This window comes from Triticum aestivum, chromosome 5B, assembly GCF_018294505.1.
Source record: "Triticum aestivum cultivar Chinese Spring chromosome 5B, IWGSC CS RefSeq v2.1, whole genome shotgun sequence".
Lineage (NCBI taxonomy): Eukaryota > Viridiplantae > Streptophyta > Magnoliopsida > Poales > Poaceae > Triticum > Triticum aestivum.
Window position 1 is genome coordinate 307,668,003 of NC_057807.1, and position 72,089 is coordinate 307,740,091.

General features: G+C 43.9%; 2 protein-coding genes across 2 annotated transcripts; both read right to left on the reverse strand.

The window, feature by feature from the left end:
• Positions 1 to 24,169: 24,169 nt before the first annotated feature.
• LOC123111547 (GDSL esterase/lipase At2g42990) lies at positions 24,170 to 27,935 on the reverse strand. The gene is made up of 4 exons (XM_044532349.1): positions 27,510 to 27,935; positions 26,006 to 27,436; positions 25,683 to 25,897; positions 24,170 to 25,102 (listed from the first exon to the last, which is right to left on the reverse strand). The coding sequence occupies exons 1-2, from the start codon at positions 27,897 to 27,899 to the stop codon at positions 26,732 to 26,734; spliced, it is 1,095 nt and encodes a 364-aa protein (XP_044388284.1). The 5' UTR covers positions 27,900 to 27,935; the 3' UTR covers positions 24,170 to 25,102; positions 25,683 to 25,897; positions 26,006 to 26,731.
• A 428-nt stretch (positions 27,936 to 28,363) lies between these two features.
• Positions 28,364 to 51,245, reverse strand: LOC123111546 (auxin transport protein BIG). Its single transcript, XM_044532348.1, has 14 exons — positions 50,909 to 51,245; positions 47,775 to 47,881; positions 47,376 to 47,541; positions 41,225 to 47,274; positions 40,470 to 41,084; positions 40,188 to 40,368; positions 37,938 to 38,172; positions 33,289 to 37,830; positions 33,000 to 33,222; positions 32,492 to 32,890; positions 31,832 to 31,975; positions 30,673 to 31,698; positions 29,937 to 30,440; positions 28,364 to 29,335 (listed from the first exon to the last, which is right to left on the reverse strand). The coding sequence occupies exons 1-14, from the start codon at positions 51,123 to 51,125 to the stop codon at positions 28,529 to 28,531; spliced, it is 15,216 nt and encodes a 5,071-aa protein (XP_044388283.1). The 5' UTR covers positions 51,126 to 51,245; the 3' UTR covers positions 28,364 to 28,528.
• Positions 51,246 to 72,089: the final 20,844 nt, after the last annotated feature.

The window sequence follows — 72,089 nt, forward strand, 5'->3', positions numbered from 1 at the left end:
GCACAAAGTTTCGAACTCATACCCTAACTTGGCGATGAGCTCACTATGGCGGCAACAGGGGGAGATTTCCGTTGACGGCGGCAGAGACCAGTGGCGGGAGGTCGCTGGCGACAAGAAGACGGTCCGAAGACCTGAGGCGGCAGAGCAGGACACGCGTGGGCGAAGAGGTTTTGGAGGAATTTCCAAAATTTGACCCGTCGGTATATATATCCTGGCACTGTCGGTGTGACCGAGTGGAACAACTCGGTGGCACCAAGGCACAGAATCACAAGCGGTTGCTACAACTCGGTGAGACCGAAGAGTTCTAATCGGTTGCACCGAGATTGAAAACTAGATCAACTCAATGAACTCGACCAAAATGGATGAATCGGTCAGGCCAAAATGCACAGAGAGGTTTTGGAAGTTTAAGTCTATGACAAATCGGGACTCCGAGTGCTCCTCACCCAGAGGGTTTGAATTTGACTTAGATCAAACTTTGTGATGTAGCATGAAAAGAGTTTGAGATGAGAAAATCATAGATAGCTATAGGAAGTTCTTAGGCATTCTTGTCCATCCATTTGGCAAAAGAAGAAGAGCCAAACAATCAAAGAAACAAATGGATGTCCTCGAATGAGAAAAATATGCAATCAACATGCTCACACAATAAAATGACAAATGAAATATGTGTCAAAGCATGCACAATCACTCTAGCATCTATCAAGCAATTGGAGATGACTAGGTCATCTATATATGAGTATATTGACTTAGGAGTCAAATGAGAACATTTGATCATAGGTCATACTCATCGTTTAAGCACAAGTGGGGTTACCACTTTTACATAAAGCATTGTTGTGTTCACACCATTAGAGTTGCTTTAGCTCAATTCATAGAGTAAAGCTCCCCCTAAATGTGATATCCCCCCAAAGAGGGATGAACTAACCTTGGGTTTTGTCGATGATGACTTCATGTAGATGTTGAAGATGTGGATGCTCATAGTTGATGTAGATCATTTGAAGCAATCCATTGGAGTGAGTTTCACTCTCAATACCTACATGGGTTAGTCCCACAAGGAACAAACAAGGATATCCATAGACATGGAGTGAAGCACACACATGATGATGTCCATGAAAACATTAGGTTACCTTGTCCCTTGTCTTACCAACAAGAGAGTTTGTGACTCCTTGAACTAGTGCAAGATGTGGAAGTTGGTTGCACTTGTTCTTGCCAAAATGAATATGAGTGAAGAATGTTTGCGGAGTCACCCTCAAGAACTCTCTAGTTCTTCTTCTTCGGGATCCACATCATCTTGATGGGAATCTTTGGAGTTGTAGATGTACTTGATGAAGTAGAACTTGATATAGTCTTGGGAACCCACTTGACCAAGGCCTTTGGAGCATCTTCAAATGCATCAATCTCCTCTTGAAGCTTGTCCTTGCCCTTTAGCTTGTGGTCTTGTGGTGGAAGATCATCTTGAGCTTGTGTCTCCTTGAAGGAAGTGGGATCATACTTCTCTTGTTGAGGAACAAACTTCATCTTAGGATATTGATCTTCTTCCCACTCAACTCCATTGGCATTGAACTTCCGTTCAAAACCAACACCTTGATTCTTCCGGTGCCTTCCTTGCTTGTGTACAATTTCCTCAAATTGTTACTTCTGGCAAGGCTCTTGTAAACACATTTCTCTATAATTACCTTCAATAAGCTATTTTCTTGCTCAAGTGTAACTTGGCTAAGAGAATCATTAGTGGAATCAAGAGAACTACTAGAAGCAACAATATTGGATTTAGCATGATTATTGTTACTACTAGAAGAAGAATCTTTCTTGTTCCTGTTGCTAGATTTTACTTGTGGCATGTAAGTAGACAAGAGTAAACGCTTGGCAATGTACGAAGAACTTTTCTTTCGAAGATCATCATTGATGGCTTTTAAGAACCCATGTTCTTGCTCAAGATTGAGCTTTTCGAAGTGTAACTTCTCATGAGTTTTTAAAAGTTCTCAATGATCTTCTAAAGTAGTTTCATGAGATAACTTAAGAGTGTTTAGTTCTTTAGTTAGACGCTCAATCTCCTTCTTATCATTGTCATTCATTTCATATTGATTAGCATGATTAATAGCATTTTCATCATAGTATTCATCACTAGATTTGTCAACAAGTAAATCATCATCACCTAGCAAGTCATCTTCATCACTATTGAAATCAACATACTCGGGGTGTTTTACCTTGGGGCCTTTAGCCATGAAGCATCTCCCAATTCATTCATTTGGTGAATCAAATATGTCATAGGAGTTGGTTGACACAAGTGCTAGACCGGCAACACCTTCATCTTGAGTATATTCGGAGTCGGAGTGATAACTTCTCTCGGAGTGATGGTCGGAGTCGGAGCCAGATACCCATTCACCAACATGCTCTTGATGTCTTCTTGTTGTGTAGCTCCTTGATGACGTGTCCTTCCTTTCTGAATCCTTGCTTCTATGAGAGGTTCTTCGTTCATAGCGATCATCTCTACTCCTTCTCTCTCTTGGAGGTGATTCTTCCCTTTTGCTTCTCCTTTTAGGTGAGTCTTCTCTTCTTTTATAGGGAGCCGTACACTCGTTGGAGTAGTGTCCGGGTCTTCCACAATTGTAGCAATTTCACTCACGACTAGAAGATCTTTTGTCATTGTAGGACCTTGACTTGGAACTTCTTTCCTTGCTTCTACTCTTGTAGAATTTGTTGAAGTTCTTCACCATAAGATCAATTCTTCATTGAAGGTTTGTTTCTCATTTGATGATGTAGGAGCATCACATGAGGCTTTATAAGCACCACTAGACTTGTTGTGAAGCTCTTCTTTATCCTTGAGTGACATCTCATGAGCAACAATTCGTCCAATGACTTTGGTTGGCTTGAGATCTTTGTAGCTGGGCATCATTAGGATCAAAGTGCACACGATATCATATTTTCCATCCAATGCTCTCAAGGTCTTCTTGATGATGAATTTGTCGGTCATCTCTTCACTTCCTAAGTCGGCAATATCATTTGTGATGAGAGCAATCCTAGAGTACATTTTAGCGACAGCATCACCATCCTTCATTTTCAACTTGTCAAGTTGACTTTGAAGCACATCCAACTTGGATTCCTTGATGGAGTTGGTACCTTCGTGCATATCAATCAAAGTATCCCAAATTTCCTTTGCATTCTCAAGACGGCTGATTTTGTTGAATTCTTCGGGGCACAATCCGTTGAAGAGGATATCGCAAGCTTGAGCATTTTATTGCAACATCTTCAATTCTTCCGCGGTAGCTTCACGATTCGGTTCTCTCCCATCAAAGAATTCACCTTGCAAACAATACACACAATAGCCCAAACGGCGGGGTAATGTCCAAGAATATGCATTTTCATCTTATGTTTCCAACTAGCAAAATTAGTGAAGGAAATATGCCCTAGAGGCAATAATAAAGTTATTATTATTTCCTTATTTCATGATAAATGTTTATTGTTCATGCTAGAATTGTATTAACCGGAAACATAATACATGTGTGAATATATAGACAAACATAGTGTCACTAGTATGCCTCTACTGGACTAGCTCGTTGATCAAAGATGGTTAAGGTTTCCTAACCATAGACATGAGTTGTCATTTGATAAACGGGATCACATCATTAGGAGAATGATGAGATTGACTTGACCCATTCCGTTAGCTTAGCACTTGATCGTTTTAGTTTACTGCTATTGCTATCTTCATGACTTATACATGTTCCTATGACTATGAGATTATGCAACTCCCGATTGCCGGAGGAATACTTTGTGTGCTACCAAACGTCACAACGTAACTAGGTGATTATAAAGGTGCTCTACAGGTGTCTCCGATGGTACTTGTTGAGTTGGCATAGATTGAGATTATGATTTGTCACTCTAATTGTCGGAGAGGTATCTCTGGGCCCTCTCGGTAATACTCATCACTATAAGCCTTGCAAGCATTGTGACTAATGAGTTAGTTGTGGGATGAAGTATTACGGAACGAGTAAAGAGACTTGCCGATAACGGGATTGAACTAGGTATGATGATACCGACGATCGAATCTCGGGCAAGTAACATGCCGGTGACAAAGGGAACAACGTATGTTGTTATGCGGTTCGACCGATAAAGATCTTCGTAGAATATGTAGGAGCCAATATGGGCATCCAGGTTCTGCTATTGGTTATTGACCAGAGAGGTGTCTCGGTCATGTCTACATAGTTCTCGAACCCATAGGGCCCGCACGCTTAACGTTCGTTGATGATATAGTATTATATGAGTTATGTATGTTGGTGACTGAATATTGTTTGGAGTCTCGGATATGATCATGGACATGACGAGGAACTCCAGAATGGTCCGGAGATAAAGATTGATATACGGGATAATAGTGTTTGGTCTCCGGAATTCACCGGAAGGGGTTCCGGATGTTTCCTGAAATGTTTGGGTACGAGAACACTTTATTTGGGCCAAAGGGGAAAGCCTACAAGGTTTTTGGAAAGCGCAAAATTAAGTTTTGCGGAGTCCAGGGGCCAGACGCCAGGGTCCCTGGCATCTGGGTCCAGACGCTGGGAACCCTGGCGTCTGGCCCTGGAGTCCAAGAAGGACTCTTGCCTTTCGGGTGAAACCGACTTTGTGGAGGCTTTTACTCCAAGTTTCGACCCCAAGGCTCAACATACAAATAGAGGGGACGGGCTAGCACCAAAGATACATCAAGAAACACCAAGCCGTGTGACGGTAACCCCGTCCCCTCTAGTTTATCCTCCGTCATAGTTTTTGTAGTGCTTAGGCGAAGCCCTGCGGAGATTGTTCTTCACCAACACCGTCACCATGCCGTCATGCTGCTAGAACTCATCTACTACTTCACCCCTCTTGCTGGATCAAGAAGGCAAGGACATCATCGAGTTGAACATGTGCTGAACGTGGAGGTGTCGTAGTTTCGGTACTTGATCGAGACGGATCGTGAAGGTGTACAACTACATCAACTGTATTGATAAACGCTTCCTCTTACGATCTACGAGGGTATGTGGACTACACTCTCCCCTCTCGTTGCTATGCATCACCATGATCTTGCGTGTGCGTAGGAATTTTTTTGAAATTACTGCGTTCCCCAATAGTGGCATCCGAGCCAGGTTTATCGTAGATGTTATATGCACGAGTAGAACACAAGTGAGTTGTGGGCGATACAAGTCATTCTGCTTACCAGCATGTCATACTTTGATTCAGCAGTATTGTTGGATGAAGTGGCCCGGACCGACATTACACGTACGCTTACGCAAGACTGGTTCTACCGACGTGCTTTTCACATAGGTGGTTGGCGGGTGTCAGTTTCTCCAACTTTAGTTGAATCGAGTGTGGCTACGCCCGGTCCTTGTTGAAGGTTAAAACGGCACTAACTTGACGAAATATCATTGTGGTTTTGATGTGTAGGTAAGAACGGTTCTTGCTCAGCCCGTAGCAGCCACGTAAAACTTGCAACAACAAAGTAGAGGACGTCTAACTTGTTTTTGCAGGGCATGTTGTGATGTGATATGGTCAAGGCATGATGCTAAACTTTATTGTATGAGATGATCATGTTTTGTAACAGAGTTATCGGCAACTGGCAGGAGCCATATGGTTGTCGCTTTATTGTATGCAATGCAATCGCCATGTAATTGCTTTACTTTATCACTAAGCAGTAGCGATAGTCGTAGAAGCAATAGTTGGCGAGACAACAACGATGCTACGATGGACATCAAGGTGTCTCGCCGGTGACGATGGTGATCATGATGGTGCTTTGGAGATGGAGATCAAAGGCACAAGATGATGATGGCCATATCATATCACTTATATTGATTGCATGTGATGTTTATCTTTTATGCATCTTATTTTGCCTTGATTTATGGTAGCATTATAAGATGATCTCTCACTAAATTTCAAGGTATAAGTGTTCTCCCTGAGAATGCACCGTTGCCAAAGTTCGTCGTGCCGAGACACCACGTGATGATTGGGTGTGATAAGCTCTATGTTCACATACAACGGGTGCAAGCCAGTTTTGCACGCGTAGAAATATTCGGGTTAAACTTGACGAGCCTAGCATATGCAGATATGGCCTCGAAACATTGAGACCGAAAGGTTGAGCGTGAATCATATAGTAGATATGATCAACATAGTGATGTTCACCATTGAAAACTACTCCATTTCACGTGATGATTGGAATTGTTTTAGTTGATTTGGATCACGTGATCACTTAGATGATTAGAGGGATGTTTGTCTAAGTGGGAGTTCTTAAGTAATTTGATTAATTGAACTTTAATTTATCATGAACTTAGTAACTGATAGTATTTTGCTTGTCTGTGTTGTTGTAGATAGATGGCCCGAGCTATTGTTTCGTTGAATTTTAATGCGTTCCTTGAGAAAGCTAAGTTGAAAGATGATGGTAGCAATTACACGGACTGGGTCCGTAACTTGAGGATTATCCTCATTATTGCACAAAAGAATTACGTCCTGGAAGCACCACTAGGTGCAAGACCCGCTGCAGGAGCAACGCCGGACGTTGTGAACGTCTAGCAGAGCAAAGCTGCTGACTACTCGATAGTTCAGTGTGTCATGCTTTACGTCTTAGAACCGGGACTTCAATGACGTTTTGAACGTCATGGAGCATATGAGATGTTTCGGGAGTTGAAGTTAATATTTCAAGCAAATGCCCGGATTGAGAGATATGAAGTCTCCAATAAGTTCTATAGCTGCAAGATGGAGGAGAATAGTTCTGTCAGTGAACATATACTCAAAATGTCTGGGTATAATAATCACTTGATTCAACTGGGAGTTAATCTTCCTGATGATAGTGTCATTGATAGAATTCTTCAATCACTGCCACCAAGCTACAGGAGCTTCGTGATGAACTATAATATGCAACGGATGGAAAAGACAATTCCCGAGCTCTTCACAATGCTAAAGGCTGCAGAGGTAGAAATCAAGAAGGATCATCAAGTGTTGATGGTCAACAAGACCACCAGTTTCAAGAAAAAGGGTAAAGGGAAGAAGAAGGGGAACTTCAAGAAGAAAAGCAAACAAGTTGCTACTGAAGAGAAGAAACCCAAGTCTGGACCTAAGCTTGAGACTGAGTGCTTCTACTGCAAAGGGACTCGTCACTGGAAGCGGAACTGCCCCAAGTATTTGGCGGATAAGAAGGATGGCAAGGTGAACAAAGGTATATGTGATATACATGTTATTGATGTGTACCTTACTAAAGCTCGCAGTAGCACCTGGGTATTTGATACTAGTTCTGTTGCTAACATTTGCAACTCAAAACAGGGACTACGGATTAAGCGAAGATTGGCTAAGTACGAGGTGACGATGCGCGTGGGAAATGGTTCCAAAGTCGATGTGATCGCGGTCGGCATGCTACCTCTACATCTACCTTCGGGATTAGTTTTAGACCTGAATAATTGTTATTTGGTGCCAGCGTTAAGCATGAACATTATATCTGGATCTTGTTTGATGCAAGACGGTTATTCATTTAAATCTGCGATAATGGTTGTTCTATTTATATGAGTAATATCTTTTATGGTCATGCACCCTTGAAGAGTGGTCTATTTTTTTTAATCTCGATTGTAGTGATACACATATTCATAATGTTGAAGCCAAAAGATGCAGAGTTGATAATGATAGTGCAACTTATTTGTGGCACTGCCGTTTAGGTCATATTGGTGTAAAGCGCATGAAGAAACTCCATAATGATGGACTTTTGGAATAACTTGATTATGAATCACTTGGTACTTGCGAACCATGCCTACTGGGCAAGATGACTAAAACGTCGTTCTCCAGAACAATGGAGCGAGCAACAGATTTGTTGGAAATCATGCATAGTGATGTATGTGGTCCGACGAATATTGAGGCTCGCGGCGGGTATCTTTATTTTCTCACCTTCACAGATGATTTGAGCAGATATGGGTATATCTACTTAATGAAACATAAGTCTGAAACATTTGAAAAGTTCAAAGAATTTCAGAGTGAAGTGGAAAAACATCGTAACAAGAAAATAAAGTTTCTACGATCTGATCGTGGAGGAGAATATTTGAGTTATGAGTTTGGTCTTCATTTGAAACAATGCGGAATAGTTTCGCAACTCACGCCACCCGGAACACTACAACGTAATGGTGTGTCCGAACGACGTAATCGTACTTTACTAGATATGGTGCGATCTATGATGTCTCTTACTGATTTACCGCTATCGTTTTGGGGCTATGCTTTAGAGACGGCTACATTCACGTTAAATAGGGCACCATCTAAATCTGTTTAGACGGCACCTTATGAACTGTGGTTTGTCAAGAAACCAAAGTTGTCGTTTCTTAAAGTTTGGGGCTGCGATGCTTATGCGAAAAAGCTTCAACCTGATAAGCTCGAACCCAAATCGGTGAAATGTGTCTTCATAGGATACCCAAAGGAGACTGTTGGGTACACCTTCTATCACATATCTGAAGGCAAAACATTCATTGCAAAGAATGGATCCTTTCTAGAGAAGGAGTTTCTCTCGAAAGAAGTGAGTGGGAGGAAAGTAGAACTTGATGAGCTAAATGTACCTGCTCCCTTATTGGAAAGTAGTTCATCACAGAAACCGGTTCCTGTGACGCCTACACCAATTAGTAAGGAAGCTAATGATATTGATCAAGAAACTTCAGATCAAGTTGCTACCGAACCTCGTAGGTCAAACAAAATAAGATCCACACCAAAGTGGTACGGTTATCCTATTTTGGAGGTCATGTTACTTGACCATGGCGAACCTACGAACTATGAGGAAGCGATGATGAGCCCAAATTCCACAAAATGGCTTGAGGCCATGAAATCTGAGATGGGATCCATGTATGAGAACAAAGTGTGGACTTTGATTGACTTGCCCGATGATCGGCAAGCCATCGAGAATAAATGGATCTTCAAGAAGAAGACTGATGCTGACGGTAATATTACTGTCTACAAAGCTCGACTTGTTGCGAAAGGTTTTTGACAAGTTCAAGGAGTTGACTACGATGAGAATTTCTCACCCGTAGCGATGCTTAAGTCTGTCCGAATCATGTTAGCAATTGCCGCATTTTATGATTATGAAATTTGGCAAATGGATGTCAAAACTGCATTCCTAAATGGATTTCTGGAAGAAGAGTTGTATATGATGCAACCAGAAGTTTTTGTCGATCCAAAAGGTGCTAACAAAGTGTGCAAGCTCCAGCGATCCATTTATGGACAGGTGCAAGCCTCTCGGAGTTGGAATAAATGTTTTGATAGTGCGATCAAAGCATATGGTTTTATACAGACTTTTGGAGAAGCATGTATTTACAAGAAAGTGAGTGGGAGCTCTGTAGCATTTCTAATACTATATGTAGATGACATATTATTGATTGGAAATGATATAGAGTTTCTGGATAGCATAAAAGGATACTTGAATAAGAGTTTTTCAATGAAAGACCTCGGTGAAGCTACTTACATATTGGGCATCAAGATCTATAGAGATAGATTAAGACGCTTAATTGGACTTTCACAAAGCACATACCTTGATAAAGTTTTGAAAAAGTTCAAAATGGATCAGGCAAAGAAAGGTTCTTGCCTGTGTTACAAGGTGTGAATTTGAGTCAGACTCAATGCCCGACCACTGCAGAAGATAGAGAAAATGAAAAATGTTCCCTATGCTTCAGCCATAGGCTCTATCATGTATGCAATGTTGTCTACCAGACCTGATGTGTGCCTTCCTATTAGTTTGGCAGGGAGGTACCAAAGTAATCCAGGAGTGGATCACTGGACAGCGGTCAAGAACATCCTGAAATACCTGAAAAGGACTAAGGATATGTTTCTCGTTTATGGATGTGACAAAGAGCTCGTCGTAAATGGATACGCTGATGCAAGCTTTGACACTGATCCAGATGATTCTAAATCGCAAACCGGATATGTGTTTATATTGAACGGTGGAGCTGTCAGTTGGTGCAGTTCTAAACAAAGCGACGTGGCGGGATCTACGTGTGAAGCGGAGTACATACTACTTCAGAAGCAGCAAATGAAGGAGTCTGGATGAAGGAGTTCATATCCTATCTAGGTGTCATACCTAGTGCATCGGGTCCAATGAAAATCTTTTGTGACAATACTGGTGCAATTGCCTTGGCAAAGGAATCCAGATTTCACAAGAGAACCAAGCACATCAAGAGACGCTTCAATTCCATCTGTGACCAAGTCCAGGTGGGAGACATAGAGATTTGCAAGATACATACGGATCTGAATGTTGCAGACCCGTTGACTAAGCCTCTCTCACGAGCAAAACATGATCAGCACCAAGACTCCATGGGTGTTAGAATCATTACTGTGTAATCTAGATTATTGACTCTAGTGCAAGTGGGAGACTGAAGGAAATATGCCCTAGAGGCAATAATAAAGTTATTATTTATTTCCTTATTTCATGATAAATGTTTATTGTTCATGCTAGAATTGTATTAACCAGAAACATAATACATGTGTGAATATATAGACAAACATAGTGTCACTAGTATGCCTCTACTGGACTAGCTCGTTGATCAAAGATGGTTAAGCTTTCCTAACCATAGACAAGAGTTGTCATTTGATAAATGGGATCACATCATTAGGAGAATGATGTGATTGACTTGACCCATTCCATTAGCTTAGCACTTGATCGTTTTAGTTTACTGCTATTGCTTTCTTCATGACTTATACATGTTCATATGACTATGAGATTATGCGCCTCCCGATTACCGGAGGAATACTTTGTGTGCTACCAAACGTCACAACGTAACTGGGTGATTATAAAGGTGCTCTAAAGGTGTCTCCGATGGTACTTGTTGAGTTGGCATAGATCGAGATTAGGATTTGTCACTCCGATTGTCAGAGAGGTATCTCTGGGCCCTCTCGGTAATACTCGTCACTATAACCCTTGCAAGCATTATGACTAATGAGTTAGTTGCGGGAGGAAGTATTACAGAACGAGTAAAGAAACTTGCCAGTAACGGGATTGAACTAGGTATGATGATACCGACGATCGAATCTCGGGCAAGTAACATACCAATGACAAAGGGAACTACGTATGTTGTTATGTGGTTCGACCGATAAAGATCTTCATAGAATATGTAGGAGACAATATGGGCATCCAGGTTCCGCTATTGGTTATTGACCAGCGAGGTGTCTCGGTCATGTCTACATAGTTCTCGAACCCGTAGGGTCCGCACGCTTAACATTCGTTGACGATATAGTATTATATGAGTTATGTATGTTGGTAACCGAATATTGTTCGGATTCCCGGATATGATCACGGACATGATAAGGAACTCCGGAATGGTCCGGAGGTAAAGATTGATATATGGGATAATAGTGTTTGGTCACCGGAAGGGTTCCGGAATTCACCGGAAGGGGTTCTGGATGTTTCCCGAAATGTTTGGGTACAAGAACACTTTATTTGGGCCAAAGGGGAAAGCCCACAAGGTTTTGGAAAGTGCAAAAGGAAGTTTTGTGGAGTACAAGGGCCAGACGCCAGGGTCCCTGGCGTCTGGGTCCACGCCGGGAACCCTGGCGTCTGGCCCTGGAGTCCGAGAAGGACTCTTGCCTTTCGGGTGAAACTGACTTTGTGGAGGCTTTTACTCCAAGTTTCGACCCCAAGGCTCAACATATAAATAGAGGGGCAGGGCTGGCACCAAAGATACATCAAGGAACACCAAGCCGTGTGCCCGCAACCCCGTCCCCTCTAGTTTATCCTTCATCATAGTTTTCGTAGTGCTTAGGCGAAGCCCTGCGGATATTGTTCTTCACCAACACCGTCACCACGTCGTCGTGCTGCCGGAACTCATCTACTACTTCGCCCCTCTTGCTGGATCAAGAAGGCGAGGACGTCATCGAGTTGAACGTGTGCTGAACGCGGAGGTATCGTAGTTTCGGTACTTGATCGGGACGAATCGTGAAGGTGTACGACTACATCAACCGTGTTGATAAACGCTTCCGCTTACAGTCTATGAGGGTATGTGGACTACACTCTCCCCTCTCGTTGCTATGCATCACCATGATCTTGCGTGTGCGTAGGAATTTTTTTGAAATTACTACGTTCCCCAACAATTAGTACCATCAAAGTAAGGACCTCTATGGTGGTAATTTCCCTCGCTAGACGCCATACTATCCTAGGTTGTGAAACCAAGGCTATGATCACCACATCTATGGAAATCAAGGCAAATGGAGACCAAATCTCTGATACCACTTGTAGGATCAAAAGTATGTCTAGAGGGGGGTGATTAGACTACTTGACCAAATAAAAACTTAACCCTTTTCCAATTTTAGTTCTTGGCAGATTTTAGCAACTTAGCATAAGTCAAGCAATCACAATACAATTCAAGCAAGCATGCAAAGAGTATATGAGCAGCGGAAAGTAAAGCATGCAACTTGCAAGAAAGTAAATGGGAGGAGTTTGGAGGGAGCAAACACAATGTTGACACAGAGATTTTTGGCGTGGTTCCGATAGGTGGTGCTATCGTACATCCATGTTGATGGAGACTTCAACCCACGAAGGGTAACGGTTGCGCAAGTCCACGGAGGGCTCCACCCACGAAGGGTCCATGAAGAAGCAACCTTGTCTATCCCACCATGGCCATCGCCCATGAGGGACTTGCCTCACTTGGGTAGATCTTCATGAAGTAGGCGATCTCCTTGCCCTTACAAACTCCTTGGTTCAACTCCACAATCTTGATGGGGGCTCCCAAGTGACACCTAACCAATCTAGGAGACACCACTCTCCAAAAGTTAATAGATGGTGTGTTGATGATGAACTCCTTGCTCTTGTGCTTCAAATGATAGTCTCCCCAACACTCTCTCTCTCTCTCTCTCAGATTTGGCTATGGTGGAAAGATGATTTGAGTGGAAAGCAACTTGGGGAAGGCTAGAGATCAAGATTCTTGTGGTTGGAATGGAATATCTTGGTCTCAACACATGAGTAGGTGGTTCTCTCTCAAAAAATGAATGCTGGAAGTGTAGGCATGTTCTGATGGCTCTCTCCTTGAATGAAGAGTGGGTGGAGGGGGATATATAGCCTCCACACTAAATCTAATTGTTACACACAGATTCCCAAACTCGGAGAGATCGAATGGTAGAACTCGGTCAGACCGACTCAGGTCAAAATATGAACGTTAGAGTTTTCGGTGGGACCGATAAGCTAGGGTTAGGGCATAATGTAATCTCGGTGTGACTGATCACATGAACTCGGTGAGACCGATTCAGTAATAGGCACATAGAGAGTTGGTCGGGCAAACTTGGTGGGACCGATTCGCTCGCTTCGATGATACCAAAGTGTTACGAAAAAGAAATAGTGAATTTGCATTGCAGACTCGGTGGGACCGGTTCGCTCATTTCAGTGGGACCGAAACGTTACGAAAAGGAAACATGGAGTTTGCAATCCCATATCGGTGAGACCGAGATCTCTATCGGTGAAATCAAAGTGACTAGGGTTTGTAGCAGTGGCTAAGTCAAATGAACTCGGTGGCGTCGGATAGATAAAATCGGTGTGGCCGAGTTTGAATTTTAGGTTTAGGACATATGTGGAAATGAGAAAGTGGTTGAGGGATTTGGAGCATATCACTAAGCATTTTGAGCAAGTAAGCCATTAAGCAACACCTCATCCCCTTTCAATAGTATTGGCTTTCCTATGGACTCAATGTGATCTTGGATCACTTAAATAAAAATGTAGAGTCTCGAGCTTGTTGCCAATATGTGTCCTTAGCATTTTGAGGGGTCCGCATCTCTAGTCCATGCCATGCCAATCATTGAACTTTCTGAAATGATCATCTTGAAAGAGCATTAGTTCAATGAGCTATATGTTGTTAAGAATTACCAAAACCACTCAGGTATTAGTTGCACTTCCACGGCTGAATCTCTGTATATATTTGCGCAAACATTCGCCATCCTTCTGAGGGATGACATGCAAATCACTTGCCTGGCCAGGAGCTACGTGGCCTCTAGTAAAGGCGCCAAAAAACTCGTGGCACAGATCCGACCAAGAGGAGATGGAATCTACTAGTAGGTGCATTAGCCATGACCTGACATTGGGCTTGAGCACCAACGGGAAATAGTTGGCGAGCACCTTGCCATCTCGAGCCCCGGCAGCTTGCATCGCGATGGTGTAAACGCTCAGGAACTCGAACGGATGGGTCTTACCATCGTACTTCTCCGGGACCTCTGGTTTGAACGTGCGGGTTGTGGGCCACTCAAACTGCCGCAAATCACGGGTGAATGATGGACAGGTTATTGCGTAAGGCAAGTCGTCAGCATCCCCCGGCGCGGGCCTGTACGTGGTAGGCCCTGCACACCTATCGGATTGGTGGCGCGCTTCCCGTCGTCGCTTGATGGTGGTTCGGGCGTCCTCCTTGAGCCCGTTCCCAAAGAACTTGATGTTGGTCGCGACGTGCTCGTGGGTCAGACGACGTCGTGGACACGTTATCACGGGTGTCAACCCGATGAGCTGGCGACCGCCGTTGCTACGGTGGAGGGGAGTGCATCGTGGTTGCGGCGCCTCCAGCCCTTCCACTGTCAACGGGCGCCGGCTCCGTGGTCCGGCGCCGTGATGGACTTGCCTCCCGGTGGCCATCCCTGTTGGCGTGGCCAATAAGGCTCTGGATAGCATCTCTCCACTCTTCTTGCCTCTCCGCAGCAGGAGGGAAAGTCAAGGAGTAGCTGCGCTCGTGCCAACACTTCTGCTCGTGTCGGTGGCAGCGACAAGCGCGAGGAACGGGAGGAGCTCAGACTCCTAACTATGTTGGAAGGAGTTCCATCACGATTCCGCGGCCGCACACCCTTTTCAACAACATCTTGGTGTGCATGTTGACCCAGCGCATCTTGAGAATGGCGTTGAGGGCTCTTGCCGCGATGACACCCGGGGTCACCCACATCGCGGCGCTGCTCCTCGCGCATGATCTGGGAGGACTGCGGTGCGTGCGTCGGCGGGGTCGTCCTCCTACCCTTGGAGGTCCCCGCGTCGCCCGCAGGCAACACGGCTCCATCCTTGGGTGCGACGGCGGGCGGATCGTCGTTGCCGCTGCGGACGACGCCACTCGCCTGGCTTCTAGTATCAGGGTGGCGTGGATGATCTTGGTCTCCTCCGCCACCGGCGCCTTCCACGTTGCATGTCCGCACTGGCACGGGCGGACCGACTCTAGACGAATCGACCGCCACGATCATCTTCTTCTTCGGAGCCATGGTGATGAAGGAGCTACTGCACTAACTACTAGACCAGATTTTCAGAACTTCGCCCCCCTACCTGGCGCGCCAAAGATGTCGGGGAAACGACGCCTATGGGATCACGGGGATCCCTTCTACGGTTAGCGGGGAGAAGAGCTGCGCAAAGGCAGGTCTAGTGATCAGCGCGAGGAATTGTTACCCAGGTTCAGGCCGCAATTGTGCGTAAAATCCTAGTCCTGCTTGTGTGTATATTCTGTGTCCTTGATCTCTTGAACTAGCTGCGGTGCTTGCCCAGTCCAAAAAATCCGAATCCTCTCTCAGTACGCCTTAGGCCTCCTTTTTTATGTCAAAGGCGTTGCCACAACGGCACACAGGAGGTGGAAAGCAGCAGTGCTCATGCTTATCACTAACATCGTAGGACAAACACATTAATGCGCTCCCTACGTGCCCTCTAACTTTATCGGGGGTGGTAACAGAGCCCATCCCGTTCGTCGCTGCCTCTCCTTGCCTTGACACGCGTCCAGGCTGACGAGGCATGCAACGCTAGGCTGGCTGGCTAGCTGTTTTGCTGGCGCGGTGGTAGAGCCTCCACGAAGATCTTCATGCCGCCACGGAGGCGTCTGCCTAGCTGGCAAGCTGGCCGTTACGCTGGAATGGGCGTGAGGTGGCGAAAACCTTGTCGGGAGCGGTCCTGGCTATGGCCCCGCAATTGTCCCCGGCAAGGGTCTTGCCGGGCCCTCGTGGTCGTCCCTAACAAGGGTATTGCTGGGGGTCTTTGTCTTCTATTCCCATGTGGACCAGCAAGCTATCAATCTTCACAAAGATCTGCATGCTACAATGCACGCGCCCCCCGAGCCTTGGCCTTGAAGTTGTCAATGATGTCAGAACTCTCAGCCCCAGGGGTGATGGCCTTGCTGGTGCTTCATGGGTTGCCCCGGTAAGGACCTTGCCGGGGCCACACAAGCCGCCCCGACAAAGATGTTGCCGGGGGAGGTCCAGCTTGTCCTCTGCTATGTTCACTGTCTTGAATGTTGTCTTGGTAGTCTTGTCTCCTGTCTCCTCCTGCCCCGCCAAGCCCTGCCGCAGGCGGTGCTACGACTACTCGTGCATAAGTAAGGGGTACAGAAGAGCCCATACTTTTGTACACCGTCAAGAAGCAACCAACCGAAAATCAAAAACGATCATAAACATGCATTGAGAATAACTAACACTGAATAATGCGCCATAAGTAGGATATAACTTCGTTACATAACTATTGAGTTTATGTGCATGCATAGGGAATCACAAACCTTAACACCAAATTCTTACTAGATCACAATTACTCGCTAGCATAACTCACAGATTATCATCTCCATATCACAAAACTATTGCAAGGAATCAAACTTATCATATCCAGTGATCTACATGAAAGTTTTTATTATATCCTTCTTGAATATTCATCACATCGGGACCAAATTCATATCTTGTGCAAATTACCACTACTATTATGAAATCTCAAAATAATATAAGTGAAGCATGAGAGTTCACCTATTTCTTCAAAATTTAATCAATGTCCTGCTCTAAAAGATATAAGTGTAGCACTAGAGCAACCGCCTAGCTCAAAAGATATAAGTGAAACACATATAGTATTCTAACAAATCATGAAAAATGTGTGTTCCTCTCAAAAAGGTGTGTCCAGCAAGGATGATTATGACAAACTAAAAGGCAAACAAATAATCATATAATACACGACGCTCCAAGCAAAACTCATATCGTGTGATGAATAAAAATATAGCTCCAAGTAACATTACTGATGGTCGGTAGAAGTAAGAGGGGATGCCTTCCGGGGCATCCCCAAGCTTAGATGTTTGGGAGTCCTTGAATATTACCTTGGGGTGCCTCATCCCCAAGCTTATGCTCTTGCCACTCCTTATTACTTCATCCATCGTGATCTTACTCAAAACTTGACAACTTCAGCACACAAAACTCAAGAAAACCTTCGTGAGATCCGTTAGTATAATAAAGTAAATCACTACTTAAGGTATTGTTGAATACACATTCATATTTTATTATTTCATTATACCTATTGTATTTTAACTTTACCATGGCTTATTCCCCCCCCCCCCTAATACAATCCATAGATTCATCAAAACAAGTGAACAACACAATGAAAACAGAATCTGCCAAAAATAGAATAGTCTGTAGTAATTCGAACAATGACCATACTTATGTAACTCCAAAAATTCTGAAAAAATAGGACAAGGTTGGAAATTTGTATATCAATTATGTGTAAACAATTCATAATTTTATCACACTCCAGCAAATTTTAACAATTCTGCTACTAGACATAAAAGTTTCTGTTTTTGCCCAGAACCAAAGCAACTAGCTTCCAAATAATCCCAAAGGTTTTACTTGGCACAAACACTAATTAAAACAAGAAAACACAACCATAATAGTAATGTAATTGTGCGCACACAAAAAATAGAAAAAGAAACAAGAAAATTAAGATAACTATTGGGTTGCCTCCCGACTAGCACTATCGTTTTACGCCCCTAGCTAGGCGTAATGCATAGGTTCAAGTGTGTCATCCTTAAATTAATTACATAAGTGGCCCTCATAATAGATTCATATGGTGGCTTAGTTCTCTTTCTAGGGAAGTATTATGGGACATTGACATTTTATATTCCCTTCTTTCATATCAATAACGACACCTATGGTTCGTAGGAAAGGCCTACCAAGTATTATGGGACAAGACGGATTCCAATCAATATCAAGCACAGTGAAATTAACGTGCACATAATTCCTATTTGCAAGAATAAGAACATCATTTATTCTGCGCAAAGGTTTCATAATAGTGGAATCCGCTAAGTGCAAATTAAGAGATTTTGGTATTGTGGAAACGTTAGCAGCCAAATCACATAAAGCATTGCACTCATAATTTTTAATTTTGACTTTAACGGTGGGTTCCCACTCATCATATAATTTCCTAGGTACTGAAACCTCCAAGTCTAGCTTTGCTTCTAAAGCTTTCATCATCGCTTCTACAATATGTTTAGTAGAAGTCTTATATTGTTCATAAGCGTTGGGTGAATTTAGCATGGATTGCAACAGAATACACTCAATCAAAGAACAACTATCATAATTAAAATTCTTGAAATCCAAAAGAGTGGGCACATCACTGTTTAAAGTTCTAACCTCTCCAAACCCACTTTTATCAATTTCTCGTTAAGATTTTCACCCTCCGAATTATGGGGACGCCTTCTAGCTAAAGTTGACTATTGTTCAATCCCCTTTTCATCAAGTTTAATATCACTAAAAAAAGATTCAATGGGTGTGACACCAATCATTTTAATATCTTCATCCTTACCAAGTGCAAATGATTCCGTCTTAGCTGCCATTTGGTTTACTAATGTAGTTTGTGCATCCGAAATTTTCCCTAACAAATTTTCAGTAAGATCAAACTAAGATTGAAGGTTAGCAACTTCTTCATTAACATCATCGAGTTATTTTGCAATAGCATCTAGGTAGAGTGTTATTTAAGTTCTCCGGTGAAAAAAATGTTATGCTCAAATTGCGTAAACAGGAAGTCCTTAGCATTTTTCTCAATTTCGACCAACCTTCTATTACAAGAGATATCATGATAATTCTCTCGAGACATCGCGACAAAGCAAGCAAGATAGCAAGCAAACAAAGAAGCAAACACGAAAAAGGCAAACGAAAAATATTTTTGTATTTTTGTAAAAAAAATAGAAGTGGGGGAGATGAAAACGGAGCCAAATGGCAAATAATATAAATGCAAGGAGATAAAGTTTATGCATAGGCACTTGATAGATGTTGATGATATCTCCCCGGTAGCGGTGCCAGAAATTCTTCCTGCTATTTGTGAGTTGCATTGGGATTTCCCTGAAGAGGGGATGACGCAGTACAATAGAGATAAGTATTTCCCTTAGTTAATAATCAAGGTTATCAATTCAGTAGGAGAACCACGCAACACCTTGCTAGCAGTACCTGCACACAAAATAACAAATACTTGCACCCAACGCAAACAAGGGGTTGTCAATCCCTCGCCGGTTATTTGCAAAGATTAACTTTTGTAGTGATTGATAGATAAATAAGACAGAAATAAATAAAGTAAAGAAAAATTATAGCAAGGCATTTTTGGATTTTTAATACATGATAAAAGTAGACCCGGGGGCCATAGTTTTCACTAGATGTTTATCTCTTGAAAATAGCATATGATGGATAAACAAATTACTGTTGGGCAATTGATGGAAAAGCGAATAATCATGACGAGATCCAAGGCAATGGTCATGTATATAGGCATCACGTTCGAGACAAGTAGAATGACTCCTGCCTGCATCTACTACTATTACTCCAGACATCGACCACTATCCAGCATGCATATAGAGGATTAAGTTCATAAAGAACGGAGTAACGCCTTAAGCAAGATGACATGATGTAGACAAAGTAAACTCACACATGAATAAATCCCATCTCTTTATCCTTAATGTCAATGATACAAATATGTGTCATATTCCGTTACTAGGATTGAGCACCGCAAGATCGAACCCATCACAAAGCACATCTCCCATTGCAAGAAATACCAATTTAGTTGGCCAAACCAAATCAATAGATCGGGGAGAAATACAAAGCTATAATAATCATGCATAAAAGAGTTCAGAGAAGATTCAAATAATATTCATGGATAATCTTATCATAAACTCATAATTCATCGGATCCCAACAAACACACCGCAAAAAGTGATTACATCGAATAGAACTCCAAGAAGATTGAGGATAAAATTGTATTGAAGATCAAAAGGAGAGAAGAAGTCATCTAGCTACTAACTATGGACTCGTAGGTCTATGTTAAACTACCCACACATCTATCAGAAGGGCAGCAAGGTTGATGTAGAGCCCCTCCATGATTGATTCCCCCTTTGGCAGAGTGCCGGAAAAGGCCTCCAGATGGGATCTCTCGAGAACAGGAACTTGCGGTGGCGGAAAAAGTATTTTGGTTGGCTCTGTTGGTTTCCCGATTTTAGAGAATTTATTAAGGCAAAATTAGGTCAAGCGGGTGAACATGGCCCCACGAGCCACCAGGGTGCGTTGTGGCGCCTCGTGCCCCCTCCTTCATCTCCTGGCCCTCTCCCGAAGCTTGTAGGGTCTCTTTTGTTCAGAAAAAAATCTCCAAAAAATTTCGTGGCATTTGAACTTCGTTTGATACTAATATTCTAGGAAAGCAAAAATAGGCAAAAAAAACAACAACTAGCACTGGGCACTAAGTTAATAGGTTAGTCCCAAAAAATAATATATAATTACTTGTAAATGCATATAAAACATCCAAGATTGCTACTATAATGAAACGATTAAAAATTATAAATAGGTTGAAGACGTATCAGAGCGCCTTGCAGGTAGAAGGACAACTTGGTGGGGCGAAGCCCCAGGTAGACGACGAGTGCAGTGACCGCGACGACGAGGAACGGGAGGCACGTCACAAGGCCACCACAGGTGGTGCTCGTCCACACCGTCAAGGCCTGCGGGCGTGAGGTCCTTGCTGCCATGGCCTACGTGGTGCCTTGTTTGTGGTGCAGGCCGAGTTGTGTGGTGCGCTGGGCAGGGAGGAGGTGGAAACGCTGGAGCGCCGCCTGCAAAACGTCACGGTAAACAGGACGACCGGTGCTCGGCGACACACATGCATTGGACAAGTTCAACCCGCGGCCATGAATTTGGTGCTGGAGGACACCATATACGCGCTGGACAAGGCGGTGCAGCAAGGAGTCTTGTCGTTTAGTGGCTACCTCCAGAGCGTACTTGCGCTGGCCAGGAGCAGCTCTTCCAGAGTGCCCTCGACGGCAAACTTTGCTAGGAAGGCAAACCCTTCCACCATATTTTTAGATAAAGAACAATTCAGAGATGGTTTAGAAACCATGGAGGCACGGCCCAGCCGTGCCAAGCCGAGCCGACTGTTGCACTAAAGTTCACTGTCCACTATTACTCGTGTGACGTGTCCACTGTTTTCGTCAGCATGGTCACCATCGTCGTCGCTCCCGCGGAGGCGCATAGCAAGTGTTCGACGAAATTCATGAGGCAAATGGAGATTTTACTCCGTTATATATAGGGTTTCAGCTAGGTCCAGTCAAAACTTAGTGGAGTAAATATACTCCACTAAGGTTTACTCCAAGGCTTACTCTGCTTTATAAGGGATCGATTAGAAATGTTCTTAGCAAAGGAAAATAGACATGGTGTCACTTATTTTATTGCATTCTAAAGACTATCCATATCCTATGCCTTCTAGGGTATTATGTGCCAAACATAAATATTTATTCTATTCCATTAAAAATCTTAACCTATAAGAATCCTAGTGACCGTAGAAAGAAAAATAGAGAATGGAAGAATTCTTCTTATTGCATATCTATACCTATCTATACATATACATAATAAGAATAAAGAGACTATTGATTCTCGTGGTATGTCATCGAAATTACCCCAAAAGTTGTGAAATATTACCAAGTGACGCCACATATAAGTTTTTTTTTGAGACAAATGCCACACACACACACACACACACACACACACACACACACACACACACACACACACACATATATATATATATAAGTGATAGAAAACCTTTCACGCAGCACGCCTGTTTGGGCCAGCCCATCTCCAAACGGCCTGTTTTTAACATTCGTTTTTATATTTTTCCTTTTCCATCTTTTTTCTACTTTAAATAATTTGGGACTTCAAAAAAACTTTCAAAAAAATTAAAATTACGAACTTTTTTATATTATTTTAATAATTCAGAAATGTTTGTGATTTCTAAAAAATGTTCGCAATTTTGAAAAAATGTTCAGGAAATGAAAAAATGTTCATAATTTTTTAAAAAGCCCATGTATTAAAAAATGTTCATGAATTGAAAATTAACCTTAAAATTTAAAAAACTATTCGTGCCTTACAAATAGTTTATTGACTCATAAAATATTCGCTGATTCAAAACGTGATCGTGCATTCCAAAAAATATTCATTAAATTAAAAAAAGTTCATGAATTTCAAAAATTATTCCACCAATTTCCAAAAAAATGTTCTTCGATTCTAGAAATGTTCACCTATTCAAGAAAAATGTTTTAAGAAATGTTCGAATGTTTTAAAAATATTTGCCAACATTATAAAATGTTCATGAATTCAAAAAACGTTCATTGTTTTATAAAAATGTTCGAAAATATTTAAGAATGTTCGTGAATTTGTAAAATGTTCGAAAATTTGAAAAATGTTCACGATTTTAAGAAATATGTTGTTAATTTTCAGAAATTGTTCACAATTTCACGAAAATAAGAGTGATAGTGTATCTCAATGATGCAGCAAAATATGGTCATGGTCATTGGTGATTTTTTTCCTCCCGTTGCAATTCACGGGCCGTTTTGATAGTAGTAGTAATAATAGAGGGCTATTGCTTCTGGCGGTACGTCACAGAAATTGCCCTTAAACTTACAAAATATTACTTACCAATGCCACCTATAAGTGATAAAAACACGTTTTACGGAGGGGAATCCCCGCGCGCGCTACGTGCTGGGAGAAGACGCGGAGTTCCCGTTTGGGCCAGCCCATGTCCGGGCGGCCTGGTATCTAAATATCGTTTTTTATTTTTTTTTTATTTTTCTTTTCTGTTTTTGGTTTTTTCTACTTTAAATGATTTGGGACTTCAAAAAAACTTTCAAACATTAAAATGAGAATTTTAAAATAAAGTATTTCATAAATCATAAATTGTTTGTGGATTCAAAATATGTTCGCGGCTATGTTTGCTTATTCAAAAAATGTTCGAAATTTTGAAAAAATTTGTTCGGAAAAAATGTTCATGATTTTTAAAAAACAAATCCATGAATTAAAAATGCTAATGAAATTGAACAAAAATTTCCCAATTCAAAAAAATTTCATGAATGGAAAATATCCTCAAAATTCAAAAACTGTTCGTGACTTACAAATATTTTTATTCATTCATAAAATGTTGGCTGATTAAAAAATCATGCATTTCAGAAAATGTTCGTTACATCAAAGAAAATGTTCGTGAATTATAAAAATTGTTCCACCAGTTTCCAGGAAAATGTTCGTCGATCCTAGAAATGTCCGCCGATTCAAGAAAATTGTTTACAAAAATATTCACAAATTCGTTATAAAATGTTTGCAAATATTATAAAATGTTCATGAGTTCAAAAAGTTATAAAAGTGTTCACAAATTTAAAAAGCATTCATGATTTCAAATATGTTCACGAGTTTAAAAAAATTGTTCATGATTTCACGAAATTGAGAGTAATAGTTTATTTCAATGATGCATCAAAATGTGATCATGGCCGTCAGAGATTATGATTTTTTTTCCGGCCCTTTTGCTAGTAATAATAAAATAAAGAAATGACCGGGCCTGTCTCAGTCCGATCATCCAACAATACCAGCTAAGAATTATTGGCTTGGTCAGACTTTACCTGACCAAATACCTAATTCTACGCAGGCTCATCAACAACGCTTTTGATTATTATTTTCAGGATTTGGCCCGAACTGTTCAGCATTCTGCTTTGAACGATGAACTTGAAGTAATACATGTTCAGCATTCTGCTTCCAGCTAGATTAGCTCTGTAGGCAGACCTCACACTGAAATTTCCATGACGCTCAAGTTCCCATGCCCATGTACCCTCCTATAAGATTCTCAAAAAAAAAATGTATCCTTCTATAAACGTCCAATGGGTAACCTCGTATAGCTTCAGAGTCACCCGGAAAAATTTAACCCAAGACACATTTAGGGAAAGTTGATTTAGCAAAATCTTCTTATCCAAACAACCCCTAAATATGAGGAAAGAGAAGAGAAAAATGTAGTAACCTCCAACTCTATTACATAACTAATTAATAAGGCTGATTTTTATGACATGGCAGTTTTCCTTGCTCTTAGATCGTTGCACAAGATTTTACAAACTATTCTGCAGTCTGAAAAAGAAAATTACATTCATTGCCAAGGGAGGCAGAAGACCACAATTCTTACTGCTACGACATAGGTAAGGGAGAGGCTGCCATGCCCTCCAATAATTACATCAGCGTTCAACCACGAGAATAAGCATAGAAAACCAGGAAAATACAAACACTCACTCACAGAAAGAACCATCGGCCGAACCCCGTCGATAATCAGGCAACTTATAACCTTCTGGGAGGACACCCAATCTTGTCAAGAATTCACCATGCAGCGGCGCCTCAATGATAGCAGTCCAATGAACCTTCACTTTCAGCTTGAGGAAGCCGTATTCGCACAGAGTCTCACTCAGAGGGTATTTGAGAGCAACAAGATTAGTAGGGTCGTCCCCGTCCTCCTCTGCACCCGCGCTTTCCATTTCATCAGGTTCCTCTCTGCCTTCTTCGTCAGACGTAATGTCATCCTCATCTTCATCTTCTTCCTCAGGCCTGATATAATCCTCATCCTCAATCTCAGAACCAGCACCAAGAAAACACACATAGATCGTCTCTTGTTCATCTCCCTTGAGTGTGTTGTCTCGTATACGCCGCGGGACAGCTAACAGGTTACGATCCAACACAAGGGAGCCAGTTTCCGTCACCAAGTCCCCACTAGGCAGACTACTATAATAAACAACCATATGCTGTCTATAATTTCTAGTAGTCCCAACTGTTATTTTACCGTTGAAGTGTTCAGCACGATCACCAAGCTGTTGTTTTTTCACAAGACTGACTTCAACACTAGCTGCCATTGGAGATGCCACATGTTGCAATACCAATTTCACTGTACTCTAGAAACTAGGTAGCTGACTGATCATGCGCTTGTTGTAGAAGTTGTGACGGTAGAGTATTACACCTTTGCTGAACTGTACATCACGATCAGGCCCACCCTTGCCCTTGACCTTTAAATCGAACTCGAAACACATCAAGCCATCAGTAACCAATGCTCGGCGTGGACCTGTCAGAGCTAACATATCTTTCTGCACAAAGGGTTCAGAACAACAATTAGAATCAAAACATGACTCCAGGTAGTTGAACAAGCTTACAAAGTTGGACATGGAAACCATGACTAGTCAGAGAAACTAAAACTATTTCAAAAATCATACTCAACAACATTCTGTTGCTGCACTGCTGTTTCTACAGAGGGTCTATACATTTGTGACCTGTATGTATGGTCAAATGAGCAAGACATAAGACTAAAACTTGCAAACATTAAAACATTTCCTGATTCAAATAATCCAACTTTACACAGAAACAGATTAAACAAGTGACAGGACCTCAATAAAGAAATCTCACAGAAAATAAAAGAGGGCAGAATTGATGAAAAGGTGTTGTTTCTTGACAAGAAAAAGCAGATTACTAGTAAGCTATATCGACAAAACAATAGATAGCACATGATGACAACCTCCTAGCACTATAATGTTCCAGTCAATTAAAACGTTTTAAAAGGAAGATAATATAACTAGTCAACCAAGGTCCATGGCAGATTTACAGTGAAGAGGGTAACTACATCTAAATTGGGCGTACTGTATAAGAATGAAGAAAGGAACAAATATATACCTCCGAATTGATGAACTGGGCATCCTTCCTTTCACGATCAAACAGAAAGACAGATTTGTAGTCAACCTCATCCCTCGCAATAACTCTACCATAAACCTCGACCGGGTATGTGTGCTCAGGGCCAGCTTTAACAACCCTCAAGGAGATGACATTGATGGATGAACCCGCCATATCAGCCGCATCAGATTCATATGGTGGCCCAAGTGGAACTTTTGCTGCAAATTAACAAAGATCAAAGAAACAAATCAGAACAAACAAGACTACAAGAGCATGAACGCTTCCGATTATAATAGCTAGAGCTAGAAGGAGGTCGAGATACTCACTTTCTTCATCATGGTCGAAGCTGGCCAGGTGGAAGCTGCAGAAACGGCTAGGGACTACAGCTTTCCTCTTGGGATCGTAAATCAAGAGTGCCTTAACTTTTTCCGTGTGCAGATCAGCCAGTTTACACCGGTCAGTGCCACGCACCAGCTCAACGAACGTGGGCTGCTTATCGATTTGCTGCTCGGTCGGACTGAAATTGCTAGCAACCATCGCCGCAGAGAGAAGAAGAGGTTAGGGTTTCAGGAGGGGAGCGGTTGGTTTGGATTGACGGCCGGGTTGGGGAAAGGCCATTTGAATTAGGAGATCTGGCGCCTACGTAGCTTCTTTCTGGGCTGCATCTACAAAGCCCAGTTGCTCGCTACACTGTTTCTTTCGATCGTGCGTTGGTTCAGTCCCGACGCCGAGTAATTTCCGACTACAACAACGACCGATGACGAACCAACTCGCTGACTGAACTCGACGAAGTGCTTCTTTTCAACTCACGGTTTGGTTTACAAGGGACTTGCACGGGTATAAATGGCAGCTAGCCTGCCTAGTTACTCCTACACGGCAACTAACTCATATACTAGTTGGACACGGAGTACTAATCAGACCGGACGTTGGGTTTACTTCCAACATCGTGTTGCAGTTGGTCCCTAGACTTTTTACTTGTTTGTTTTACATGTATGGAATCTGCCTCCATCATTCTAGGAACTGTGTATCTGACGTCCGAATTCGGAGAAGCGTCAGTGGAACCGGTGCGAGCGCGAGTGGGACGTACTAGCATTTAGGATTGCGCCGGCTACCATCCTGTACGCTCTCTCAGACGGATGGACGGCGTCGAAGAAGACGTATTTGCCGGCGTCGTCGCACGCCAGCGCGCTGTCCAAGCCCCACAGCGCCCCCGTCTCCACATACCCCGTGCCACTGCCACAGCATCCTTGGGCCGAGCTCTCAAAACCATGCTCCCACGGCCTGGCGATCATGGCCGACAGGAGGCCGTACTGGTCGACGTACGCCACCCGCGCCCCGGGCAGCTCCCGGCCGAGCCTGCCCAGCATCCCCTCGAGCCTGCGGTTGAAGCTCATGGCCATCATGTTGTACGCCTCGTTGCAGTCCCCCGGTCTGTGGAGGTTGACGGCCCTCTCCAGCGGCAGGCACCCCAGCGGCGGCAGGCCGGCGAAGGTGACCGCGCGCGCGCCGAGCCCGTGCACCGCCCGTATGGCCGCCTCCGCGGCGCCGACGAGGTACGCCTCGTACTCCGCCGGGGTGAAGCTGTAGCCCCTGACGGGGAACACGAGGTAGTTCTGCATGAAGTCGCTGGCGCCGATGCTGAAGATGTAGAGGGCGCCGGCGATGATGTGGCGCGCCGCCGCCTCGCCTCTCGCCCGCCTCAGCCTCTCCGTGTACTGCCTGAAGTGGTCGATCTGCTCGCTCAGGGTCATCGCCGACTGCGTCCATCCAATTCAACTTTAGTTTTTCTTTTTTTGATTGAACTTGTACTACTACAGTATGCATGGTTACCGGGATTTGCGCGGTTATGTTGTCCAGCCCGGAGCCTGCGGAGGCGAAGCTGACGCCCGAGGCGAGATGGTGGATGGTGTGGGACGGGTCGAGGTACGCCGGCACGGATGGCGGCAGGCCCAGCGCCTCGGAGACGAAGTCGGCGGGGAGGCGGCCGTTGGAGAAGCGGCCGGTGGCGACGCCGCCGGCGTAATCCCGCCCGTACGGAGCGTAGTTGCCCCTGGCTACGGTCTGGATGAAGTTGTTGTTGCCAGTGTCCGAGGTGGAGTCGCCGAACACAATCACCGCAGGGACCTCGCCTGGACCAGCGGCGGCGCGTTCGAGTGCCAGTGCAAGGACGGCATGCGCTAGGACCAAGACCACGGGCATGGCATGTCGCCGTGAGGACATGTTTCTCTAGTTCAAATTCTCGCGTGCTGTGCCTGTGGGCAGTGGCTGCGTGCACATGTACACCGAGCGTAAGATTTATATAGCGCTGCCGCACCGATGCGCGCCGCTACGCATGGTGATTGGTGAAGGATGAGCCGAGCTTCTTGCTCATCCATCTCTGAGGCGGTGGCTTCTTGCAGCCGCCAATCTTGGCACTTCAGTGATTCGTTACATGCAACGTACTAGGACCGAGCTCGTACTACAAGCCAACAACTAGGTAGTTAATCAAGTTTCGGTGGCCCTTTCAATACGTGCAACCCGGCCGCCAATTTCATTCAACTCAGCCACTTAACAGCTAAACATGCCAGACTCGTATATTGAAGAGAACCCATCCGAAACAATCCCGAGCCGCAGCAGAAAACCAGCGCAAGCGAAAAGGGAGAGAAAAAAAAAACCGTAACAGATGACAGCAGGAGCAAAGCATGTTGAGAATGAAGGCCGGCAATTCCACGACATAATATTATACAAGTTCAACCAGCTGATGTCCAAGTGCTAGACTGTTTACACACATAAGCTGCATATCTCATCATACAAAACAAAAAGGGTCGTGCCTTATATCAACACAAACAGTGGAGAGGAGTTGTGGCTGATCAGCTCCTCCCAGCCTGTATGGCTGCCCGGACAAAATCATCGCATTTCGTGTACCCACTGGAGAACACGTCTGGCAGCGCCCCCATGACGTCGAAGGCCTCCTGCAAATCTTCAGACGAGGTCATGTCGTCGAGCCATGAGAGCAGATCCTTTGATAGTCCCACCATCTCCTTCATGTTGCTCAGCCTTTCTTTCATCGTCGACTCCCACTTGCTGCTTGCTTCGTCTTTCTGGCTAGACTTGCTAGTCCCAGATGATTTGCCCTTCTTCAAGAATTGCTGCAGCTGCTCGACCAACCCAGTGTACACCAGCATCGACTGGACAATGGCAAAGAGCCTCTTGCCGTCGTCGTTTGGATCAGCCGACGAACCTTCATCTGACCGGGCCGTGGAGGAAGACGACTCGGCGGAAAGCTTGAGGGCGGATCGCCCATGCTTGTGTTGCATGTAAGCATGGTAGATGCCCCTCTGCAGGAAAGCAGGGCGGTGCTGTGTCCAGCTCTCGTAAGACTCAGACAGCAGAGAGTTGACCATCATAAACTGCACAGTTTCCTCCGGAGACCCTGGACTACCCCGAGCTCCAGGGGGAGAAGCTGAAACCCGACTGGGAGATTCTGAAGTTGAGAGAGAACTGGACAGGTAAGTAGAGATGGCCTTGGCCATCGAATGGCGTTGCTGGTTGGCACTTCCATCTACAAGATGAGAAGCCATCTGGATCATGAAAGGAAGAAACCGTGAATTGCTCTCCTTCCCCCCACCCTTGCAGTCGGTGCTGAAGGAAGCGCCTGTGGCAAACCTGGCCAGCATCTAGTAAAAACAACACAACAGTTTTCTGCAATTAGTCATTTGTAAGATGTGAAAGAACAGAAAATCTATCCACGGAAATGTTAACAACAATTCAGTGAATTGCTAGGCCAAATTTTACGTTCCCTGAAGTCCCAAACCCAGTGTTTGCCTCTCCCCTTAGGTAACAATAGGGGAGACTAACTAGACAAGAATAATATTCACCAGATTTTGCATCCTTACAATAGGCATGTGGCCATTGATTTCAGTGTCATATTGCCATCAGATCACAAAATTACACGCTGTACAGGGTGTTTGGCAAAATAAAAAACAAAAGAGTGTAGATTACACTAGATGTTTCAACTTTTCATTCAAGTAAAATAAACCAACATTTGTTAAAGAATATTTTCTCTTCAGTTTGGAATTGTTTTTGGAGTTCATCACCTATTCTATTTGTAGATGGTTTTCATTACTTGGTTTTGTTGACTCTGCACAGAATTTTGTAACCTTGCTGCTTTTTGTTAATATAACCAGTAGGGCTCTACCCAACTGTTATCGTACAAACCCTTAGATTCATTTCTTATATTGTTTTAAAAAGGAGATCAAGATAGCAACAGCCACGTACCAGAACAATGTCGTATGTCAACAACCGGAGACGACTTCCATCTGCCCGTCCTTGAGAATTCAGTTGGTCCCAATACTGATCGACGCATCGGTTGTACTGCCCATGTGGAACAGATGGCCCCCTCAGCGGAAAGATACAATTACACAATGTCTCGTTGTTTCTCAGGGTTGCCCCATCCCATTCCTTTTTAGGAGTCTTCAGTGCAGCATCAGCTCGTTTGGCTTCCTGATGACATTGGTAGTGTATGATGTTGAAGTGGCTAACAGTAGTGAATACACAATCCCCACGGCCACTGCCAGAACTTGTTGCACCCAGGTTCACCCGTTTACTGAAAGCATAGACTCCTAACATGTCTGTTGGTCTTAAAGTATACCCTTCTCTACAGACCATACAGGCCAGCCCTTCTTCCTCTTCTTCCACATCATCAAAACCTTCGATTATAGGCTGAGAGACAACGATACGTCTACCTCCATCCGAACCAAATTCTTGCCGCATTCCTAGCCCCTAGAGAGAAAGAAAGCAGCAAAATATGTTACTTTGTGGTGCAAATGTAGACATTGAGATCAAACAACAAAGCATAAACTACACAAATAAAAACAAGGAATAATCAATAGCCTATAATTTCAGTTCAAGATTCAACATGATTTTGCGCATTTGCAGAATAATCTTTGAAAAACAGGGTTAAAACAATCGGTTGAAACATAACAGCTGATGAAACTATATCTGTAGCGGTTACCTTAAGTAGTATTTCTCTTTTCTGGAGAGCACGGCGTCGCATCTCATCCCTCGTAGCATGCCGCAGTTCTTGAATCTTCCCCCACAGGAAGCCATCACCATTATTTTCTTTGTTCGCTAGGGTGTCCAAAAGATTTTCTGCTCGTGCACCAATTTCGTTTTCACCAGGCACCCCTTCTAAAGCATGGAGAAGTGGTAAAATGCCTTCTTCATCGACACACTTCTGTGTAGGCAAATGACCCTTTGCAAGCCCTTTCAGCATTGATAGGATGAATGGAATAGATGGCAGCTTTAATCCAGCTGCCCATTCTGCACTAGTTCTAGAGCTAGCCAGCCCTGCAGAAGCAAATCTTTCCTTCAGATGCCCTAAAGCAGCTTTTGTAATGCCCTTCTCTAGAATAATCTCCTTCAGCCTCTCACCACATGAACTCGTCTTGAGTGATTCCGACACTCGAACAAAGTTTTCAACAGCAGATCTCTGCATTGATGCCTTTTGGCTTAAATTGTCATCTTTTTTATTCTCTTCGTGCTGCTTCTGCAACCGGTCAAACTCACTCCAGTCCCTAAGGTAGGGCTCAAAATGTTCGACCAGAACTTCCATAGCTGCTGGCTCTCCATAGGTCAGGTAAGGCAAGATTCTGGCAACCATCTCCTCATTCCTTTGTTGCTTGTTTGATTTTTTGGTGCCTACAGGATGACATAACCTCTCCAAAAACATGAGAACAATTTTTTTGGCCTGCTCACACGCTCCAGTCTCCTCAACACTAGTTGTAAATACACTTTGCGAGATACTTATGTCACTCTCATTAGCTTCCAATGTAAGGCTTTCTACAATTAATAGAATACCCTCGGCAGGTTCCATTGCATCTACTGAGAACGCGCGCCTGGCTGTCTCAAGTAGCAAACCAAGGGCACCCAGACGTAGTAAGGCACATCTATTTTCACGGATTTTGCAACAATACTTGAGAAGGTTAAGAACTGAAGCCAACTCATCCTGGTTAGATCTTAACTCGTCATCACGTAGGCTCTGGCAAAAAGAAAACTGGGATTCAATAAAAATAACAGAACTGAAGCATAACAGTTGAATAAATGTAAACTTTTTCAACTTCATGACACTGCACTTGAGGGACAAGAAAACCAAAAGTATTGACAGAACATACCTGAATCATGCTTAATATAATTTCCAGACCTCCACATTCCCTAACAGCACCTGATATGGCAAATTCAATTTCAGGATCTTGTGATTCCTCCCTTTCTTCTTCTAGCTCTTTAATCATGGGCTCAGTTGCTTCACCATCTAAACCCTGATCGGGGAAAAAAATATCGACACAACAGCGAATGATGTGAATAACTCGGGATGTATATTAATCCAAGAGGAGGCAGAAAATCAAACCATGCACAATCCTTAACTAGTTTCAGACCAAATAGACTATCCTCAAATTACTGAATTACTCAATACATGATACATGTACAGCAATATGATTTACCAATACAAGCTATGATGGAACACTAGGCATGTATACAATTGTAATGTGCACACAATACCGGTTCAAAGGTTTGGCGCTTCACAGTTTTTAAAAGAGAGAGATTTGGTGCTTCACAGAGGACACGATTAAACATTTTCCATAGTAATGAAAATGCTCTTGGCTCGACATAGCCTCAATGCAGGGGTAAAGGTTAACGCAAACTTGTATATGGCCAAGGAGCAGCGCATGGAAACAAGCATCAAGATATCAAAAAACTGCTACAACTAGCAAGGTGTTACATACGCGGTAAAGAATTTAAGGCAACAAAAAATAAGTTAAACCCTCATAATGTACCTGTAGTCTGTAGGTTACCGTCATTGGCGGGCAATCTCTGACAGATGACGTAGCAGAGAGTGTACTGGCACTCGACAAAGAATGCTGAGTTTGGCCGTGGTGCTTTCTCCACACTTGCTCATAGACCTGGGAGATGCTAAGATCAAGTGAAATTATATTCCCAGCAACCAGTAATTCCATACCATAGTCATCTTCTATAAGTCCAATCAAATCAAGTTGCCGACATATTTTGTTTTTCACATCTCTCATTAGTGGGCCAATCTCCACACTGGAGTATGGACTCTTTGTCATGGAACCCCTGATGAACTCTTCTTGAGTATGTGACTTGTTTAAAATCAAAAGGTAAACAGGCTCTGGTTTCACTGGGCAAATCAAATCACAGAGTTGCTCCAAAATAAACTGCAAAAGAGCATGATCACAATTAAGTTGCATTTTATTATGAGCGTTGATAGAAACAGGAAATGAAGTTAAGCACAATATCCAAACAAAAATAAATGTGTGCTTGTACCAGAGATGTCCGTCTCTTTTTCTCCTTCACATGCTTCTGCAATCCAGAGATGCAAGCACGAATAAATTGGCGTTTGTTTGCAGTACTCTCTATAAGTAAACTATCAAGAAGGTCTTTTAAAAGCCGATTGCAGTCATTGATTAACTTCGTCTTCTGCACAACTAGCCCACGAATAACCAAGAAGGCCTCAAGCACCTCGGACAGTAACTTGTCACTCATAAATCTGCAACATGGAGGAAATGTAAATACAAGATGGTGGGGTTCCGAATGAGAATATATTGAGATTTACCTTGCTCTAATATTGGGAATTTCGAGAAATTTATTCAGGAGCTCCACAAGTTTATGAAGAATGAATCCTTGTGATATGTCAATGCTAAGGCTTCTCTCCTGCGATTCAACATTGTACACTTCTTTTGTTATCAGGGAACACAGTGTGGCTAAGCAACCACGAACAGTTAAGAACAGACGTGAAGCCTCTGAATCAATCATTGTCCCCAGTAACTCAAAGTACTCCGCTGCACTCTCACCAGCTGACAGTGTCCGAGGAAGTAAAGACATGAGCAAGTTCAGTAACTGAAACTGTCTGGAAGAGTTTGACGGGCATAGCAAGCTTATAAGAGTGCATATCTCAGATCTTATCGACTGAGAACAGGAACTTAAAATCAAGTCTGAAACCCAGGAGCCCAAGGCAAATTTTGAGAAATCGCTTTTAGATGACTTCCGACATGCACGACGCTTCCATCTTAGTCCATATTTCAGAACAAGGTAATCTGATTTCTGCGAATCATGACGTGCTTTCTGTACTCCTTTCACTGCCTGTGATACTTTGTATTGCCTCCTCACAAAATCCAGATATGACGCACCACTCTCCCATTCTGCATAGCTCAGCAGTGGCATATCCTGACATCTTCGACTACCATCAGGACTTTTTCCAGATATATCAGACTGAACCTTGGAAGAGGATACATTAGTTGCCAAGTGACCTGTGGTATCATCATTCTTCGATTGCAACATCAAGCCAGATTTTCCCGCACCTGACTCCTTGTCCCCAGCATCAGATTTTGGAGGTGTGCAAGCCTGAGAAATTATTCTCAGACAAGGAAGAATAATATGCTCTGAAATTGCAGGGTGCTTTGCTCCAACTTTAATAGAAGAGAACAAAAGCTGAAAGGCAACACGTAACCTCGCTTCCCAAAACTCATCTACAAGGGCACATGTCTCTGAAAGTAGCTGCAACTCTTCTCGTGTTGATTGTGCAATATCCATGGAGCGATGGTGCTCAAGACAATACATTACCTTCTTCTGAATCAACTTGTCCAGTTCCTGGACTGCATCTGCATCACCTTCAGAGAATGAAGATAGCACAGCCCTGGCAAGAGTGCGTGAAGTTCTAGGGCCTTGATGAATGTTGTTTTCAAATAACTCAGATAAAATGCCAGTGCTGACAAGTTGCTTCCTGCAGTTCGTGTGTTTGGATAGCACTTGTAATAGCTCTAGGCATTGCGTAACAAACGTAGTACTACATCCATAGCAACTACTTGGAGACCTTGGTATTGAAAAGGCTGGCAATGCATTGGCATCATTAGAACTTTTCTGGTGCAGATATGCCATTAGAACACGGCGCAGTCCTTGTAACGTCTGAACACTTTTACTGACTGAGTCGAAAGCTGCTTTGCATTTTTCACCATACAGAACACCAAGAAGTGCAATCTTGCGATTTACCTTGCAAGTGGGACCAGGCAAGGACACCATCATCTGCTGGACAGCATCTTTCTGTTGTGAATCTATCTCCTGTTCACCTATGCTGGATACAAGTTTGATGAGAGGCTTCTTAAATCCCATCAGTTGCTGGTATCGCCTATGAGCGTTTTCTGACTCTGACTCAATTGCTGCCAATCCTTTTCTCATATCATCATCGTTTTCCATGTTATCAAACGAGAAGCTTGGTTTTGCCATGAAATGGAATTCAAAACGGCCATATTTACTATATCCACACTCGTTGCAGAGAAAAGAGTCAAGGTTTTCATAGTTAATATTTCTACATTGCCTGCACTGATATGCATTTTCATGGCAGTTGCTACAGATTCCATGCTTATCAGTGACAGACCTGCTGCACCGTGGGCACTGCAATGACTCGAGTGAAGAAGCTTGGAGATTTTCATAAAATGAATCGAGCTCAATCATGAAATTGCATGCTGTTATTGGGATGGGGAATTCAACCTTCAATTCAGTCTGATTAAAAGTAAGATGGCAGCTTTTGGCCCGTTTCCACAAAGACCAATTATTCTTCAGCTCAGACAAATCTGTTACAGGCCTGTTGTTGTAATACAGGTTCAGCACTTTCACTGACTTCGACTTACGTGCATCATAAACATTCATGGTCACTGACTGTATAGTAAAGCTTCCAGTACATTTTACTATTATCCTGTTGTCAGTAAATTTGGTCTCAGACTTGAGGCTTTCAAGCTTCATTCTTGAATACGGAACATCTGGACAGCTACAGGTCACACAAGGCTCACTCTCCAAATAATAGCCATCAAACTCCACTAAGCAACTCAGCGTATTGTATATACGGGAATTTGGATGGTTTGCTAACAGCTCATTCTGCGAATGGAGGGTGTCAAAAATGCAGCTTATTACATCAGATGTTAAACACTTATTCAAAAGTTCAGCTTCATTCTGCTTTGCACTAGAATCATTTGCTTTTCCTAGTAAACAGGTCATGAGGTCAGTGTACTCAATGATGTTCTGGCCATACATGGGAAGATATTGCACCTTCTGCAGTAGAACTTTCAACATTGTTTCCTTAAACAGGTTCTTTGCATGGTACCATAGTCCAAATAAAACACATTTGGCCTCATGGCGGACACTTCCTGAGTTCCATTCTAGCAAGAATGTGTCAACAAAACGCTTCAACACATCCCCTTCCTTGTCATTGAACCCTTCCACAGCCTGATCCATGTCCATGCAGGATTTCTCCGAAGTGCCTTCCGAAGCATCATCACCTTTCCGCTTCTTTTTTGAATCTGAAGATTGTGAACCAGTTCTTGTAGAACCTCCAAGATCCCCACTTTCTGTTTTTTGTACAGTTTGATTGACATCTTTCCCTGAATGGAAGGCCAAATTCAGAAGCTTGAGAGTCTGAATAATACACTCTTCACTGAAATAGTAAATGTTGTCCATCAGAAAAGGAAGAAGATCCATGTGCTTCAAGCAGAACTTCTGCCAATTTCTGGGCCTTGCTGCAGCCACATCACAAAGAGTAGACAAACATTTTATAAGCTTAACACTTCTCTCATACGGCACAGGATTTCGAAAACCTCCAGACTTGTTAATGATTTTATGAAGTTTCTTGACTTCATGGGAATATTGCCACGAATCCCTAACACTGTAATAGTGAGTCTTGCTGCCACACAAATGAAGGAATAGCCTCCTTGCATATCTACGAACAAATGTAGTATGTGGATTGCTAATATAACTGCAGAGAACATCCTGGTACCCATCCAACTTGAGATCCTTAGCGTTGGGAACCTTGTAGCTTCTATCCTTTTCAGCCGATTTCTCCTTCTCCGGCCGAACCATGCTATATACTAGCCGGAAAGTATTCTCCAACAACAATTTGTTGTAGTCCATGAATAGATCAGTCGGATGAGATTTGGCATATGAATCAGAAAAAAAGGGAGAGAAGTTTCCAGCTGGTAGCTCTCTCCGCACTGTCAATAGGGATCCACATCCTGAACCAGAACCGCCTTCTCCATTTGTGGATGATGACTTGAAAATATGAACAAGCTGTTGCAGTATGTCCATTAAATAATTCAGAAATGATTGTTGCCTGAGGGCAGAGCAAGCACGAATTAACTGAGAAGCAAATTCATTTTTGTCCTTGTCATCACTGGAGGACGAGAGACCTGTCGTTGACACTGGAACCTGAACATGACCTTTCTCTGTCAAATCAGAGCTTCCACCAGACTTCGAATGAGAGCCATCACTCCCAGGCTGATGCCAGTTACGGAACATGAGTGTGAAAAACATGAAAATGAGGATAGATACTTCTCCAAAAGAACATCGTGTTTTGGCAGGAAACGGTTTACTTATATTGATTTCATCCATGAGCCACTTGACAAATTTTTCCAAATCAAAATATTCTGGCTTTGAGCTATCCATGAAAGGTCCACCAACTGCAGATGAAAGTCTATAGAACAACTGCATTATAGGTATGGCTTGAGTGCCAGCTGTGGTCCCCATCCAGCTTCTGAGCTCTTCAATTAGACAACTGAGTAGTAGGGAGTTAACGGCACGTTTGGATGCAGAAATTGAAACCGTCCTTTGGTCTGCCATGGGCCCAGGGAAATCTGCAGATCCACTTGCATCCAGTACATGAATTGGTGACTGTGAGGTCTGGACACTTCTATCAGCAGCAGGAGGAGGAACACTGGTATCCGCTAACTCATCAATAGAGAAATGAATATCACTGCCCTCACCTCCAAATGTATCAAGTTCAATTGTTACTGCTGACATAGGATGATCTTTTGAATGCGGTGCAGGTAGACGATCGGCATCAAGTATCTCATAGCAGGTTTCACACAAGTCAAAGTCTGGACATATGTTGCAGTGCCACCTTTGCCTAAGTATTGGAACTGTGGAACAACCATCACAACAGTACTGCACTGACGATGTGGCAGGATCTTCTTCAATCATAACCTGGGCATTTCCACTAGCAGGATTCATAGCAGAAGCACTTGCTTTTGCATGATTATCAGAGCCGTCATCATTAGCTATCATTGTCTGCTTTGGGAAAGGAACTTGTAGAAATCGTGATGAAATAGCCAAACTGAAAATAAGAAACAAAATTTAAGCTATCGGGAAGACTACAAGAGCTGATAGCAATAAAACAAAAAGTGGGAAATGTCAATGTACATGCAAATACAGAAAGATCACCTGCTAGAAGTCTGAACAGCTTCATATGGAGCAAATAGTAGCTTCTTCAATAGAGCAACTGCAGGTGCCACTGAAACAGCAGACTTCTCATTTGTATGCAGAGACAAGCATTCAGCATAGCTATAAATAAATTCCACACAAGGTATAACAAGATTATTTATCATTTGAGTATCTGGCCTGTCTAAATCCAAAATGTCCCAGAAAACTTGCATTAGACCGTCAACTAATTCTGTACCTGCAGAAGGCAAAGATAAGCTATTAATCTCCACAATGTATAAAATATGCCAATTTTACAGGCCATAGTTTAATTAAAATATGATTCACATTCCTAATACCAGGCTGTCACTTTTAATCAAAGACAACATCAGCAACAGTTACTACCGAAACATCATTGCAACTACACATAATTCAAACGGCATGTCTACTCATATTATCGATAAGAATATTCTTTTGTGACATTTAGCAGAGCACGTCTTATTCTTAGAACAGAAGTGAAGAAGGTAGAAGAATCAACACAAAGAAAGATGTGTTGTCGCATTAGAAAAGTGCCTTTCATATTATTTAGTGCATCCTGCACCAGATGAACAGCAACCTCGCTTTACGTTAACTGGCAGCCAATAGGTCAATTAGCAAAAGAACTAAGGGCATTGCCTTGCCTGTTTAAGTACTATCATTTGAACATGTATAACTAACCAATAAAAAATAGCTAATTAGAACTGCCCCCCCCCCCCCCCCTGGTTGGTAAATACTCCATAACCACAACACAGCAGAAGCGAACTGGCCCTTCCTTCACATACATAGTGTCTGAGTCTAAATTGCCAACTTCATGCCACAAGAATGTTTATGTAACGTACCTAAGTATATCATAACAACCATAAGAACATAGTAGTTACAGGAATATTTTTCTGGTTTAGGAACAAATCCTGGAACCCACCGGGACGCCAGTAACCAGCCAGTCTCCCAACTGTAAGAGAGATTTTCCTTTCGTGTTTTCACAAATTATGTTGTTTCAGCTGGATCATATGACCGCCAATGGGAACAAAAAGGTTATTGCTGCAATGACCAATGATGGACCTGAGGGCATATACAATGGAGGCATCACCCTGATGCTGCCTCAGCTATTTATCTAATCAAAAAGTAATAGAACCACCGTTTGTGAAAAATTCTAGCCAACGCAGGCTACTCTCTGTAGGGGACCCATCTGCCTTCACATGCATGCTGTTTTCTTTCTCCTCTCTCTACCTCTCTCCTTGCATGCATCAGCCTACCTTCTTCTTTATTGCTTTCTCTCAGCTTTTACACCCAAGAGGCCGGCTCTTCTGCAGGCTACACCATCTCCTACGAGGCTGTAGCTTTTAGTCCGAACCAAGCTCCGAGCCTACATGGACCTGCGGAGCACTAGGTTGAAGCTACCCATTGGCCATGCCCTCATGGCCAAGGCTGGGCACTGGAGGACTAGCCCTGGTGTGTGTTGTATATATTAATTGAATTTCCGTCCCCTTGGCTTGTTGCCTCGAGGGGATGATCTCATATTATGAATGTGATTTTCAACTTGATGACAAGATGTGCAAAGCTTTTGCATGCTCTTTAAAGAAACAATCCATCAAAATGGCATCAATTTTTTTAACCAAGTTACCTATTTAAACCCCAGTAATCACAGGGATCTCCAATTTGTTGCCATCAACTTTTGGAACACTAAAATTTACTTTTACTTTTTTTTAATCACAAGGATCTCCGATTTATTGCCATCAACTTTTGGAACACTACAGATCACTTTCACTTTCTTTTAAACACGACAGATCACTTCTACTAGCATCAAAAGTAACCAACTATTTTATGCATCAGGCTTTTGAAGAGAAACACTTTAGCATCACAATCACAACACAACACAGTGGCTATTTGAGAACGTTAACATACAATAGGTAAGAATTTTATAATTTGTTGCATAACCTAATCCCAACAGTAGAATGACGTTTTTTTTTGGTGCAGCCTTGTACAACTTAGGATCTAAGTTTATTGATATACACTAGCAAATAAGTATCATATTACCAAAATAACCTTTTGTGACAAGTATAGCAATGCCAATTTTCATGTGTTATATTGATCCTTATAAGCAATAAATGGTCACGCACTGGAATGGATAAGAAAATAAACTTCTTTTTTTTCACTAGTTGGGGCAATAAGAATTCACAAACATCAGACATGGAAGGAGTCCTCTGCATTAATTAAGTGCAGAGTAAGAATCCCTACCATGATTCTCAAGAAAAGATGCGAAGTTTAATTTCCTGTGCAAAGCAACTTTGGAGACTGTATGGATCTGGGCAATAAATTCTTTTATCACCCAGCTAGATGCAGATCCTCCAACTCCTATTCTTGAAGTAATTGCTGGAAGTGACTTTATCACTCCCAAAAGGCGCATAGTGTCCTTAACCTGTGCAAAGATTAAGAATAAAATCAAAAGAGTAACAGCAGAGTAAGAGGGAACGAAAGCCCGTAATATTAGGATTTTGCATAAAGATAATCAAAACTTACATGATAGTACACTTCCTTCTTTGGGAATACAGCCTGAAGGACACGGCATGCAGCAGAATGCAGCAGAGGCTCCCTGTCGCTTTGAAATATGGTTTCCAACAAAGCTCTGCATTTTAGATTATCAAGTTCCATGTCTGCATCAACCTTGTCAGTGCAGCAGCTTGTTTGGCAAAGCAGATAGATCCGTGAGAGGATCCTGAGAGCATCTGCCAAAATCTGCTCCTGCATAGGAGCAGTTGGCATCGTTTGGGGTCTCTCTCCAGATTTCCCACCGGCAGTACTACCCATGACATGGGCTTCCATATCAAGTACAGCATCCATTTTCTCTTTCCACCCAAACTCATCTTTAGCTCGACCATAAACTTCAATAGAATCTACCCTAGGCATAGATGAACCATCGAATGTTCGGCCAACTGTAATTGTGAATTCTTCATCAGCCAGAAGTGATTCTGCAGTAGTAAATGGAATATCATACCATGATCGCATGCCTTCATCAAGCTTAACAACTCTGTGAAACATCGTGATTTCAGACGGGATATTGCTAGCCGATGTGTTACCCACATGGATTCGACAACCAACCATTACAAGATCAGGATTTGGATTTGAAATAGATACCTACAGCCAAATAATAGAATGCAGATAAGTAACTGAAACGTCTGTTACAGGGTAGCAGAAAAATATAAGCAGTCGGGCAATAGCATGGGTGAAAAATTCACAGTAGTCACCACTTGGATTAACAGGTCAGTAATTCCTACCTTGAAGCCAGCAGATGTCAGGTTCTCTAAATACCCATCATCTGAGGTCAGTCTCTGCTTGATGCTTTCAGAATCACCACTTTTGGTTGTATCACTACTAAATTTGACATCAGACGTGATGCAAGTTGTCTTCTCAAAAAAGTCAAGAGGAAACTCTGGTTTGGTGCCAGCATAAGCTCTACTGGTGAGGATACTGCTGCCTAACTTCTTTGTTTGTTCTGCAGTAAGGCTCACTGAACTATCACCTCCACTAGGTGTATGCGAGTAAATATGAAGGCTTCCATCATCATATAAAAGAAGACAATGTGTTTTATCTTTGGATAAAGGCTTATATGCCGCAACACCCACCACTGGAGAATTTGAACCAGTACCATATCTCATGTTTTGTGCACACAGCTCATGAGGACCCAAAGACACAGCAAGAGGAGAATTTGATTTAAATTTTGATAGACAGGTAAGAGTTCCACTGCCAGCTATAAGCTCTCTCCAACGGTAAAGCCCAGCTGGTTTGGATTTACCATCTTGATCTTCTTCGCATACATATGATAGCTCAGTAACTGATGAAGAATCAGAATCTAAGCGCCCCATGAAAGTAGTGCCATCTTGATGAGACACGAATATAAGCCTGTAGGTTGATGAGAAGTACAATGATAATCCCTTGTGCATAGATACTGCATCTTTAACCAAGACTGTGTCAGTCAATGTTTTGGCACCAACATCGCCTGCCAATACAATATTGAGCCTATACAGAAGACCCCCTTCAGAAAGAACAAGTAGCACCAATTTGCCCATTGAAGAGGGAACAAGGGTGGCATCAACAATAACATCATCAGCCACAGTAAAATAATGCAATGGGCTGATGTTATCCTGCGAGAGATCATATATTTTCACAAACATGTTTGTTACAACCATGAGCTGTACCTGAGAACCTGAAACCCATTCCACACGACGAATGTAAGCTCCTTGCAGAGCAAGTTCTATGGCAAGGCGATCGGTTACTTCACCACGACTATTTAGTGTCAGTACTTGGCAATCCCCAAATCCAGCAACAGCAAGGTAATGATCCTGTAATGGATTGAAGATCAGATGAACAATTTCAAAGCGGACAATGTTTCTGGAGAGTGGCTTCACATTTGTTTTGTCCGCTGTAATAGGGGCTGCAGTAGGCTGTCCAATGATTTGTCCCACATCGAATATAGCTACTTTATCCCCTTCTCCAACAGCAAGCTTGCCTCGACTGCTGGCAGTCAGCAATGATTTAGTAAGAGAACCATTAGCAAGATGTGACTTGAGTTCCCTTGAATTCGGATAATCAGCCTTTATCTTCAGATCCAGTGATCCGCTTTTGAAAGCTTTCTTTAGTTGGAATACATCAGAAGCTTGTGACACCAGCATATCACCTCCTAACAAGACTTTCCTATCTTTCAAAAGATTCAACTCTCTCTGGCTGAGTATTGTTGGAAGCAACTTCTTGCATAGTTCAAGCATTCGAACTTCAATATCAAGATTTTTCAGAAATACAGGGAGCCCATCACTAAAGCCTTTTGGCACAGATAACTTGAGGGAAGTATCAGCATCAGTTGAGATGTCATCTTCAAAATCAGAGCCACTATCTGCAACCTGTTCCAGATCATCGTGGTAAGGCAACAACGGCTGGAAGCTGCAATCGGCAGGTGCTGGTGCACTGGATGTTCCAGTAAATTTCCGAGGTTTCAAGCACTGGCAGTTGCTTCCTCTCACACCACCAGCGCCACAATCACAGAAGAAACGGCTTGAGCGGGAATAAACAACACGGTGACCCCGATGGCACACCTTGGCACATACAGAACAGCAACCTTTGGAAACAGTCAAATCACATGTATAGCAGAAGTACCAATGCTGTTCCATAAAATTACTACCACTGGATGTAAATGTGCACACTTTGGATGCTAGTGCCCTTTCACTGTTTCCATCCTCTTCATCATCTCTATCCATGCTCCCCAATTCCCCATCAGATGTTCCATCATCTTCATCTTCCTCGCCAGAACTAGCATCACAATCAACAGCAGAATTACTTTCTTGATTGGTGCGAAGAACTAGGTTCTCTGGATTCTTCAACTGCTTTGGTATGAGAGATCCTGAACCACAATCGTTGCCAGAATTTTTAGATGAAAGCCTCTTAAGGGCAGTCCTATTTAATCCAGCCTCGCCAAACACTGACTCCACAAAAGTAAACAGAAACTTCAAAGTATGAAGCAAACCCTCATTACCAACCATCGTCTCCATCAGCATCAGTGTCTTATCAAATAGCTGTTTGAAATGTGATTCCTCACTCGACAGCTGGACAAGAAAATGGAAATATGCTTTGGCAGTTTGGAGATCACATGACAAAAATGCTCTATCAAGTAGCAGTAGCATTGCACCAAAGAGATGATGTTGAAGTTCTTTGGCCAATGTCTCAGATGAAGGGCAGATAAGACGCATAAGAAAATCCACTGATGATTCTCTTAGGGTTGTTGAACCCACTGTAGTACCACTGTCACTTTCAGGTTTCAAAGGATGACCCAAAATTCTAAATTCTAACCAAGATGAAAATGAGGACACCTCCATTCCAACAAATTTATTTTGCAACTCCACCTTAAGGGCGGGACAAAGGCCAGCACCTAAAATATCCGTGAACAAGTGAAGGATTTTTAAATTAACCTGCTCAGACTGGCATCTGTCCAACATATCAATAAAGACTGATATTTCAGCATGCTCGGGAGCAAAGAGACTGCTTGCTCCTTCAGGCGCACCTTCTGCATCACCAAGGAAGAATTTAAATACATCTGTTTTTGAACGAATGTCCTCCACTAGATCAATAATGGTAGAAACCAGAATTTCTTCCGCCCCATGGTCGATGCTTTCTTTTGAGTTGATGTCAGCCAGGAACCCTTCTAACTGCTTCAGGGTAAACAGGTCAATGTATCCAGCTAGATCATCCCTGTAGTTGATTAGACTCATAAATATAGAATCACATTGTCCATAAATGGATTTGAATATTCGATCAGATCTAACAGTCATCACCATTCCAAGTAGTTTGGAAATAACACTCACATCAACTTGATCTCTGTCTCCTGGTTGCATGATCTTTATGTATCCATCAAAGGTGTGTATGATGTCATGTATTACGAGAATGCAAGAAAGGAGAGCACTGTTGCTAGAAGCGTAATCTGATGGAAATCCATGTAACAGGCACTTCAAGGGAAAACAATTTTTCTGTACTTCACCTAGCTTTGTAGCAACTCCATCTATCCTTGATGGAAGATCACATATACGTTCCAGCACTGCCATGTCAGAACCAATTTTCTCAAAAAGGAGATGATGCTTGGATTTGTCAAAGGCAGAATGCTTAAGCAGCAAAGAAGGATAACAATGATCCTTAGAAGGCCTTTCTCTATCAACAAGTGAGAGATATGCTTCCCTGAAAGTACGAAGATAGGTCTCCAAAAGAGATGATAAAATATTTAAACAATGTCCACTATTTTCACTTATGTATGTCACCAAACTCTTTCCAAGAACAGATTGCTCTCCATAAAAAACCACCTGCTTTCCGTATGAGTCCACATCAGTTTTTTCACTTGCTTGGTTCCTCCAAACACCAATATTGATGAGAGAGAGAATAAAAGAAAGCCATGCTCCTTTCCTGGAAAAATCCCAAGTTTCCAGCATGCTTGAAGCATTGAGAATCTCAGAATTCAACAACTGCAGGAATCCAAATACTACAGACGGCAGGTTGGCACCCACAAGAGACGAAGCATCATCACTTACACTGAGAGCAAATGTGAGGAAGAAATTGACATTTACAAAATCAGGTTTGGACAGATCAACATTCTGTAGGAGGGTATCATTGCCATGATAACCTATATCAGCAAGAGTGCTCCAGCAAATCAGAAATACATATCTTTCAACGATGAGATCATCAGCCAGTTCGGGTTTCATATCCCTCCAACTACCAAGTATTTCTGAAATGGATGCACTTAAATCAGCCAAGTTCAAGCCTAAAGCTCCAACAGCGGACTTATCAAAATAGAACTCAGCATGAGCAGGAGTCACATCAATCAATTGCGAGAACAGACTACTAGCTGTAGCATACTCCTTGACAGTGTCCATGAGTAAACCCTCCACAATAGCAGTTGCAAAGGATGGCAAGCAATCATTCATGGAACGTGGCTGCTCTTCCTTCACTTGGATATCCCGCATCCTGGATCTTAATCTCATAAACAACCATGTTGGGCGTGTCTGCGGATATAACAAAATATGTCGCAGCACGAGCAGAAGTCTTGAAAGGACTAAAGCCCATCTTGTGAGTCCAGGTGCATTTTTCCCAGGTGGATAATGTTTCATTTTTTCTAAGGAAGAAAGCACAATGCCAACCAAATCAGACTTTTCTGACCCAGTGGTTGAATGAAACGCCACCAATAGAATTTCCAGATGAAAGGCACAAGGCAGAGTTTCACAGAACTCATTAAAATTCAATGAGCTGGATGACTTGTCATCTGCCTTCTCCAAAAGATAACCAACATATTGAACAAAAACTTTTCTTCCCAGAATATATGCCGAGTTTGTCCCAGAGATAATTGCACGGGCAACTAGAGCAAGTGTATAGTTGTTATAAGTGTACTTCCCATTCTCAACATTAAACACTTTCTCCACAAGGTCTTCTCTTAAAGAAGCAGGAGACTCATCAGAAGCAAGGAACATTTGTAGAAATTCAAAACAGGCCATGTTGATGTGCAGTAGGTTAGTCTCCATATGGTGAGATGATGTGTTTTCAGCACTGCTTTCGTCAGGAAGACAAGCTTGGCACTTAAGTATTGACATAAATTGTTCCAAATGATCCGTATGAAACTTCCTGCAAGCATCCATATATGTAGCATTGCACCATTCAGGAGAGAAGATGCATGTTTTCATAAAGCATATCAAATCAGCAGCTAGCTGAATAGGCCCATGCTGGCTGCTTGATGAAACACTCCCAAGAGAAGTTGGCTGTTCAACACTATCAGCTACTCCAGTAGAGCGGGCTTCAGCAAAGAGATTCCCAAATAGTGCGTCTTCCTCGTGACTGGCCACAGACTCCACCTCTGACACACCGGCTTGTTTAGTGCAACTTATCTGCGGCTTCTCAGGTGCAGTCATTGATTTTACTCCTTCTTCATGGAGGAAAAAGATGAGATGCACCAAATCATCCAACCATTGCTCTTCTGAAGGGAAGATAAATTTCAGATACTCCTCACATGTGTATTTCTTCAGCAATGGCACCACCACAGAACGAGCTCGACAAGACAAACCATCAATCTCGGAATTGCATGAAGAATCTAGAACATCTTTGCAAGATTTGTCCCTGTCAACACGACTTGTCCATCTTTTGGTGCTTTCAAGAAGCTTTAGCACATATTGCACCGTATGAGGAGAGTAAGCTAATGGGGGTACTAAGCAAGAACCAGATTTTTCATATCTCCATGTCTTTGTACTAAATATGCCCAGAAGGGAAGCAAGTATGCATACTTGTACAGTACAACAAATATCACTATTGCAGAAGACAATTTGAATCAGCTGTAGGAATTCTTCAAGTATTTGCAGCAACATAATTCCAACACCATCTCCAGAAAATACCCTGTCATGGTTAGAGAACTTGAACTTCAGCCCAAACAAGACCGGCAGACTATTAGCACACCTTGCTACTGAGCATAACATCATGGTATCAGAAACGTCACAAGGGAATTCCATTGCGAGACCATGGGCTAACTTCAAGATTCTTTGGGTAAAAGACAATCTCATGTTAAAATTGATATCTTCTATAACTTCCAAAGCTGGAGATTGACATAGCTTCTGAATCAATGTTAGAAGGCGGGGTATGCAGTGTAGATGCACAACTGCAAAATGTTGTGCTATTGACACCATGGCACTAGGAGATGCAGCATGCAGTGATTCAGTGGTCTCTGGAATAGCATAATTTTGCTGTAAACACTCTGGTGATAAGGTCAAACGAAACCGTTGCAGATCATCTCCACTATTTGAGCAGTTGAAGCCTGGTAATCAATCGTCAAGAATATACAAACATCAGCAAATGAAGCATCAAAAGCGTATAGAACCTTGAACCGCATTTTCACAGACAAGATCTGAAACTCACCTTTTAAATAGCAGAAATATTTGTCCTGTGGGCTCATGCGCTCAGATTCGACTGGGACAGATGACCACTGCTCGATAACGTCATGTATATTGCTGGGCTCCAACGAGTAAACCTTGCTAGGAGACCCGCTAAGCAGCACAGATTCCATGAAAAAGGCAACTTCATTCTGAAAAGATGTGAAACATAATGAACACAAATGGTTGCTACTGAGAATGCGCGATAACACAATCCAAGAAAGTGCAAGTTAAGGGAACTCTGCACATTTGACAAAGTACTGAATCAACTCTGCACAATACAAAATGCTGCCACCATCTCACAATAATAAGATCACAGCAAGGTGAACTTTGTGTGGCCAGAATAAACATCCCCTTCAATTAAAATCAAGACGAAAGAACTTACCAGTAAGCCAAAGTCATCACATGCATATGATGATTTTTCGAGATACAAGAGACAAAACTCCAAAGACCTCTCCGCAATCTCCACAACTGTTGACTCCACTTGCTCCACTGATAACAAGATTAGAAAGAAAACAAAGTGAGAAGCAGATCAAATATTTGCTAGACAAAGTGAGAAGCCGATCAAATATTTAAGCAAAATCAGAGGGAATGGTAAAAAGAAGGAATAACATTGGAGAGAGAAAATGCATTAATCAAAATCAGGTAAATGAAAAGCAACATTCGATTACAACAGTGCATGAACTGCAAGACACATTAGTACAACCACAATCATATTTACTCCCGAATCCCTACTGGCATCAGAAATAAGTTGAAGCCACACTAAGATCTGCTAAACCGGCGCCTTACAACCTAGTCGGAGTAAAAGTAAATTCCAAATACAATACAAGTAAAGAAACAATAATTGCAAAGTAACATCAGAAGCAGCAGCATACTCCTAACTTACAAGAGCACTCACAACTTACTGGACAGCATCAAATTCATAAGGCAGGCACCAAGATGCTCAAAAGGGTAATGAAATGTATCAAAGCAGAATCCATCCATATGAGAGAAATAAGTATATAATACACACCTATCTCTTGAAGTACAACAGTAAACTCCACAAACAAAGAACAAAACAATATAGTAAACAAGGTACTACGAAACATCAAATCAGCAACAAGCTGATCCAGAACCAAAGAAGAGTCTAAAAAGGTGCATCAAAAAGCAAGTAAATTAAGATCTACAGGGATGTCTTCACATTTCATAAGTTTTCAGATGAGATGGATGAATGAATAGGAAGTCCAGTATGACTGAAATTGTTATTCCCTCCATCCGTATTTAGAGGGCCTAATTTTCAAATCTCCCATACCAAGGCAAAAGCATGGAAGTTGGGAGTAATTTCAGGGAGTAGATTTTGGCCAACAGGATCACAACAAATAGCTGGCTAGCCGCCGTTAAACTCTCGCATGCATAACTCATTAATGCATTAATCCTCTCGCCTCCTCACTGCATGCGGTTGCTAAGACTTAACGTGGCTGCTAACAATTGGTTGATGCATGCAGAAAATTGATGGGAGAGGCCACGCACAACATGCGAGAGAAATATATTAATGGCGACATGCATGGGACAGCTAATTAGGATGAGTAATTATGGAAAAACGAAATTTGGGGTTATGCCCTGTATAAAGGGATGGAGGGAGTAGCAAATATTTGCACATTTGTGGAAGCCTCAAGAAATCAAAAAACATGAAACCTGGTATTGGAAGTAGTGTTCACAGACGTAACAACAAGACAATTACAACTGTTAACCAAGACTAACCTAATTTGCTAATTTAGGCTTAGTAGAACTAAAACTGAGTACAGGAGGTGCGGTTTCAGTACAACTAGGCATGAGGAGGTTAGCCTTGGCGGGCAGGTGGTACCTCAGAAAGACACCTTTCGATATTTGGGGTAATGTTGCAGAAGGATGGTGATATCAATGAATATGTGAGCCATCGAATCAAAGCTGGATGGATTTAGTGGCACCAAGCTTCTGGCGACCTCTATGACAAGAGAGTGCCACAAAAGCTAAAAGGCAGGTTCTATAGGACGGCAATTGACCGGCAATGTTGTATGGCACTAAATGTTGGCCAACTAAAAGGCGACATATCCAACAGTTAGGTGTGGCAGAGATGCGCATGTTGAGATGGATATGTGGCCACACAAGAAAGGATCAGGTTTGGAATGAGGATTATACGTGAGAGAGTTGGGGTAGCATCGATCGAAGAAAAGCCTGTCCAACATCGTCTGAGATGATTTGGACATATACATCGCAAGCCTCCAGAAGCGGCAGTGCACAGCGGACAGTTAAAGCATGCTAATAACCAAACCTGACATGGGACGAGTCCTTTAAGAGAGATCTGAAGGATTGGAACACCACCAAAGAACTAGCCATGGACAGGGGTGCATGGAAGTTAGCTATCCACGTGCCAGAACCATGAGTTGGTTTCGAGATCTTATGGGTTTCAACTCTAGCCTAACCCAACTTGTTTGGGACTAAAAGGCTTTGTTGCTGTTGCTGTTGTTTAGGAAACAGACATTCGGGCTTTATACCACAAGTTACTAGACACAGATGATTCTTGCATAAGCTTGCCAATCTTTGGTCAAATACAGATACCTTGCTTGAAAAATAAATGGGGCCCAAAAATAACAAAACATAAATTTCTACCAAATCAGTGAACAGTCAATATCTAGCCTATTTGCGCTGCCCTGCCAAATGTCAATCATCCTCTCAGTCAATCAGAATCAGTTTGCTCTAAGAAGCACCTTTACCCGCCAAGCGCCTGAGCAATGCAAATAAGAAAAGCAGATCCGATACTACATCACTAGGCTATGAAGTCAGTATACGAGCCTGGCACATGCATGCATCTGCGATTAGCTCATGTATGAATCAATTCATGGTAGCTCGTATATGAATCAATTCATGGTAGCCCACAGATGTAAGCATGCATGACCTCACAGCACAAATAGTACTACCCAGGCTAAAACAAAAACATAAACCCAAACAAGCGTGCAATCCTCTCATGACACAGAAACAAGGTAATTGAAACAGAACAAGGCAAGTGAGGCTCGATGCATGAAACAGGAAGTAGTATGATGCAAGCAACAAGGAAAAGGCAAAACTAAGCTAGGCAGAAAAATCAGACTCGTACCCTACGATCGTGCAAAAAGGAGAAGGCAAAACAGCAGACTACCGCTGGAAAGTTTCCCAGCTGTGTAAAGCGACGAAACATGGAAGCTCTAGATCGATCGGCAGGAGAAAACCCGCTATGATTTGAGCAGACCAGTCCAAAGCGTGGCCCTAAGTCATCCAACCATTGCTCTAACGAGGCGAATCCTGCTCCCGGAAAGGGACTAAACAAGCGGAGGATCATAATTCGCAAGCCAATGCAGTCTGGGAGCAGCTGCAGCGCATCTCGCACCCGCGAAGCTCACCACTGCGAGATCGCACAGCCTACTGAGCAAATCCAAAACCCTCGACAGAAGCAAAGCAGGCAGCCGACTCGGAGAAGGCCGAAACGCTAGCCGCCCAAGGGTTCGGGGAATCGGGGGAGCTCACCGGAGGAGGAGAGGACGGTGGAGACGACGGCGCGGGCGGCAGCGAGGACCGCGCCGGCGCGGGCGGGCTCGGGCGGCGGGCCGGCGGCGAGGGCCCCCGCGAGCGCCTCGAGGCCCGCGCGGGCCGCGCCGGTGCGGAGGCGGCGGGCCGGCGGGTCCCGGTCGCCGGCGGCGGCGGGGCGCAGGAGGTCGAGGAGCGCCGAGATCTCCGCCGCCATCTCTGAGGGATCTCCGATCGGCGGCGGAGCCCTAGAGAGACGAGCTGGCGCAGGGTCGGATCGATCGCCCGGAGACGGCCAGGGTTTTTGCACTGCGTGCGTGTGCTCTATAGAGAGAGAAAGGGAGGGGGGAGAAAGGGGGGGGAGATGGGAGGAAGAAGACGACGCGATGGGCCGAGTGGCTTTCTCTTCTTTAATAGAAGAACACCTTCAACGGGACACATTAACTTTAAGAGTTCAATATCAATTATGTTAATATTACATTTAATATTTTCATACATATCAAGTGACATTGACGACCTTTTTACCAGCAAATTCTTACACACACTCTCTCCCTCCCTCCTCCTCACTCTCTCTTCCTCTCTCTCTCTAACACACACACATATTCATCTTATTGGGTACGGGACCATAATCCATCTATTTCACACGCACACACGCTAATGCATAACAATATGGATTATAAAATAGGTTCAAGGTAGTAACAAGGATTCTTCTCATGCATTAATAAACAAATGTTCTGCACTGAAGACAAGATAACCAATTCCCAAAATGCATCAGAGCATCACAGAACATTACTGGCAAGATAAATGCACGACGATACACCCGACTCATTTAATTAATATAATTAAATTATCAGTAAATTAGTCACCAAACTGCTCGGATGAACCGGAACAAAGCCAACATATATCATCCTAGACAAACGCAACATCAACCATTTACCTTGGTACTTTAGGGACCGACAGGAGGATGCATGTAGAAGCGCTTCTTGCCTGCGAATCCACAGTCAGAGAGAGAAATTGGAACCCATTCCCATCACCAGCTGATAAAGAAAGCATGTAAGAAAATTGATATCGAGCCAACTTGGATCTTCGGTGATTGTCCGCCGGTATGGAGAATTTAGGAGGGTGGATGCAGGGAGTGGCCTTGTGGATGATGGATGGAGGCGCGGAGGGATGTGGTCACCGGAAGGTCGAAAGCGGAGAGGGTCGGGCACGTTAGGTGGAGCCGGTGGTGCGCGACAACCGGAGGTGGCCCAATCGTGGGCGGCGAACCGACGATAGCCTCGGCCCATCTCTCGACGCAGCGAAGATAGAGAGGGCGGCACTGCCGGTGCTCGAGGCCGCCGCTCGGCACCATCTACATCGAGGGGAAAGAGAGGCGAGAAAGCGATAGGGTGATGCGGGGCTAGGGATTGCGGAGGAGGGTGGGGGTGTGCGATTTGAATGGATGGTTCTGCCCATCGTTTTCTTGTCCGTGGCGGTGGAGACGGCGGCGTCCAGCCATGCAGGCGAGGCATGGGTCGAGCCGGGCACACGGCGAGGCGCAGTAGCAGAGGCGGGGGCGATTTTTTGCTACTGAGATGCAGGGTGTAGGATTGATCGTTCATGTTCTCTTTTCCTTTTTAACGGGAGATGGATGCGATTTTTTCACGAGGGGAGAGATGCGACCGCGTACAGATTCCTTAATAAATTAATTAGGTCCATAACGGGATTTCTTCACAATGCGTTAAGATTTACGTGTTAGTTTTCTTAATAAAGAAATGCACTGATGTAGGGATCGATTGATTCGGATAAGGAAAGATAGATTCGTGATCTTTTGTATGTTAGGAAATTAGTGGTTTGCAAGGAAAGAGTGGAGAGAAAAAGAACCAATGCGACCACGTATAGATTCCATAATAAATTAAGTAGGTCCATAACGGGATTTGTTTGCAATGCGTTAAGATTTACGTGTTAGTTTTCTTAATAAAGAAATGCACTGATGTAGGGCGCGATTGGTTCGGGTAAGGAAAGATAGATTCGTGATCTTTTGTATGTTAGGAAATTATTGGTTTGCAAGGAAAGAGTGGAGAGAAAAAGAATCAGTACGATGGGTGGTGGGAGGTGGGACGAATAAAAACCGGATGAAATTGGTGTGACGCCCGGGTATTTAAGCTACAGTGAACCTCTGCTAATGATGCCACGTCACCTCGTTTACTGTTGGTAAACTCGTGTTAGTTCAAAACGATTCAAATTCAAATTTAAAATATAGGCAAACAACAAAAGTTTTCAAATAATAAAACTAAAATGTTCTGGTGGTGCCAAATAATGCGTAGGTAATTATGGTGGAGAAACCACACTTGTATAAAATATGTAAATACTCAAAATGAATATAATAGTAGCAAAACAATTAGTTAAATGATTATAAAATAATAAACAATTACAAATGGTTTTATATTAGGTGCCAAGTTAATTGCGGTAGTGGCATAAGTATTAAAAATATTTTAGGTGCAACTTGGGTTTTTCATAAACACCGAAATTTAATAAAACAGAAAAGAAGAAAAGAAATAAAATAGAAAAACAAACTAACAAAAAAAAAGAAAAAGAAACCCCCCAAACCCCGGGCCAACCGACCCAGCTAGCCAACCGGCCGGCCCAGTCGACCAGCCCACCCCGGCCGGCCCACCTCTCCCCGCATAACCCCCCCCCCCCCGACCGCAACCCTAGCCGCCACCCCACTCGTCCACTCCCCCACTCGCGCCTCCCACGTTCCTCTCTCTCCCTCGTCTGGATCGAGGCAGGGGAGCCAGATCCCGCGTCGCCGGCGTCGCCCGTCACCCTCCCCCCCTCGCTGGACGCCTCCTCGCCTCACCCCGAGTCGCCCCGGCGCCTGTCCACGCCCCGCCCCAGATCTGGATCGGGGCACGACCCGGCGCCAACCGCCGTCGCCGGAGCCGCTTCACCGGCCCCCGCCCTTGTCCTCGCGCCCAGTCCCCACTCCCTCGACGGCGCCCCTCGCCTTGCCGACCGCGACCGCGCCAGGACGCCCCCACGACGCCGCCGCACGCTCGGTTTCATCCTCGGGCCTCCGCACGCCGCCACCGTCGTCGTCCTCCCCACGGGTCGCCTCCGAGCCCGCTGCCAAAACCCTACGGTCCCCCGTGAGCTCTCCCTCTCCTCCTCCTCTCCCCCTGCCGGATGCCTTTCGCCATGCCCGACCGCGCTCAAGGCTGTGGCCTTCCTCCCCGCGCTGCGCCTGGACCGGCGTCCCACATGCGCGCCCGCTACACTCCGTTGGCTGTCGTCCGCGCCTCGTCGCGCCGTCCTTGCCACTCTGCACCATCCGCCTCTGCCTCCCACCGGCGCCCCATCACCGGCCGGCCGCCCTGGCGCGCACCAGCGCCTGGCCGCATCGTGCGCCCCGCGCCCCTCGGGCATTCGCCGTTCGGGCGACACTCGGCGCCCGCGCCCGTGCCCGTAACCACCGTCCAGCGCCCGTTAAGGCCCTGGGCCACTTACACGCGGGCCCCAGCGCCCAGAACGATTAAAAAAAGAAGAAGAAGAAATTAAGAAAGAAATTAAAAATATATTTATATATAATAAAAACAAAATTAATTAATTAAAGAAATAGTTAACTTAATTAATTTTGATTAATTAAACTAACCAAATAAGTAAACTAATTAAACATTAGTTATCTAATTAACCTGGTTAGTTAATTAGCTAAATAATTAGTATGACAGTGGGGCCCACCCTAATTAATTCTGATTAGATTAATTATATTTGGATAATTAACATGTGTCTCTGACCAGAGGGACCCACTGGTCAGGTTGACCAGTCAACTCTGTTGACTGCTGATGTCAGCATGACATCATGCTGATGTCATTAATTCATTTTTGAATTAATTTAAGTAATTAATTAAATTCCAAAAATTAATAAAATCTTTAGAAAATCATAACTTTTAATCCGTAACTCGGATTAAAATATTTTCAACGTGAAAGTTGCTCAGAACGACGAGACGAATCCGGATAAGTAGACCGTTCGTCCGTCACACACCCCTAACATATCAAACTCGCAACTTTCCCCCTCCGGCTCCTCTGCCCGAAAACGCGAAACACCGGGAATACTTTCCCGGATGTTTCCCCCCTTTCACCGGTACCACCTAGTACCGTGTTAGGTCACTCTAGACCGCGTATTGCCACGTTTCGCTTTGTGATGCTTTGATTGCTCTGTTATTTATTGTGTTTCCCCCGTTACTTCTTTCCGGTAGACCCCGAGGCTGCCGGCGACCCCCAGTTCGACTACGGAGTTAACGACCCCTCTCTCTTGCCAGAGCAACCAGGCAAGCCCCCCCTTTGATCACCAGATATCGCCTACTCTTCTCTATACTGCTTGCATTAGAGTAGTGTAGCATGTTACTGCTTTCCGTTAATCCTATTCTGATGCATAGCCTGTCATTGTTGCTACAGTCATTGATACCTTACCCGCAATCCTAAATGCTTAGTATAGGATGCTAGTGTTCCATCAGTGGCCCTACACTCTTGTCCGTCTGCCATGCTATACTACTGGGTTGTGATCACTTTGGGAGGTGATCACGGGCGTATACTATATACTTTACACAGTTACATTACCTGTGATACTGTTCGGAGATGGGGGCTGAAGGGGCAGGTGGCTCCATCCCGGTAGAGGTGGGCATGGGTTCCCGACGGCCCCGACTATTACTTTGTGGCGAAGCGGCAGGGCAGGTTGAGACCACCTAAGAGACAGGTGGGCCTGGCCCTGTTCGGCGTTCGCGGATACTTAACACGCTTAACGAGATCTTGGTATATAATCTGAGTCGGCTACGAGCCTATACGCACTAACCATCTACGCGGGAGTAGTTATGGGTATCCCGGCGTCGTGGTATCAGCCGAAGCCTTCTTGACGTCAGCGACTGAGTGGCGCGCGCCGGGTTGGACTGCGTTAACGCAACTTCCTTTGTAATGGAGGTTGCTAGGTCTGCTCACCGGCCGCGTACGCAACGTGCAGGTGTGCAATGGGCGATGGGCCTAGACCCCTGCGCGCATAGGATTTAGACCGGCGTGCTGACCTCTCTGTTGTGCCTAGGTGGGGCTGCGACGTGTTGATCTTCCGAGGCCGGGCATGACCCAGGAAAGTGTGTCCGGCCAAATGGGATCGAGCGTGTTGGGTTATGTGGTGCACCCCTGCAGGGAAGTTAATCTATTCGAATAGCCGTGATCTTCGGTAACAGGACGACTTGGAGTTGTACCTTGACCTTATGACAACTAGAACCGGATACTTAATAAAACACACCCTTCCAAGTTCCACAAACAACCCGGTGATCGCTTTTCCACAGGGCGACGAGGGGAGGATCGCCGGGTAGGATATGCTATGCGATGCTAATTGGAGTTGCTACTTGGAGATGCTACTTGGAGGACTTCAACCTACCCTCTTCTGCCTGTTGCAAGACGAAGGTGACCAGAAGCGTAGTCTTCGATAAGACTAGCTATCCCCCTCTTATTCTGGCATTCTGCAGTTCAGTCCACCGATATGGCCCTTTACACATATACCCATGCATATGTAGTGTAGCTCCTTGCTTGCGAGTACTTTGGATGAGTACTCACGGTTGCTTTTCTCCCCTCTTTTCCCCTTTCCCTTCTACCTGGTTGTCGCAACCAGATGCTGGAGCCCTGGAGCCAGACGCCACCGTCGACGATGATTCCCTACTACACTGGAGGTGCCTACTACTACGTGCAGGCCGCTGACGACGACCTGGAGTAGTTAGGAGGATCCCAGGCAGGAGGCCTGCGCCTCTTTCGATCTGTATCCCAGTTTGTGCTAGCCTTCTTAAGGCAAACTTGTTTAACTTATGTCTGTACTCAGATATTGTTGCTTCCGCTGACTCGTCTATGATCGAGCACTTGTATTCGAGCCCTCGAGGCCCCTGGCTTGTATTATGATGCTTGTATGACTTATTTATGTTTTAGAGTTGTGTTGTGATATCTTCCCGTGAGTCCCTGATCTTGATCGTACACGTTTGCGTGCATGATTAGTGTACGATTAAATCGGGGGCGTCACAAGTTGGTATCAGAGCCGACTGCCTGTAGGAATCCCCCTTCCAACTCCTTGGCCGAAGTCGAGTCTAAACTTTACAAAACTTTTACTAACATGGCTGTGCGGCCCATGGGCCCACGTCGCCATTGGGTGGTAGTAGGATCTTTTACTCCTCGACCTTTACTCTGGGATTCTGAACTCTCTTCTATTCGGGTTAAACGATTTTGCTAAAAACAAAACTAACTTTAGGTTCTCGCAAGTACTTTTCCCGGAGAGCCCCTCACTTCAGATGATCGCCTGCTACATCAGAAGATTTCGAAGATACTCTCTGATGTTCTCTCGAGACTTTGTGCCCATCACTTCTGCTATTCCTGACCACCGATAAATCCGTATGGATAACTACTTACACTTGCCATTCATACGATCATCCCCCATTGATCTTGTTATTACAAGATACCCCGAAGTTTCTTTACTGTTTCGAAAATACGTTGTGCCTACTGCCTAGCAGTTCTTTGCCACATGAATACCCCTTCAAATAAATCCTCGCACTTGTCGAGTATCCGCTCATCCCCAGTTGTTCATGTGTTTCACAAAAGTCTTCAAAATACTATTCGATCTTCCGAAAATCCTCTAGAGCCTTTGGCTCTTGAAATTCTTGCCTGCTTGCATTATGGTTAATCCCATAAGTCTCGTAGTCTTATTGACATTCCTTGTCATTATCACTTTGAGTCTGTTGACTCAATATGTTTGCGAATACACGCAATCATTATTGATCCTTATAAATTACCTTTCCGGCTGAGCTTCCATTCTTTTAACTGGAATTGGTTCTCGATCAATCCAATTGTCGTTGATTGTACCCTAAGGCTATTCAACTTGTCCATCCCTAAACAGAGCATTGCTTCTGATCCCTTGATTTGGAAATCATAATTCCTTTGCATTTGACAATTGAGTTAGTCAGTTGTTTCTATAATCTAATCTCCTTGCATTCTTCTTCCTCTAGTTGAGTACCGATACTCGTATCAGATCCTTTGTGGACCATCAAGTCCTTTGTTGGATTGTTATCCGACAGTGTCCTTCACATTTGATCACTTTGTGAGTTCTTCCCCTGATACATAATGCCTTTGTTAAGTTGTATCCTCTGCTTGGCCAACCATGCTCTGCCTTCGAGCTTGAGTTAATTATTTCTAAAGATTCTGGTATATGATTCCAAGAAGCCCCTATGGGTTGAGCATATGCCTTCACTAAACCGTGTGAACCCGAAAGTTTTCACGAATCATACTCTTCTGGTGCTTCGCCAGATAAAATTTCAACACTGCAACTTCATCGAACGTGAGAAGTGAATGAAAGGTTATGCATTGGAGAAGTGGGAGTCGACCTTGAACTTGTGTTCATGCCCATGGACACGATGTAGATCTTATCATTAAAGCTTCTTTTAAATAAATTATTCCTTTGGTATAAGTTCATCTTATATCTAGGATCTGGCCTTTTACAACCGTGGTTCCGACCATGATTGTTCTTCTTTGATCTCATTTCTCGGACAAGTTAAAACAATTGTCTTCTATGGATCAATACACCAGTCCCACCTTTACTTTGATCTTGTGTCGAGTATTACCCCCCTGGTATCTCGAGATTATCATGGAACTGCATAACTCCTTATGAGTTCTTCATCAAGTGCTACCTTCCCACCGATTCCAATTTTTCGCGAGCTCTGAGTTATTGAACAATCAAAGACACCGATAACTGAACCGAGTCCGCACTACGGTTCAACAACTCTTCGGTAAGCTTCTATAAGTACGAGTTTGTACCCGATCACGCCATTCCTAGCCTGTTTGGCTATATCATTGTCGTGACAATTCTAACGGTGCTACCTGGTCCTTATTCTCGGAGCACCAATTTTCGACGATGAACTAACCTTACGTCGATTTTTCCTCGTCATATCAATTCGCCTTGAACAACAAGCTTGGTTTCGAGTTTGTGTCGTACCCTTGGTTCCAATAACCTTTCACTTCATCATTACTTGACTTGATGTCGTTACCGATCGATTACATCTTCATGAACTCTCGCGACAAAGGTGTCGTGATCATCAACATTCTGAGCTCATCCAGGATATCAATTGAATTCATGATGAGAAATAACATCCTTGCCCTCGATGAATTGTATTATCGTCGACCACTTTATTGCCTTCCCACCAACACAAGCTTGTTCATGTTTGGTGTTATACCTTGAGTTCCTTGCTATCCAGCAATTGTTCTTCTTTACCTTGGAGTATTACCATCCTTTATGTCAAGAATGTTCTGAGATTTGTTCCACCTCTTGAGAATTCTTGGCATAGAAATACTTCTCACCATCACCATTCTTTATTGATCCCCGTGTTAATTCCAACAAGTGAACGGTGTTGTTTGGATTCTTTCCTTCTAGCAACCCTATTTTTTTGAAGTTAATGGTCGAAAGTTCATTCTTAGACTATTGACTATTGAATCACCATTCTGACATTGGTCGTGCAACCCAACCCATATTTCGGGCGCACCTTTCAACCAATGTTTAATTGTGTATGTTTTCCTCGAGCATACTTCCTTATATCATTTGATCTGACCAATGTTATCTCCTTGTTCACTTAATTGTGGAGATCCATCTTTTGGATACCTCGTTGAATTATCGCTGAGTCCATCAGCCACCTCATCATCCTCTCCTTGGGTTAATGATGAACTCTTGTTAACGGAAATCACTTCTTAGTTCATTTCCCGAGAATCTTATAGTGTCATCCCGTCAATTTGTGTTGCACCTTTCTTCTCGGGCATCCTGAGCCTGAGGTATCCTGACACCCATCATATCTGAATCTCCATCAGATATGATGGTTGGAACATATTTTCAAGAGTTATAACATTGGTCCTTTGATGACCTGGTAACATGATGTCATGCCTAGCACCCCCCCCTGGGTGGAGGACCTAATATTGTAGTATCCTTTTTAGCAAGTTTAGCCATTCTTCCCTGAGGAAATTGTAAGACTTATCCTACAAGTTGTTCCTAATGGATCCTTCCTATATCTAAAGTCTGACCTTTTGCTCGAAGACCATGTCAATGCTATCTCGAAGCATGTCTATGGTACTCCAATTTTCAACAAGAACATTTGAAGCCCAATGATAAATGTTTCCTGCTCAATTATCCAAACACCGCTGTATAGGTAATATCATGAAATTTCTCTCCCCTACCTAAGGAGTTTTCTACATAATATCCTGTCATGGATATCATGCTCTGCTTGTCCTTGGGAAGGATATACCCCTAATATACGTGTTTAAGCACATTTTCCTTCCCGTTGTTTTGTTCAAACTTACTTGTAAACTACTTAACCGAGCAGTGGTAATCCCCTGGTTAGGTAAACACCTTGGTGTACCTTCCTGTCTGGTGTAACCCTGTTTCTACTGTTGATAACTTCCGGTAACCGCCGATGGACGAGAACTTTGCCTATTGGTCCGCCTCGTTCAACGAGCAGGAAAATGGTTCTCTTCGTCCCTCGCCCTTGGTACCTATGTTGATGCCGACATGACCCATAGACTCTCCTCTGACATGCCTTGCTTACATGATTGTGCAAGACGTCACCGCCTTTCCTACTTTTAACCCACATGGTGGGCCCATAACCCACAGTTCCACATGATCGAAACCTGACTCTCCTGTACACCCTGTTGTCAGAGTTATTCCTCGTGCTTGACTATGTATGTAATTCACGGGCCACTTGCCTATTGATCTATTCTGGTATCGGACACAATACTTATTCCCGTTGCTCTGAACCCCTTTCGCACTCTGCTTCAGGCAATGAATGATTGCCTATCCGCTTGAAACTTCTTATTACACCGTCTTACTTTGCTCTCGATGTGTGTCATTTGTTCAACTCGAGAGATACTCATATGTTCATTCTTGGGATACCCCCAGATGAATTTCCCTTATAACATCCTATCATTGTAGAGCTGCCCCGTACCTATTCGTAAGTACGATGGAGTTCCCCGAAGAAAGGACGACAACTTCATCATGATGCTTTGGAATAAAGAATTGAAGACATCAACGAAAGGGATTAACTTCTTCGAGAAGATCCATTAGAATAACCAGAACTTCCCCCTTACTCCCCTCTTAAATCTCGGGACGAGATTTCTTGTAGTGGAGGAGAATTGTGACGCCCGGGTATTTAAGCTACAGTGAACCTCTGCTAATGATGCCACGTCACCTCGTTTACTGTTGGTAAACTCGTGTTAGTTCAAAACGATTCAAATTCAAATTTAAAATATAGGCAAACAACAAAAGTTTTCAAATAATAAAACTAAAATGTTCTGGTGGTGCCAAATAATGCGTAGGTAATTATGGTGGAGAAACCACACTTGTATAAAATATGTAAATACTCAAAATGAATATAATAGTAGCAAAACAATTAGTTAAATGATTATAAAATAATAAACAATTACAAATGGTTTTATATTAGGTGCCAAGTTAATTGCGGTAGATAAGTATTAAAAATATTTTAGGTGCAACTTGGGTTTTTCATAAACACCAAAATTTAATAAAACAGAAAAGAAGAAAAGAAATAAAATAGAAAAACAAACTAACAAAAAAAAGAAAAAGAAACCCCCCAAACCCCCGGGCCAACCGACCCAGCTAGCCAACCGGCCGGCCCAGTCGGCCAGCCCACCCCGGCCGGCCCACCTCTCCCCGCATAACCCCCCACCCCCCCGACCGCAACCCTAGCCGCCACCCCACTCGTCCACTCCCCCCCACTCGCGCCTCCCACGTTCCTCTCTCTCCCTCGTCTGGATCGAGGCAGGGGAGCCAGATCCCGCGTCGCCGGCGTCGCCCGTCACCCTCCCCCCCTCGCTGGACGCCTCCTCGCCTCACCCCGAGTCGCCCCGGCGCCCGTCCACGCCCCGCCCCAGATCTGGATCGGGGCACGACCCGGCGCCAACCGCCGTCGCCGGAGCCGCTTCACCGGCCCCCGCCCTCGTCCTCGCGCCCAGTCCCCACTCCCTCGACGGCGCCCCTCGCCTTGCCGACCGCGACCACGCCAGGACGCCCCCACGACGCCGCCGCACGCTCGGTTTCATCCTCGGGCCTCCGCACGCCGCCACCGTCGTCGTCCTCCCCACGGGTCGCCTCCGAGCCCGCTGCCAAAACCCTACGGCCCCCCATGAGCTCTCCCTCTCCTCCTCCTCTCCCCCTGCCGGATGCCTTTCGCCATGCCCGACCGCGCTCAAGGCTGTGGCCTTCCTCCCCGTGCTGCGCCTGGACCGGCGTCCCACATGCGCGCCTGCTACACTCCGTTGGCTGTCGTCCGCGCCTCGTCGCGCCGTCCTTGCCACTCTGCACCATCCGCCTCTGCCTCCCACCAGCGCCCCATCACCGGCCGGCCGCCCTGGCGCGCACCGGCGCCTGGCCGCATCGTGCGCCCCGCGCCCCTCGGGCATTCGCCGTTCGGGCGACACTCGGCGCCCGCGCCCGTGCCCGTAACCACCGTCCAGCGCCCGTTAAGGCCCTGGGCCACTTACACGCGGGCCCCAGCGCCCAGAACGATTAAAAAAAGAAGAAGAAGAAATTAAGAAAGAAATTAAAAATATATTTATATATAATAAAAACAAAATTAATTAATTAAAGAAATAGTTAACTTAATTAATTTTGATTAATTAAACTAACCAAATAAGTAAACTAATTAAACATTAGTTATCTAATTAACCTGGTTAGTTAATTAGCTAAATAATTAGTATGACAGTGGGGCCCACCCCTAATTAATTCTGATTAGATTAATTATATTTGGATAATTAACATGTGTCTCTGACCAGAGGGACCCACTGGTCAGGTTGACCAGTCAACTCTGTTGACTGCTGATGTCAGCATGACATCATGCTGATGTCATTAATTCATTTTTGAATTAATTTAAGTAATTAATTAAATTCCAAAAATTAATAAAATCTTTAGAAAATCATAACTTTTAATCCGTAACTCGGATTAAAATATTTTCAACGTGAAAGTTGCTCAGAACAACGAGACGAATCCGGATAAGCAGACCGTTCGTCCGTCACACACCCCTAACATATCAAACTCGCAACTTTCCCCCTCCGGCTCCTCTGCCCGAAAACGCGAAACACCGGGAATACTTTCCTGGATGTTTCCCCCCTTTCACCGGTACCACCTAGTACCGTGTCAGGTCACTCTAGACCGCGTATTGCCACGTTTCGCTTTGTGATGCTTTGATTGCTCTGTTATTTATTGTGTTCCCCCCGTTACTTCTTTCCGGTAGACCCCGAGGCTGCCGGCGACCCCCAGTTCGACTACGGAGTTAACGACCCCTCTCTCTTGCCAGAGCAACCAGGCAAGCCCCCCCTTTGATCACCAGATATCGCCTACTCTTCTCTATACTGCTTGCATTAGAGTAGTGTAGCATGTTACTGCTTTCCGTTAATCCTATTCTGATGCATAGCCTGTCATTGCTGCTACAGTCATTGATACCTTACCCGCAATCCTAAATGCTTAGTACAGGATGCTAGTGTTCCATCAGTGGCCCTACACTCTTGTCCGTCTGCCATGCTATACTACTGGGCTGTGATCACTTTGGGAGGTGATCACGGGCGTATACTATATACTTTACACAGTTACATTACCTGTGATACTGTTCGGAGATGGGGGCTGAAGGGGCAGGTGGCTCCATCCCGGTAGAGGTGGGCCTGGGTTCCCGACGGCCCCGACTATTACTTTGTGGCGAAGCGGCAGGGCAGGTTGAGACCACCTAGGAGACAGGTGGGCCTGGCCCTGTTCGGCGTTCGCGGATACTTAACACGCTTAACGAGATCTTGGTATTTAATCTGAGTCGGCTACGAGCCTATACGCACTAACCATCTACGCGGGAGTAGTTATGGGTATCCCGGCGTCGTGGTATCAGCTGAAGCCTTCTTGACGTCAGCGACTGAGTGGCGCGCGCCGGGTTGGACTGCGTTAACGCAACTTCCTTTGTAATGGAGGTTGCTAGGTCTGCTCACCGGCCGCGTACGCAACGTGCAGGTGTGCAATGGGCGATGGGCCCAGACCCCTGCGCGCATAGGATTTAGACCGGCGTGCTGACCTCTCTGTTGTGCCTAGGTGGGGCTGCGACGTGTTGATCTTCCGAGGCCGGGCATGACCCAGGAAAGTGTGTCCGGCCAAATGGGATCGAGCGTGTTGAGTTATGTGGTGCACCCCTGCAGGGAAGTTAATCTATTCGAATAGCCGTGATCTTCGGTAACAGGACGACTTGGAGTTGTACCTTGACCTTATGACAACTAGAACCGGATACTTAATAAAACACACCCTTCCAAGTTCCACAAACAACCCGGTGATCGCTTTTCCACAGGGCGACGAGGGGAGGATCGCCGGGTAGGATATGCTATGCGATGCTAATTGGAGTTGCTACTTGGAGATGCTACTTGGAGGACTTCAACCTACCCTCTTCTGCCTGTTGCAAGACGAAGGTGACCAGAAGCGTAGTCTTCGATAAGACTAGCTATCCCCCTCTTATTCTGGCATTCTGCAGTTCAGTCCACCGATATGGCCCTTTACACATATACCCATGCATATGTAGTGTAGCTCCTTGCTTGCGAGTACTTTGGATGAGTACTCACGGTTGCTTTTCTCCCTCTTTTCCCCTTTCCCTTCTACCTGGTTGTCGCAACCAGATGCTGGAGCCCTGGAGCCAGACGCCACCGTCGACGATGATTCCTACTACACTGGAGGTGCCTACTACTACGTGCAGGCCGCTGACGACGACCTGGAGTAGTTAGGAGGATCCCAGGAAGGAGGCCTGCGCCTCTTTCAATCTGTATCCCAGTTTGTGCTAGCCTTCTTACGGCAAACTTGTTTAACTTATGTCTGTACTCAGATATTGTTGCTTCCGCTGACTCGTCTATGATCGAGCACTTGTATTCGAGCCCTCGAGGCCCCTGGCTTGTATTATGATGCTTGTATGACTTATTTATGTTTTAGAGTTGTGTTGTGATATCTTCCCGTGAGTCCCTGATCTTGATCGTACACGTTTGCGTGCATGATTAGTGTACGATTAAATCGGGGCGTCACAATTGGGAGGTGGGAGGGGGTGAGTAAAAACCGATGAAAAAAACCAACGAAATTGGGAGATGGGAGAGAGGATGAAAAAAAATCAGGGGAGATGGGAGGAGGACAAAAATAAACCGTACGAGGCTACCAACTGCTCCATTAGAAGTAGAGATTGTTTGTGAAAATAACATACGCCGACGACTTAGCGAGCGGATCCCCTTAAAAAAGACATAGCGAGCAGATTCCCTTAAAACTGGTAGAAATGGATACGATTGATTACATTGATAAATAATGGTGAATGTTGGCATAATTTACTATCATCATGCATGGAAACGAATCATCAAGAAAAAGAATACTTCCTATTACTACACTCAAGGAAGCTTCCTAATCTCTGCTACCAAACAGTTTCTGCTCAAACAAGGAAGGAAAGTTATGGACGTGATTCGAAAAGAAACAAACGTTATGAAGATTAATTAATTTAGATTTGATCTTCAGAGATTGATTGTGATTGATTCTTTTACATAAAGACATTACTAAATAATTTGCGTCAGTATGGAAAGTTCTGATCCGTTCAATTTTTTTCATTGTGTAAGAGGGTGAAGTGAAAATAAACCGATGAAGTGGGGGAGGCGACGAAAAAAATCTACGACAGTTAACCTACGAAAAAAACCGGACGAAAGTGGTGGGACGAAAATTGACCGGCGAAGACTACCAACTGCTCCATTAGGAGTAGAGATTGGTTGGTTCGATTTTTTTTGCGTGGAGGGAACTACCTGGGAGGTGGGAGGGAGTACGAAAATAAACCATCTCGGCTGAGCGGGAGGTGGGAGCAAGTACCAAAGAAGTACCAAAAAAGACCGGGTGAGGTGGGACGAAAATAAAACCCAGAACGCGACCTACCAACTGAGACATTAGGAGTAGAGATTAGGAGTAGAGATATTAACATAAGTGCAGATCCCGTCCCACTCTTCACTTTTTGACAAAAAACTTCCGAATAGCAATCTTGGTGAGTGATCTCGATCGGGTTCGATCGGCATGGCGTGTCGTTCCTCCAGGAGTGGGTGCTGAGAGGAAGGATGGCAAACCTCCATTGTCAATCGGCCGGAGCTGCATCGTCATTTGGATCAGAGCATGGACGAAATCGAGATGGTAGAGGTTGAGGAATTTGTAGGACGTGAGGGTTTAGGATGGGCATCACGAGAACTCACCCATATCTTGGGAGACGGCAGACCCGAGGTGCAGTCGTGTTCTTGCTTCAGGGGCTGCCACGTGCTGTCCTCGCCGCCATCGCCTGTCGATGCCACTTCAGCGCCACGAGCATGGGACTGAGGGACGAAGGGAAGAGAAGGGAAGGAAGCGAGCTAATGACGTACCTATGTTTGGATGATCTGGATGCATACCCGGATGATCCGGGCAATGCCCGGATGATCCGGGAAGGTCAATATACAATGTGGTGAAGTAGATACCCGGATGTCCGGGGACATAGCCGGATGATCCGGGCAATTCCCGGATGATCCGGGTGGGTAGCCGGATGATCCGGTTAGCGGAATAAGCTACTGTGATGAATTTTACGAATAACCCGGATGATCCGGGCAGGAACCCGGATGATCCGGCCAAACCAAACTGCTGCAGCCTAGAAACTGAAACAGGCACAACTTTTACATCCGGACTCCGATTTTGATGATCTTGGGCTCGTTTTGAAGCTATGAAAAAAACCCAGGTCCTCACATAGAGAACCACCCAAGATGAACCAAAATGGAGGATGCAAAATATGCAAAGGTTTTATCATGTATTTGGGTAACCTATTTGGCTTTGGATTTTCTTTGGTATATAGGATATGAGTGGAATTGTGTAGAGAAGATGTTGACTTGAGCAAATCTATCACGAACCCCTTTGATCCCCTCTTAATAGTGCGGGATCCCTATAACTCAAGAATCATAAAAGGTCTACACTACATAGCTATCAAGAATCCATTCTTGAGTGTATGTGTTCCTTCGGTGTTCATCACTCCACAACACTAACGTCGAAGGAACTAATACCTTTGACTCGAGCCTTTCACTTGAGCTTGAAGTTGAAGTTTCTTCTTGGATCAAGTTGAATGGCAAGACATTGGTGAAGTCTTCAAGTATCTCCCCCATACACAATGTGGGAAGCTTTGCTTTGTATTTATCTTCATGTGTCCATCATGTGATCATCCACAAGCTTCAAGCATGTAATCCTTCGGGATAGTTATCTTGAACTTGCCCTTGTCAACCATGATCATCAACACTTGATGTCATCCTCTCATAGACACTTGAAATCTCTCTCTCGATGTGAGCCCATGAGAATCTCCTCTCAAAAACATAGGCAACACATGGTATGGGTTAGTACACAACGCGCAATTGACAAATTCTTACCATACCACAAGATCTCACGTGGCACATGATTTGCGCTTGTGTGTTGACCATCTTTGAATTCAATCTTCGATCTTCATCTTGGTCAACCTTAATCTTTGCTCCATGATTAATCTTGATGCACAACTACATGTATATGGCATTCATTCCGAATCCATTCAATATCCTTCTTGCATCACCCATGGAACAAACCTTCCTATATAACTTGATGTCATTGTTTCTTCATAGGAATTGTCATTCATTATCAAGTCTCAATGCATATATAGATGTTGATGGATTTCATCCACCAATTCATCCAATATTCTTCATGCATTGCAAATGGAACTTTCCTTCAAATGTATATCTCAGTGCAAGCATTAGTCCATTAGGATTGTCATTTAATTACCAAAACCACACATGGGGACTACATGTACTTTCAAGTGGCCGCTCCTGGTTAAGTCGGTTTATGGTGATATTTTTATGGAGCTTTTTTTGTTGTATGACCCCTGTGGAATGGATGATATTTCTCGAACGGGTGGTATTTCTTTATTGCCCTCGGTGTGTTGTGTTGATATCTGCTTTTTTTTGTTACTACTCACTTCATTCCTGAATGTAAGCCTTTTTGGAATTTCAGTACATACGGAGTAAAATGAGTGAATGTGCACTTTAGAATGTGTCTATATACATCTGTATCTAGTACATACTGAAAAATCTAAAAGGTCTGATATTTAGAAACGGCGGAAGTAGATCGTTTTTTTTGCGGGAGAAATAGCATTGCATTACTCAATCACAATGTCCTTACAATCAAGAGATGCTATTTCCACTACTTCATTTGGACCCGATCCTAACCAAGTCAAGGTCCTGCCTTGGGTTCTAGCAAACTTAGCTAAGAAATCGCTAGCTTTATTTTGAGATCTAACTATATGAGAAATACAAGTCTTTCTTAAACCCATTAAGTGCTTAATCTCTCTCACAATAGAGGAATAAACTGAACGATCTGGCTCCAAGCTTGATATGAGAGAAACTGCTTCGAGAGAGTCCATCTCCACCATGACCGGCAAATCACTTCGCTGCAAGGCAAGTGACAAGCCTTCCATGCACGCGCATAACTCCGCCTCAAGGGAGTCTCTGCACGAAAACAACACCCTGCATGACGAGAAGTTAATAGCTCCTTGATAATCCCGTAAGATCATCCCCGCACCAGCCTGTTTTGACGCAACAAAAGATCCATCAGTATTCAGTTTACACCACCCTGGCTCCGGCGTGTTCCAACTCCGTTCGTCCTGCAGATCAGCGCTTCCCCCCCTTCTTGTTGTATCCTTCCATACAATGTAAGATTTGCCTTTAGCTGGGTCAGCATGTGGATTCTGCTTAGCACCAACCAAGGCCACCAGGTAGCTTTGAAGAAAGTTTAGAGAGACCTCCATAGGAGGGGCAGGCTTATTATGAACAAGTTCGTTTCGAACAAACCAACTCCTCAAAAAAATCAGTAGTATCATTGTTCGTTCCAGGTCGATAAGAGGATCCAGGACGTGTAGCAGCCACTCTTTCCCGTTATTCAGTATTGAAGTGATATCTGGGAGCTTCCAAACCTTGGCCATGGCCAAAAACAGATCACGCCCAAGCTGGCAGCGCACGAACGGATGGTAGTTATCCTCCTCCTCTACTCCACATACTGGACAAACACCCGTGGTTTCCAATCCAATACGATGTTTCCTCTGCCATGTGGGTAGCGCATCATTCGACAAGCGCCAAGCAAAGTGCTTCATCGTTGGGGTGGCGTAACACTTCCAAATGAAATCCCAACAAGCACAACTTCCCGACGGTGCTGAGCTTGACGCCACAACCGAGCTACGATGAACCTCATCAAAAGCCAATTCATAAGCTGATTTAACTGTAAAGATACCATGTCTGCCGGGGCCCCAGGCAATCACATCTCCCGCCATCCTGGGTGATGCACGAATCTTCATTATTTCATGTACATCTGCAGCCACAAAATATTGCCGAAGGAGCTCGACATTCCAAGACCCATTGGTTTTTAATAGACCAGAAACAAACCTAATACGGCAGCGCCCTTGGGGGAAGTAGATCGTTGATGCCAAGCTTTGCAGCGTCCATCTATTTTTACAAGAGAGTAATATGATTTTTCATATATCTGTGCATAAACAAAGTGTTGAATGATGGATATAGTTTTTTTTTTGCTAAAATTTAGATGGTGTGAAGAGCATTGCACTACTCATTCTAACATATTGTACATCAACTGAATAGTATATAGTGCATAGCAACACTAACCTCGATCCCTCAATAAAAAGTAGCAACACCTGTATGCCATGCCATATAAAAATGTAGCAATATGTGTAAACCTGGTGAAAAAAATCATACAACTTTAGTTTGCAAGCTATACATGAACTCTAGCATGTACACTGACCGAGCCTAGCTAGCTAAGGAGTAATAAGTTGTGCGTAAGCATGGAATTACATAATTATACGGCATTGTATATTGTTCTGAATATACATCAACTCTAGCATAAAGTATATGGACTAACACTAGGTAACTAAGGAATAATAAGTTACGCGTAAGCATGGAGTCATATAACTATTTGGCATTGTGTAGTGTTCTGAAAGAACCACAAGAAAGATCTTGATTGCCTCGTTCAATCCATTTGTCAAATAAAAAGAGAGAAATGTGTCTGAATATTTTGAAGCATTAAACACTAGAGATAAAAAATTATAGCAGATTATAAACTAATGGTTCTACTCACAAAATAAAAAAAAATAAAAAAAATAAAAAGAGAAACATAGATGCTTCAAAACACGTAAAGTGTAACATTGCTGGAAGCACGAGACCAAAGACTACCTTTAAACTTGAGTTTACAACAAAGATTAAATATGAGAACTAAAATGAAAACATAAGGTGGAAAATAACAAGTACGTACTTTGTTTATTGGTACCTGATTATAGATGTGGTCTCTATTATGATGGGCAAGACTTCCATGAAAGACAAAAAGCACATCCAAGTACTAACATCTTGGATAATATAAGGCCTAGTATTGACTGCTGGACAACATGAATCATTCCATGGTTGAGTGCATATATCGATAATCCTCTTGCTCTTTTCGAGTAACATTCAGAAGTCCCCTCAATTGCATTTGCAAAAGATCACACCTTTCCTCATATGCTGAAGTCAATGTTGGAATTGGGAAGCTATGATGACATGGAATCAATACACTACTTGTTGGACCAGTGTAGCATGCAATAAGCCTACACAAAAAAAAGGCAGCATTCGTTAGAACGTATATAAGCTAACTCAAACAATTTTAGGCATAGCCAATTGAAAATCCAAGTCAAATCACTCGCACTTACACATCTGCATATACCAATCTTTCGCCCCAAGAGTGCCATACCAGATAAGCTAAAAATGAAAATAAAACCAATCCTTGCTACGAAGCAATCAACCAGAGGTATGGAAGGCACATGTGTTATTCTTGCACTTGTAACTAAACGTGACAAAAATGCACAACAAAAAATGAAGACCTATTATATAAAAGAGTTAAAATTACCACCAAATATGAATGACCAAAAGTAAAAGAGAAAAGGGTAAATCATACTGCAAGAACCCTCATGAATGCTACACATTAATTTATAGGGGTGATCAATGTGGTTTTGGGCCAGAAAGCACAGCAGGCAGGAGCACATTAATCCTGGCATGAAGATGCTGATGTACATGATCCACTTTCTTCGAGACTGCATCTTCCTGGGTGGAGGAGCCATGGCAGCCCCATCTCCTCCTTCCCCACCTTGATCCCTAGTTCATCTCTCCCCGTCATCTGCGCGAATTCAAATCAAGAACTACCACCGATGAAGGGGACACTTGAGAGGGTGCCAAGGTGGAGGAGGGAGTGGTTGACCTAGTGGTGTTGGCAAAAAAGGGGGGCTAGAGAGGAGCAGATGACAGTTGTCACCTGATTTGGATAGGATTCGCTGCAGTAGCGGATCCCCCTTTGCCTATGACGAATCCCCTCGAGCGGCGGATCCCCTCGCGCGCCTCGCCTCCCTCCCGCGTCGGATCCCCTCGCACGCCTCACCTCCCTCCTGTTTTGGTTCCCCTCGCGCTCCTCACCTCCCTCCTGCGCCGGATCGATCCCCACCTACGCATCAGCTAGATCGACGTAGACCGCACGCGCCGTCGCATCCTCTTTGTATCGAGTGCCTCGCTTAGATCCCTCGAGTGAACAATTTTTCTTATGAATGTAGCGAGCCAACGCTAGAACATTTGACATAAATGGGCTTGCATGGCATCCAAATAAAGCCCAGTCAACCACAAGTCTTGAAAAAAGTCATGAAAATAGTGACCCATTAGGACAGGTGGGCTAAGTTGCGGTAAACTAGAGCTGAAACAAATATCTGACAGAAAGAACGATCTAAACGCGAAATTCGACGACCGAAATCACTCGTGGTGTGAGAGAGCTTGGTAGTGTAGTATTTTTTTTCTTGGATATCTTGGAAAAAATCTAAGTATCACACATACGCATTATTGTCTTATGGTGATGAAGCACAATGGACATTTTATCCTCAAGACAGGGGTTGCATGCATACACCAACATGTCCAGTGTCTCAATAAAAGGATTCAAAACAAAATCTCACACGTTTCGACAAAAATCGTCGCTATAAGTTGGTAGGTTATAGCATCATGCTTGGCTTACTATATTAGCATCAAATAGTTATCAC

Excerpts from the sequence above, each read along its gene's own strand:
- LOC123111546 (XM_044532348.1), bottom strand. The coding sequence starts at position 51,125 with ATGGCGGCGGAGATCTCGGCGCTCCTCGACCTCCTGCGCCCCGCCGCC. Across the intron at positions 47,275-47,375 it reads ATATTTCTGCTATTTAAAAG|GCTTCAACTGCTCAAATAGT; the intron begins GTGAGTTTCAGA and ends ATTGATTACCAG. Across the intron at positions 31,699-31,831 it reads TTATATTAAGCATGATTCAG|AGCCTACGTGATGACGAGTT; the intron begins GTATGTTCTGTC and ends TCTTTTTGCCAG.
- LOC123111547 (XM_044532349.1), bottom strand. The coding sequence starts at position 27,899 with ATGTCCTCACGGCGACATGCCATGCCCGTGGTCTTGGTCCTAGCGCAT. Across the intron at positions 27,437-27,509 it reads ACATAACCGCGCAAATCCCG|TCGGCGATGACCCTGAGCGA; the intron begins GTAACCATGCAT and ends GGATGGACGCAG.